At 39.7% G+C, this 72,089-nt stretch overlaps 1 protein-coding gene across 3 annotated transcripts; it reads left to right on the plus strand.

Moving 5' to 3' along the window:
- Window positions 1-1,225: 1,225 nt before the first annotated feature.
- Window positions 1,226-59,002, plus strand: abat (4-aminobutyrate aminotransferase). Of its 3 annotated transcripts, XM_051941299.1 has the most exons (19): window positions 1,226-1,696; window positions 1,802-1,934; window positions 2,534-2,588; window positions 10,189-10,325; window positions 21,364-21,408; window positions 31,045-31,142; window positions 31,233-31,262; window positions 31,572-31,689; window positions 38,529-38,578; window positions 40,240-40,320; window positions 40,539-40,631; window positions 41,525-41,587; window positions 41,733-41,796; window positions 42,619-42,767; window positions 45,645-45,782; window positions 47,415-47,582; window positions 48,645-48,791; window positions 49,549-49,660; window positions 55,729-59,002. In XM_051941299.1, the coding sequence occupies exons 4-19, from the start codon at window positions 10,256-10,258 to the stop codon at window positions 55,848-55,850; spliced, it is 1,548 nt and encodes a 515-aa protein (XP_051797259.1). In that variant the 5' UTR covers window positions 1,226-1,696; window positions 1,802-1,934; window positions 2,534-2,588; window positions 10,189-10,255; the 3' UTR covers window positions 55,851-59,002. The 3 variants fall into 3 exon arrangements, with proteins under 3 accessions (XP_051797259.1, XP_051797261.1, XP_051797260.1); XM_051941301.1 differs by lacking the exon at window positions 21,364-21,408; XM_051941300.1 differs by lacking the exon at window positions 2,534-2,588.
- Window positions 59,003-72,089: the final 13,087 nt, after the last annotated feature.

The following is a 72,089-nucleotide window of genomic DNA, read 5'->3' on the forward strand; positions in this document are numbered from 1 at the left end:
AAAGGTATAATAGTCATTAACCCAAAATTTATGGACTCTGAGTAGATAGCATCTAAAGATGGGTCACCGGGAAATGTGTATTGGCATGTTTATGACAAGATTTTGTCCCCAGGGATCACTGCATGTAACTTCTAACTGTTAAAATGATATTTTCAACTCATAAGCTTTAAAATTATGTATAGCGTGTTAAATTGGGTCATATCAAACATTGTTAAGAGCCTATACAATATAATGGCTTTGCGAACCTGTGAAATAAGGTGTACTCCCCCCTTAATATTTTATCTGAAAATTGCACAATTTGTCCAAATGCTAGCCTTAGCAACCAAGGTATGAGTGATAACTTGTGACATTGTAATACTACTTGGGTGAATTAAACATTTAAAATCATAGGTAGGATATGAAGTAGTACTTTGTGTGGAATACTTGGTGTGGTCCAGAAAGAGCAGCCTCCAGCTCTGCAGAAAAACTTACAGGGGTTAAAATGAACGGGGAATTCTCCTTGAATAAGCCTTTGGTGGTGTAAGTATATTTTGAGTGAAATCACCAATTTAAAACGTAAATTGCGGTAGGTGGCGCTCTGTTTAAAAAGTGCTCTAAACTTACCGGAAGGGTACGGCCGTATTCGTGCAGCCTCCGGCCCTGCAGACACATAGGCTGAATCCCAAACCGCCCCCTACACACTCCCCCTCCACTACCGAGTGTCACTCCAAAAGAAGTCACACTCGCAGCTGTGGAGGGCACCTATTATTGAAGGGGGAGGGTATAAATACGATCGTCAGGAATGGGATGCCCTGTCGCCTCACCGGAAAAACGGAAGACGTCATCGCCATGGTAACACAAAGACGCCTACTGTGCATGGCTGTAGCGCTATGGCACAGGTTGCAACTAACAAGGATCGCTGCTGCTTCCAGAAGACAAAAGCATCCCACTTTTTTCACTCACATGTTTTCCAATCCTATTATCTGGCATTTCAAATCCAACAAATGAATAAATGAATAAATGAATTCTGTCAGTTGTGTTCAAATTTTAAGGTGTCAGGGGGTGCACAATTAAATCAAACGTCAGCAGAGAAGATTTGTTTCTTTTGTTTTATCTTTTTACACCACTCTTTGTGATGCTCTGTCAGTGTGAAAAAGGCGTGGGAGAAATAAAGAACGCATGTGGAACTTACATCGATATGTTTGTTTCCTCCTCCATTTCGACGTTGCACTTCCTGAAAAAGTTGTCCGGAGTGAGCATCAATGCAGACTCGCTATTTAAGGGCTGAACAGTCCACTCTCCCTCCGCACTACGCGGTTTGGGACGGCCCTTAATATGGAGGACCCTCCACGGGAACGCGCAAACGGAGGGGTAGTGTGTAGGGATAGTGTGTAGGGGGCGGTTTGGGATTCAGCCATACTATGGGGAGCTGCTGCATTCGGAGGTGGTTCTGCTCACACCAGTAGACAAAGTCCATGATGACCTTCCTGTACTCGCAGTCGTTCCCGTGTGACACGCATCCGATGATGGGCCATCATAGGATGCATCACTGATGGCAGTGTCATCGGAGAACTTCTGGAGATGGCAACTGTCTGTGGAGTAACAGAAGTCCGATGTATAGAGGGTGAAGAGGAAACGTGAGAGTACTGTACCTTGGGGAGCTCCTGTGCTGCAGACCACCACACACTGTCCAATATTGATTTGCTTCGTGGTACAGGTATCCATCTCATTCTAACCACTTATCTCCACTTACACAGGTTAAAAACAGCCAATGTCCACAAACCCAACAGTTAACAAGTTTTCAACTTGTATTCCTTATCAGAAGAGAGGAAGGGAGATGGAGAATAAGCCCCTCCCCCTGGCCAGAGCAGACCTGGTTTTCAGACCAGACTCCATCTGACTGTCAGACACTGCTTGCGGAATTCGCAGATACTTCTGCTGCCACTGGATAATCGGTAAGTGTTCTCCAAACCTTTCTCACGGACACACGGCTCCTAAACAGCCGACCCTGCGACATGAGCAGCTTGGATGACTGTTGTGTCGCATTGACAGTCGTCTGTCAGTGATCGTGTTGTAATGCAGAACCAGGAGCATCGAGACACACTGCACTTGGTAGCGTTCACGACAGGAAAGCGTTTGATAACACACTTGGCTCAGTATATACTATTAAAATAGGCTGGCTAGAATACTAACCAGTCTACAGCCTGCTCACCATTACCTCTTGTGGGTGAGCCAGCCAGATCCAGTCGGAACCAGATTTTTCAGAGAAGGACCAGAATCGTAACAAACACATCAGACAGCATGCATCTAAACAAGTTGAACAGTGTTCATCAGTTGAATTCATATATTCGCTTTATTGCGTATGTTATGTTGTAGCAGGAGCCTTATTTCCGTGAATGCATATCAGTCTTCACTGTAATAGGAGAAGTTCAATTGTGGTTAAACAACCACTGCAGATATAACTGCTTCAGCATGATGAGTGATGGTCATCATAAAATAGAAAGGAAATGACAAGAGAATTTTTGATTAAGTCATGTGTTTATTTCGTTTGTAGCTCAGTTGAGGACTTCTGGATGTCCCTGCAGTCACTGGATAACTGAAATCAGCAAGTAAGAATTTCATCATTTTTCATTTGGTTACAGACTTTTGCAAGTTTGTAGCAATGTCTTTCAGATTTGTAGACACCTTATGTATTTTTATTACTGACTTTCCTTTACTGGCAAAAATGCTTACTTTATTCCTCAAATTTGGAAGCAGCCTCCATTGTTAAGCAGTTTACTTAAATACAAGACTTCTGGAGTTGTCCTGTGGTGTCAAGTCTTGGCACGTTTGCAGTGGATGTTTGGATCCTGTGGGTTGCGGTGTGGGGTCTGTCATGTGCTTGACTTGTCCCAGTGTATTTCATTGATGCTCGGTTGGATTGGGATGTGGGGAAGTTAGAGAGTAGGTCGAGCTTTGAGCCTTTGCTCAGTTCCTTCACCTGTTCCTGAGCAGTTTTTGCATTGTGGCACTGATTTTTTATGTAAGTATCCACATCACACTTCCAACTTAGAAGTTGGAAGTGTGCCAGATTTTAACATTATTAAGTTTTTACTGCTGTGTTGCTTTTACATCACTTGTTTCATTTTAGTGTATTGACTGTCAAGAGAGAAAAGCTTTAATCTTTAAAGTCTACTGGGTGGTCTTCTATACACAAGATGACTAAAAAAAATAAACGGGGGAGGGATTTCCTGATCCATCAGTCCTTTGCCTTTACCAGTCTGTTCAAAACATGATTTGGGTTTAGTACCAAATATGCTACACCCACCTGATAGTAAAAGATTCATTTGTTTGCTAAAAACATTTGAGTCTTAAGCCCTATTAGCTCAGCCCTCACATCCCACTGTATTTGATGCCTCCTCCTTTTACTGCGCCTGTATACTGCCCCTGCTTTGAACCTCTACTGATGTCTCTGAAGCCCTTCTGATTTTGGCACATGGGCTGGCTCACGTGTGTCCGCTCAATCGGCAAAGAGGTGGAGCATGAGTGAAGCTGAAGTGGGCCATGCAAATGTCTCTCTGCCATTGATGTTTGTATCAAAAAGCACATTATTATTATTTTCTGCTCCATCCGAATAGTAAAAAAGTGGCAAATATAAATGCCTGTGCCTAACTCTGATACATCTTTGCCATATTTTTAATGCTCATGGTGATATTAACTGTAAAAACAGAACAGGATTATGTAATCATTGTAAATGTTTGACTGCATTCAAGCAGAGGGTGCTTATCAATATTTAGTCTCTCAGAGACTGCTGACTGAGTGATGTGTCAAAGGCCCTTTCTTCTTTCACTTATCTATAGGTAATTATAATAAATGTCAGCGAAAAATTTGCTGCTATCAGCAGTGTTATGGACAGCGCAGTAACGTAAAAACTAAGAATGCAGACTAACTCAGGAGCAGCACAGGGCCCATATGTATCAAGAGTCTCAGAGTTGGAAGCTGGGTACTAGCCAGGGGCCTCATTTATAAAGCTTGTGTACGCACAAAACAGGGCTACGCAAAGGTTGTGATTTATAAAAACAAACTTGGCGTGAGAATGTGCGCACTGGTGCGCCAACCTTGATGCTTGATGCTTGCGTAAGCACAAAACAGGGCTAGAAAGTGGCGTAAATCACAACCTTTGCGTAGAAAGTGGTGTATGCTGTGTACGTTGTGATTTCTAAAAACAAACTTGGCGTGAGACTGTGTGCCAACTTTGATGCTTGCTTACGCACATTTTGGAGACAGAGGGAAAGGCAGTGCCAGAGGGTGAAGTGGTGAATTGAAACCAGATTGATCTCAAACCTTTATTGTTATCACATATTATACTTGTAGAGCCGGATAATCATAAACCCTCATTGTTTTAGATGTTCATATACAGCCATGGCCATAAGTTTGGACACAGCATGACTTACTATGTCTGTTTTGATGTCTATTACAGAACATAACTAATATTTTTTGACAGCACCAGTTTAATTAGTCAACAAATCAACAAGGGATATAATATTATCAATAAATTCCAACAATTGGAACAACTTTGTTCCCAAAACATAATATTAGAAGAAAATAACAAAAAAAATGCAGTACTTTCACAACCAAATTTGGTAAGAATAACAAAATGACACCAAACTCTTTTGATGTTTTTTTTTTTAAATATGAAACTTAATATAGTTCTCAGGAGTTGTGTACTGTATTGTAAGTGACAATTTTGTGGTATTTTCTAAGATTCACAAGCGTCATGGTACTTGTGTCCAAACTTATGGCCATGGCTGTAGTGCGCCATTCGGCCTACGACTGTTTTTACAGAACTATGTTCATATATCAAACTTCCATCTTCAAATGATATAGAGCGGTGAGTGGCACTGATTGATTACTAATTTGGAAAAGGCATGTGACAATCAGTCCAATCGCTGATCAAGCGGATAAATAGCGGGTGACAGCCGTGCGTAATGTGGCACAATGGATGCGCTGGCATTGCTGGAAGATCATGTTAAGAATGGAGAGAGATTTTAGGGATAACGGGGATTTCCTGGTCCGTGACGATGACTGGCTAATAAGCCAATTCAGATTCCCTAGAGCAGTACTCTTGGATCTATGTGCTGAACTGGGATGTCTTAGACAGACCCCCCCGCCGAAACCACGCCATCCCAGTACAGACACAGGAGCTGACGACTCGGGGGTTTTTGGCGACACCGGCTCCTTCCAGCAGGAATTGGTCGACAGGTATGTGTTTTATATGAAGAATATATGAGGTTACATTTGTTGTCTAAATCCTATCTGGGTCTGATATACAGTTAAATGATGTCCTTTAAGTCTGGGATATCACAACCATCCCTCAGCGCAATAATTCCAGCTGTTTTGGATGACGTTATAAACATGACCTGTCACATCAAGTTTCCTTACACTGTGGGTGAACAGGCCAACATTAAACGGGCAATTTGCAGCAATGTCCGGTTTCCCAAATTTAATCGGCGTAACTGACTGCACTCGTGTTGCTGTAAGGGCTCCGAGTGAAAATGAATTTGTCTATGTCAACCGAAAAAATGTACATTCAATCAGTGTACAAATTATTTGTACATCGGACATGATCATAACAAATTTAGTGGCAGGGTGGCCTGGGTCAACACATGATTCATTCATCCTGACGCACAGCAGTGTAGGGAAAAGACTGCAGGCCGGCGCTGCGTAAAATGCCGTGGATCAGCGGCTTATTTATATGCAGATACATTCATGAGTTACTTTGCATTGACCATTCATGGTAAAATGTGGGTGTGTTGTGGGCGGGATGTGAGGTGGATCCACCTGTGCGATCTTCCAGCTGGTGTGTGATTTATCAAGAAATTGCGTGCAGCTGTGCTTACACACAGTTTTATAAATCAGGGGTGAAGGGCATACGCCCATTTCAGATTTTCGGCGTACGCAGACTTTTAGTATGGATCCTACAATGTTTTATAAATGAGGCCCCAGGTCAATATTTGTCAATATGTGACAAATTTTAGAATTCTCCTATAGTATACTGCTTTCCTTAGGATACAATTTACTTCATATATCTACTAATCTCAATTTCACTGCCATCACATCTATTGAAATGCAAGACATTTCCTTTATTTGTCTAGGCCAGTAGGATTTATGGAAGAATAGGTCCCTATCTTGAATGAAGTCTCCTCCAACAAGGCTGTTATCATTTTTGATTTTTTTTTTCTTTTTACATGTCTTTTTAAGCTTCAGACTTAATTTAAAAATTCAGGTTGGGTCATATCTGTTTGCAACAGATACTCTGCCACTCTACAAAACAGCATTCCATACTACCCATGTAAGTTCTTGAGCATAATGTTTAAATGCTTCCAAATCTATGCTCTTCTTAATCAATATGATCACTCCTCTTTTCCTACTAGAAAAAGTAATAAACAGGACCCACCCAGTCTCTATTCAATGAATGGACCCCTCATCATTGAAATGGGTTTCCTTAAAGAAAGCCGTGTCTTGTTTTGTTTTTTTGTTTCAAATATGTAAGAGTTATTCTCCTGTTAATAACATTGTGGAAGCCTGCTAAGCTCCATAGTACTATCTTGAGATTAGTCAGGAGATTGTCATAACTAATGTAAAGACGCAACCAATTTGACAGAGTCCCGTCTGCTCTGCTTACATTAAAATCAGATTGGTTTGTATATTAAAATAATGACCAATATTCTCTAGACTGTGTACAATAGATGAAACTTTGATGTAGACAAACATAAAACAAGTAAACCAGGGAAACGTACTGTGAACAGCAGGGCCTAACAGCAGAAACTCAATTTCTACATTTCATGTTGCTTTTGATCACAGTTCCTGTGTTCCTGATGTTCTTACTCATAATGTCCAACTTGTTTAAAATTCAGTATTTAAATGATGTGTTTGTTTGTTTCATCCTTTGTCTCCTTTTTATGATAAATGTGCAATTTCTGCAGTTAGCTTCCACAAACTGGTGGAGCTTCTTCAAAGAGAGAAAAATTACCTTCAGAACAGGCTTTTGGACCTCACTAGCTGTAAGATGCATCTAAATCAAATTTCATTCAGTTTAAATATTTCAGTGTTCACCATCTACTGAGTGGCTCTGACACAATATAGTGCAATTTAAGCAATTTGGAACAAGTTTAGTAATGTGTGTTGTTCACTTCCTGGTTTGTTTTTTTAATACACATTTTTAGACAGAAACCTCTTTCCCTTTGTGCCTGCACTTTTACCATGATGATAGGCTGGCAATGTCAGGTGCATTTGAACTGTTTTTTACTTTGTCACTGTGAAATAGCAATGACTGAAAGTATAAGGGATAATCTGTGATAGTCTTATATTGTTAGTGTCATGTGAAGAAGCCTAACATTGTTAATGCCATCAAACAATACACTAAAACTACACTTGACTGTAAAAACAAATGATGAGTGACAATAGTAGGTAGTGTTTTTTTCTCCAAACAGCTGTTCCAACAGCCTGTGAGACCCAAAATGTTTAGAGTGGTAATAGAGAACCTCAACAGTAAAGATGTGGGCTAGACAGCTGAAAAAGAAGCAGAATCTATTTGTGTAGCGTTTAACCCTCCTGTCGTCCTTCGGGTCAAATTGACCCATTTTACAAATGTGGAAAAAAAATATATTTTCGTAGTAAAAACATCCACATTTTCAAAAAAATTTTAGGAAATTTTTGAACATTTTTTGGTGGGAAAAAAGCAAATAAAAAAAGGTTTACGAACATTCAGAAAAAAATCTCCCAAAATCCAGTGAATTTCGCTGTCAAATTTGGGGACTTTTTATTTTAAAAAAATAAAACTTGAGGGAAACTTTTCAGGACTTTTCTTCCTGAAGATTTTGCACATTTTTATAATTTTGGGGAAAATTCTTTCTGAATTTTTGGACTTTTTTCAGACAAGGCAACAACATTCTTTGCTAAGGACAACACGAGGGTTCAATTCTATTTGGAAGTCATTGCTAGCCATACGTTAAGCAGCTAGATTTATGATCTATGGATAGATGGATGCCGTTCCTCCATGCATCTACTCTCTATCCACCGCTTTATCTTCTATATAGTTGTGGGGAGCTGGAGCCTTTCCCAGCTGGTCAGTTGAAATCACCAATTAACCAAAGCATGCCTTTGCACTTTGGGAAGAAGCTGGAGCGCCCATTGAAAACCTAGTAGAACACCATTGTTGTCCCGTATATAGCCGATGTGTCTAAAAAAACTTGGAAACGTTTCTGATCCAGCAGCACACAAAAGTATTCCAAAAATTATTTGTGCTGTTGCACTCTGTATCCAGATTTCAGTTTAGGATAGCTTCTTTCAACAGTCTTCCATCACTTCATTGTACACCCCCCTCACATAACAAACCCACCCCTCCCAGACATACGAAGATGCAGTCTTGTGTAACTCTCACAACCTAAACCAGTTCCATCCAGTTCATGAAGTGTTGCTAAGAAACCGTCCGTGTGTATATGCATGTGTGTATGGCTGTATTTTTGTGTGCATGTGTGTGTGCTTTGCACTTGTGTGAAGGGCCAGGGTTCTTTATTCTGCGTGAAGGCAGATAACTGGAATTTTCCTGTTCATACTGCCAGCATTACATAAGAGATGGTGATGAGCAAAGAGAAAGAGTAGGTACCCATGCTTGTCTTTGCCCTACTCTGCCCGTTATTCTTTTTTTTTATATTATTAAATAATGTCATCACTCCAAGAGAAGTGCTTGTTTAATGTTTTTTACAAAGCAATGTTTGTCATTTTCATGTAAAGAACTAAGTGCAGCACTACGAAAACCTTTGTACAAATGTGCAGTATCATTCCTATATTTCAACAATATCACGTCCTCCTCTGAATATGGTCAAAATACCTCCACAGAATTGTCACTGTTATGCAGCGTTCATTATTGAAGAAGTACATGTTCCTTTACTTTTCAAACTGATGGGACAAATGTTTGTGTTTGTATCAGCAGCTGGAAATACATATTCATTTGTCTGGATGATGTATCTTCGTGATGAACTGAAATGTTACATGCTGATGGGGTTTATTATGTCAAAAGCTGTGTTGGCTTGGAGACGAGAACCCACAGAACTAGTTATTTTTAAGTAGCCTTGTAGTTTTTCAGTTCAGCTTATGCTTTTTCTGCACCCACACCAGTGTTAGAGACCCTTGTCTTCTTGTTGTTGTCTGTGTGCAAGCTGTCTTGCTCTGTCTTAACCAAAACAGTGGCTTGTCATTGAAAATAAAAATATGGCATTGAAAAACATAACACTTGAATTGAAATATTTCTAAATATTTGAAGGGAGGGGCAAGAAACATGTAATTTAGAAATACAGTGGAGTGAAAAAGTACTTTTCCTCCTCCTGATGTCTTCTATTTTTGCACATTTCTCACACTTTTATGTTCCAGATCATTGAAATGATTTTAATGTTAGACAAAGATAACTCTCAAAACACAAAATGCAGTTTTTAAATAAATAAATACATTAGTATTAATACTGAAAACCCTGCACAGTGGAGTAGTGGTTAGCACTTTCGCCTTGCAGCAAGAAGATCCCTGGTTCACGTCCCGGTTTTCCCAGGAGGGTTCTCTCCGGGCACTCCGGCTTCCTCCCACAGTCCAAAAATATGCTGAGGTTAATTGATTACTCTCAATTGCCCGTAGGTGTGAATGCGAGAGTGATTGTCTGTATATGTAGCCCTGTGACAGACTGGCGACCTGTCCAGGGTGTCCCCTGCTTTTGCCCGAGTCAGCTGGGATAGGCTCCAGCCTCCCCGCGACCATAGTGAGGATAAAGCGGTGTATAGAGAATGGATGGATGGATACTGAAAACCCATATCTCCCCTGTGAAAAACTAATTGCAACCCTAAACTAATAACTGGTTGGGCCACCCTTGGCCGCACTGGACCTAAACTTTTGTGTTATCTTGTTATCAGTCTTTTACTTCACAATGGAGGAATTTTGCCCACTCTTCATTGAAGAATAGTTTTCGTTCAGCCACATTGCATGGTTTTCAAGTTCTTTTTGAGACATCCATTGGTCGACTTGCTTGTGTGCTTTGGGCCATTGTCATGCTGCATAACCATTTGCATTTGAGGTTTACGTTATAAACTGATGGTGGATATTCACTGGTAGGTCATTGGTTTTCTCTTCTCCACTTCATAAGTATGTATCATTAATCATTAATGTACCTCTTTCTTTCTGTAGGGGACTTTGTGAGGTTAGGCTCTGAGGGCAGTTTCTGCCTCTCTGTCAACACTTCGTCTTGTCTGTCATGGCAGCCTCGTGGATCAGCCGCCAGCTCACTCTCTCCTTACAGAAAAACTTGTGGCTCAATGCTCCAGGTAAATACTCTACCAACACTCTTCAATAATATTCACGTCTGCTTAAATCCCATCAGTATGCACTGTTTTGCTTGGGGACCAGACAGCCTTTATATTGTGTATTACAAATACACATAAAGTCAGTCTGGAACTGCTCCATTGAACCAAATCTAGCCCAGAGGCGGGACTACCGATCACAGCTTGAATTGGAGAGAGCCAATCAGCGTAACACATGTGTGACGCAATCACTAAGCGACCTAACAATTGCCTTTCCGCCATGATGTTTTGTAGTTTTAACAGCTTCCTTCGCCGTACAGGGGTCCTGAGGAAAATCTAAGCTCTTCCTTTCAACAGTGGAGGGCAGCATTACGCATTCTATAATACAGCCTGCCGGAATTAAAAATACATCCTTTTTAAAAAGAAAAGCTTTAAGAGCTGCTTCTTGTTGAGGTTTTAAGGACAAATTCAGCCCGTGCAAAACAGAGGAAAGTGCACGAGAGAAACCTCGCTCTGTTGCGGTCGCCAACTCGGCCCTGAAGATGACGCAGCGTTAACTCCCGCCTCTGGTGCTCTGATTGGTTCGGTCTGATCTGATCGGAGCTTGAAAACCTGTCAAAATGTGTCAATGGAGGAGGGCTAGACCGTATTCCCGTATATCCCTTATAACGGGAATACAGTCTAGCTAAGCTAGGCTACTGTTTTGCCAGATAATGATACGTTGCTTTGGCACAAATGTCCTCTTGTAGACTAATGTAAATGTTTGCTCATCTACTTTGTTTCTCATTGCAACAAAGTGTCTTTTGTGTGATTTATCTCGTCAGTTATTTTACACCTTTTTTTTTTTTTTTTTTTTTACAACTGTTTACTTTGAAATAGGCTGTTAAGATCACCACGAACATAGGTCCTTTTTTAAAAGTTCTTGAATAGATATTTGAAATTAAGTACCAAGAGACTCTTTAGAAAGCAGATTATTAGTAAATTCTGCCCAATCATATTTAGAAAAAAGTGCAAATACCTGTTCCTATGCCTGCAACTTCTAACCCATGCAACACGCTTGCTACACTGTGACGCATGTTATCTTACTTCAAACTGTATGTCCAAGTAAGCTTGTGTATTTGTCATTTTTGATCAACCTTCACCTTAGTATAACCACTAGATATAAAGTAAGAATGCTGATATACGTGGGGATAAAACTGCGAAAACAAAAGAAGATTATATAATCAGTGTAAATGGTAAACTGCTTGGCAAAGTGCGTGTGCATGCTTCTCAGTGACTGCTAGCAGTCTCTGAGTCTCACTCAGTGGAGTGATGTGTCGAAAGTCCTCTCTTTGTTAATCATCAATAGGCCAGTCTGGGACAGATTGACAGACTTCATTGATCCCTGACCAGGGAAATGTATATTTTACAGAAGCTTAATACAGATGAGGCATGGAAGAAGCAGGATAAGAATTACGAAAGTGTAATAAAGCTTAAAAAAAAGATATAATAAAAGCAATGTGCACCCCAGAGAGGTATATACTATAACTTTGTTGTCTGCTATTGTGCACCTGTATAACAAATGTACATTGAATTATGCATCTATATTGCCTAAAAAACAATAAAAACATCTTGAAGAGAAAAAAAAGCAATGTGCACCCTTTACAAGTACAGATGAGACTTGATGAATTAAAATCTACACATGAATATGTACACATAAAGCAATGGGTAGTGCACCCAACTGAAGCTCACACAGGGCGTATAGAATGGTACTTGAAACTGAAAAGCAGTGCTAAAATTTCTGTTATTGCAGTCACAAAGCTGCTGAGAAAAATGACCTGTGTTTACATGATATTATTGCATGTGAAAAGCTGTAAGAGAACAGTGTTATATTTTGTTATTGATTTGGAAAAGCTCTAAGGAGAGAACACTGTTTTACATTTTGTTGTTGGGTTATGTGGAAGCCAGCAGTGTTTTATGATGTTACTACACATAAAGATCTAAAGGAATATATATGTATATGTTTGTATTCTTATTTATCTTAGACATTTACTTTCATGTAACTTAAAATTCCACAATTTGCATGCACGTTTACCTTTTTTATACTATCAGAAACCATATGACAGGAACTTTTCATGTTTGTCAGCTTTGTCACTTGTTCACCCAACCTTCTTGCTGATGATTTAATTTTTTTTTTCAGAAGACTGCAGAGGTAATCCTCTATGGAGGTATTTCAGGTGCAAAATGTTTGAGCACCTGTAACATCAAATTTGTAGTTGTGTACATTGAATTTGTATGTGTACATTGAATTTGTATGTGTATCAGCAAATCTGATTTCCCACACTCTATGAGTTGTGTACTTGTAAAATAATTTTTTGTATGTGTCGATTTTTTTTTCTTCCCACAAATACAACACAAAAATACACATTCACAAATCGTAATTACAGGTGCACAAATCACATTTACTTATGGGCATGGGGAAAAAAAGAATAATCCCGATCTGTTGGGTGCTGTAGCCTCCAGATATCAACAGTACTCTTAGTCTTAATTAAATTATTGAGAGTTTGTACAGAGAGAATGTTAGGTGGAGGAGCTCTGGAAAGTCTTTCCAAATATGGGTCTAAGTAACAATTAAAATCACCTCCAATAATTAAATGACTCGTGTCATCATCAGCTATCAAGTCAAATACTTTGCGAAAAAAGGATGGATCGTCCGAGTTTGGGCCATATAAATTAACTAACGTGATAGGAAAACGATTGATTTGTCCAATTACAATAATAAATCGACCGTTAGGGTCAGTCACACAAGAATGCAAACTAAAAGGTACAGATTTACGAAACACAATTGCTACACCTCTCGCTTTGGATGTAAATGGAGAATGATAAGTCTGAGAAATCCAATTGGTTCTTAGTTTCCGATAGTGTGTTGCTTCGATATGTGTTTCTTGTAGAAACATAATGTCAGCTTTTAGAGACTTTAAGTGTGCAAAAACTTTACCATGTTTAACAGGGTGACCCAAACCACGGACGTTCCATGACACCAAAGACAGTGTGTCAACTAAATTACTCATGTATAGTTAAAACAAAATGCCAAACCAAAAGCAGTTGCAATTAAACACACATTATTAGTAGGATTTGACTGGCAGCTGAAGACAAACAAGCAAAACAAAACAAGACAAAAAAACTTAACACATGATGCACATAGAACCTGTGCATGAACAAAACCCCAGCCCTTTGCTTCCCCAATCGAAGCTGAGCTACCTACATTCTCCCCTGGGGCCACTAGGCCAAACAAAAGACGCTTCAGTAACCAACCTATTCTACCGAGCACCTCAAAGACACAAAAATAATACTGAGCCATTACTTTAACAAAGCTGCAAAACATTGTACCAAAAGAACAAAGTTACAGTGTCCTCCATCTATTTGAGTTCGTTTTCAATAAAGTTGTTGGCTTCAGCAGGACTACTGAACACTTTTACCTGCCCTTGGTGTTGAACATGAAGTCGCGCCGGGAAGCGGAGGTGATGCTGGATGCTTTTCTCCCGTAGAATTCGTTGCACCTCCTTGAAGCTCCTCCGTTTCTCCATGACATCAGAAGTATAGTCCGGGAAAACAAAGACGCGCTTTCCGCCGTATTCCAGGGAGCGGCGTTGCCTGCATATGTGCAAAATCTTCTCTTTATCCTGAGCAAAGTGTACACGAGCTATGATGGTACGAGGTTTGGAGCCCTCGGCCGGCTTTGGCTGGAGAGTGCGGTGTGCTCTATCAATAACCACTGGCTTGTCGAAGTTCTCCGCACCGAGTAGCTTGGGGATCAAGTGGGACACGAAATCAGTTGGGCGACCTTTTTCTTCTCCTTCAGCGATTCCCACTATTTTGATGTTGTTCCTTCTCGATCTCCCTTCTGAGTCGAAGAGCTTGGTGCGGAGAAACTTGTTTTCTTGTCTCAGCTCATCCAGGCCAGCCTCAAGCTTCTGAATGCGCAGCTCGTGGTTTGCGGCCTGATTTTCCATGTTGCCCATCTTCTCGGCCAACTCACCATGACCATCGACGAGGCTTTGGATCTTCTGTTCAAACTCGTCAAAACGAACATTGATAGATCAGAGGATGCTCCTTTCGATTTTTTTCCAAACCAGTGGTAGATCACCATCCTCATCGCTATCCTTGCTGTGCCTCTCGTGGCTAGCTTTAGCACTAGCGTTAGCTTCCTTGTTAGAGCGACCTTTCTCCTTACTCGACATTTTTCTTTTGTAGGTGAAAAGACTATGGCTCAAACGATGAAGGGTAGTCCAAACAATGTGACGGAGGCACAGATTCTGGCAAATATGGATTTAAAACATGAAAATTGTGTTGTGCCTTGAGGAGCTACGGAAAACACGTCTACCCTTCAGCCATCTCACGAGCGCCCCCCCACAAATCACATTTACATGTGCACAAATCATATTTACAGGTGTACAAATCATATTTACAGGTGTACAAATCCTTCTCTACAAGTCACATATTTCAACACTGACACGCTCACATTTTGCACCTATTGTTGCAGCACACTAATACTTGTGCACCTGTATTGTACGAAGTGAAGTTGAGGTGAGAATTTGAATATGTGCAAATCTGAAAGTGAACTTGTGCAATAAGTATGTGAAATAATTTACCACGAAAATACACAAATTGCTACTTACAACCACTCGAATCCTCCCCACGAATCACACATTCTCTGTTTTCTACAGGTGCAAATCCGAAATGTACAGGTGCAAATCAGAAATCTACAGGTGCAAATCAGAAATCGTACTTCCGGTCCCGCTGAGATATTTGGTGCAAAACTACAAAACGAGCCGATCTGTGTATAAATTCTATGCTCTGAGATTGACAGACTTTTCGGCCAGTCAGAGAGACGCTTTGCCCGCCCAGCCAATCAGAGGTTTTTATTCCATCCGAGGTCGCTTTACCGACTTCCGGGTGTGGAATTTCACGATGGAGAGAGTGTAGGCCAGGGGTCGGCAAGCATAGATATATACAAACACTAGATGTCTCAAGACGGAGTCTGCGGCGTCGTCACTTGGCGGCCATCTTAGGACAGGGGACTGCTCTGGCGCACTGTACTGTAGTCAATGGTAAGGTGGATGATTTCCTCACTTTAACACTCACAACTCGCTCAATTCTTGATTGATTTACAAACGGTTTAGTTTATTACAAACCTTATTAACGTGGCTATGATTCGGGCTGAATTCCGAAATCGCAGCTTTTCGTTTTGAAAAATGCGGCATAGTTGTGTGTCTTTTCTGCCTGGCTACTCACATTGAAGATGGTGTTACTCACAATCTGATTTTCAATTATTAGGTTTTCCTGAGACCAATGTTTTTTGAGAACCGAATCTTTAGGCGAAATTACATTCTTTGTGGTTGTGGTTGTATTTATTTGCTGGTTAAGAGACTTTGATTGAGACCTTAGACTTATTGTTTGTATACATCTATGCCTGGATTAGTTAGCCTGCAGCCGAAATGCATTGTGGGTAATGTAGGCACCAGGTTCATGAAAAGAAAAGACAACATCTCTGTTTGTTGTGCATTGATTTTGGTTGAGCTTTGTTTTTATCTGTGCATTAGAAAGCTGATAGTAATAAAGAAGTGCAATGCTAAATAATAAAATTTCATTTACATCCATTTATGCTGAAAAAAGATGATATCTGTGTTCATTATTATATGAATTCAATGGTTTTAATTATTCTTATGTAAGCAGTAAAAGAAGTACATCTCTGACGTTTATAACAAACCAAGCTGTTGTAAAATCGGTTGAAAATTGAGCAGTCTACAGTGATTTTAAAATCCATGCTCCATTGACTTTAATGTTATGAGTGATCGAGCAGCCCTGTCCCAAGATGGCCGCCATGTGGCGACGTCGCTCCCCTTAGGCTGACAGCGCTCACGAGGTCCGTGTACGTCGCCATCATTCTATTTTCGATTTGGGGTCAAAACACCAAAAACGGATAACGACCGTTTCCTGTTTTTCGTTTTCAAAATAAAAATCAGAAAACGGAAAACCAATCCGTTTTCCGATTTTCTTTTTTCAATAAAAACGGATATCAAAAAACAAATTAGAAGTTAAATTTCATTTTTTGATATCTGTTTTTTATTTATTATTTTTATAGCCCAATATTACAAGAGTTACCCTAAAGAGCAAGCAAATCGGGTACAATGGATTTCACTGCTGTCTTATGTATTCACAGGACTAGCAGGGTGACTTAAGAAATAAATGTAATAGTCAGAACAGCACTGCCGAAGCGGTCTATCATAATTGCATGCCTAGTTTTTATATACTTTGTGAACAATCTCATCCACTATATCTGAATGTCATAGTAATAATGTGAACATCGCCACCTTCTGGGTGCTCTAGCTCAGAATACACAATTTTCAACATTAAATGTTCTTCCAGACTGGATCATCATTTGGCCGCAAAATGATGACCGGCTACCTGTCATCAAGAAATGTCAAGGCTTGTGAGGGCAGGGTTAAGGGTAAGATCCCTGCATGGACCCTACCACCAAGCACGTTAACATGTACACACGTGGACAAAATTGTTGGTACCCCTCAGTTAAAGAAGGAAAAACCCACAATTCTCACTGAAATCACTTGAAACTCACAAAAGTAACAATAAATAAAAATGTATTGAAAATTAAATAATCAAAATCAGCCATCACTTTTGAATTGTTGATTAACATAATTATTTTAAAAAACAAACTAATGAAATAGGGCTGGACAAAAATGATGGTACCCATAACTTAATATTTTGTTGCACAACCTTTTGAGGCAATCACTGCAATTAAACGATTTCTGTATTTGTCAATGAGCGTTCTGCAGCTGTCAACAGGTATTTTGGCCCACTCCTCATGAGCAAACAGCTCCAGTTGTCTCAGGTTTGATGGGTGTCTTCTCCAAATGGCATGTTTCAGCTCCTTCCACATATGTTCAATGGGATTCAGATCTGGGCTCATAGAAGGCCACTTTAGAATAGTCCAACGCTTTTCTCTCAGCCATTCTTGGGTGTTTTTGGCTGTGTGTTTTGGATCGTTGTCCTGTTGGAAGACCCATGACCTGCGACTGAGACCAAGCTTTCTGACACTAGGCAGCACATTTCTCTCCAGAATGCCTTGATAGTCTTCAGATTTCATCGTACCTTGCACACTTTCAAGACACCCTGTGCCAGATGCAGCAAAGCAGCCCCAAAACATTACTGAGCCTCCTCCATGTTTCACCGTAGGGACAGTGTTCTTTTCTTCGTATGCTTGGTTTTTGAGTCTATGAACATAGAGTTGATGTGCCTTACCAAAAAGCTCCAGTTTGGTCTCATCTGTCCAAAGGACATTCTCCCAGAAGCTTTGTGGCTTGTCAACATGCATTTTTGCAAATTCCAGTCTCGCTTTTTTATGAGTTTTTTTTCAGCAGTGGTGTCCTCCTTGGTCGTCTCCCATGAAGTCCACTTTGGCTCAAACAACGACGAATGGTGCGATCTGACACTGATGTACCTTGGCCTTGGAGTTCACCTTTAATTTCTTTGGAGGTTGCTCTGGGCTCTTTGGATACAATTCGAACGATCCGTCTCTTCAATTTGTCATCAATTTTCCTCTTGCGGCCACGTCCAGGGAGGTTGGCTACTGTCCCGTGGGTCTTGAACTTCTGAATAATATGAGCCACTGTTGTCACAGGAACTTCAAGCTGTTTAGAGATGGTCTTATAGCCTTTACCTTTAAGATGTTTGTCTATAATTTTTTTTCGGATGTCCTGGGACAATTCTCTCCTTCGCTTTCTGTTGTCCATGTTCAGTGTGGTACACACCTTTTCACCAAACAGCAGGGTGACTACTTGTCTCCCTTTAAATAGGCAGACTGACTGATTATGAGTTTGGAAACACCTGTGATGTCAATTAAATGACACACCTGAGTTAATCATGTCACTCTGGTCAAATAGTTTTCAATCTTTTATAGAGGTACCATCATTTTTGTCCAGGCCTGCTTCATTAGTTTGTTTTTTTTAATAATTATGTTAATCAACAATTCAAAAGTAATGGCTGTTTTTGATTATTTAATTTTCAATAAATTTTTATTTATTGTTACTTTTGTGAGTTTCAAGTGATTTCAGTGAGAATTGTGGGTTTTTCCTTCTTTAACTGAGGGGTACCAACAATTTTGTCCACTATTTTTGTTTTGAAAACGAAAAACGGGAAACGGCCGTTATCCGTTTTTGGTGTTTTGACCCCAAATCGAAAATAGAATGATGGCAACGTACACGGACCTCACGAGCCATCGAGTGTTGAAATATGTGACTTGTAGAGAAGGATTTTTACACCTGTAAATGTGATTTGTGCACCTGTAATTACGATTTGTGAATGTGTATTTTTGTGTTGTATTTGTGGGAAGAAAAAAAATCGACACATACAAAAAATTATTTTACAAGTACACAACTCATAGAGTGTGGGAAATCAGATTTGCTGATACACATACAAATTCAATGTACACATACAAATTCAATGTACACAACTACAAATTCGATGTTACAGGTGCTCAAACATTTTGCACCTGAAATACCTCCATAATCTATTTGCTTTGCGTAAAGCACCAGTTCCACTGACACCATAACAGTCCTAGAGCGTGATAGTACCACCACCCTGTATAACAGTAGGCATGGTGTTCTCGGTAGTTAAAGGCCTCACTTTCTCTCCTCCAGCTGCGAAAACCCTTTCCAGATATGAAGCATTTAACTGCATGTAATAAATATATAATAATAAATGATAATTGCAGTGATATTTGATTTTTTTTCATGCTGTATATTTAATGTTGCATTCAATTTAGAATAACGATGAAAACATCTCACATATGAAATGAGATTATTGTTGTAACTTTTATGAGGTGACCAGGGCGCTTTACAAATGTTAAATTGCCATCAGATTAAGGCCTGCATGACTCAATAGGGCCTTGGGTGCTTGTATCCATGTCATTACCCAAAGTTCATGACAATAAGGGACGACAGGTAAATTCAGAGTTACCTTTGGGCAAAGCTAATTACTGATAGTACCACACCACCTTAGCAGCATCACACTCAGCACTCATTACCCAAATGCCTGCTGCAAGCTACGGTCTTATGAAGCCAACAGAATTACAACAGCAAGATATCATTCTCATGTCTATGGAATGCCATTTTATTTAATATTCAATAAATAAATGCCTCTGTAGAATAAATAAAAATGGATGTGAAATATATTTCCAATTAAAGATAGGTCATAAGCATGTAAATAAATACGATCATTTAAAAACTTTTATTTTACAATGTCACTTCTTTTTTTTATTTTAGGAGACTTTTACTTCCTAACCGAACATTTAATTTCGTGGCTCTTTATTTCGAACCCTCTATTTTCAGATGAGAAGGCTTGGCTGGCATGATTAACATGCCATGTCTATAGCTATTGACAGTGCGGCTTGGATGAAGCCAGGAGGCTCATTTAGCGGTAAACTTGTGGTGCATTTAATCACTACTATTTTAAGCAATACACAAACAATTGTGTGCATTAGTCTGTTTGAGTTATTTTCTGGTCATTGTACACTCAACAAAAATATAAATGCAACACTTTTGTTTTTGCTCCCATTTTTTATGAGATGAACTCAAAGATGTAAAACTTTTTCCACATACACAATATCACCATTTCTCTCAAATATTCACAAATCTGTCTAAATCTGTGATAGTGAGCACTTCTCCTTTGCTGAGATAATCCATCCCACCTCACAGGTGTGCCATATCAAGATGCTGATTAGACACTATGATTAGTGCACAGGTGTGCCTTAGACTGCCCACAATAAAAGGCCACTCTGAAAGGTGGAGTTTTATCACACAGCACAATGCCACAGATGTTGCAAGATTTGAGGGAGTGTGCAATTGCCATGCTGACAGCAGGAATGTCAACCAGAGCTGTTGCTCGTGTATTGAATGTTCATTCCTTTACCATAAGCCGTCTCCAAAGGCATTTCAGAGAATCTGGCAGTAGATCCAACCAGCCTCACAACCGCAGACCACGTGTAACCACACCAGCCTAGGACCTCCATGTCCAGCATGCTCACCTCCAAGATCGTCTGAGACCAGCCACTCGGACAGCTGCTGAAACAATCGGTTTGCATAACCAAAAAATTTCTGCACAAACTGTCAGAAACCGTCTCAGGGAAGCTCATCTGCATGTTCGTCGTCCTCATCGGGGTCTCGACCTGACTCCAGTTCGTCGTCGTAACCGACTTGAGTGGGCAAATGCTCACATTCGATGGCGTCTGTCATGTTGGAGAGGCGTTCTCTTCACGGATGAATCCCGGTTTCCACTGTTCAGGGCAGATGGCAGACAGCGTGTGTGGCGTCGTGTGAGTGAGCGGTTTTCTGACGTCAATGTTGTGGATGGAGTGGCCCATGGTGGCGATGGGGTTATGGTATGGGCAGGCGTCTGTTATGGATGAAGAACACAGGTGCATTTTATTGATGGCATTTTGAATGCACAGAGATACCGTGACGAGATCCTGAGGCCCATTGTTGTGCCATACATCTAAGAACATCACCTCATGTTGCAGCAGGATAATGCACAGCCCCATGTTGCAAGGATCAGTACACAATTCTTGGAAGCTGAAAACGTCCCAGTTTTTGCATGGCCAGCATACTCACCGGACATGTCACCCATTGAGCATGTTTGGGATGCTCTGGATTGGCGTATGCGACAGTGTGTACCAGTTCTCACCAATATCCTGCAACTTCGCACAGCACCTTTCAGAGTTTTACTGTGGGCAGTCTAAGGCACACCTGTGCACTAATTATGGTGTCTAATCAGCATCTTGATATGGAACACCTGTGAGGTGGGATGGATTATCTCAGCAAAGGAGAAGTGCTCACTATCACAGATTTAGACAGATTTGTGAACAATATTTGAGAGAAATGGTGATATTGTGTATGTGGAAAAAGTTTTAGATCTTTGAGTTCATCTCATAAAACATGGGAGCAAAAACAAAAGTGTTGCATTTATATTTTTGTTGAGTGTAATAATGACTTGTTCGTTGCATCTTCAGCTAGTTGTACCAAGGGACGCATAAGAGGTTTCATTACCCAGTTTGGTAAGTAACTGTTTATTTTCTTAGTGTTTTCCAATTTTAATGTATTCTGCATGCAGTTTTGACATTAAATATATGTTCCATGCACCCTAGAAGTTGGTAAATTTTCCCTTACATGTTTTTAACAGAGAAGATGAGACATTTAGCATCTCAGTTAATTAATTAGTTACTTCCCAACATATTGTACTAGCCATGCTACTTGATCAGTCAAAGCCTGATAAGAAATAGCAATGTCAAGCTAGTGAACTGTGTGTTTTGTTTCTGGCACATGTGGCAATTGGTGAAGTGTAACAATGTTAATTTGGCAGACGGATAGTCGACTATAACTTGTTATTTTGATGTGTTCTGTGATCCAGATACTGTACAATTACCGTAAACATTCTTACAATCTTGAATAATGGTTATGTAGGCTAATTGTGATGTCAGGTGTTCATTGTGCTGTTCTACCTCCCAAGTGTTGTCGTGATTGTTTGATAGAACTTCTGTCTTAGTCTCCTTATGTGTAGCAGTAAAATATCTTGATATTTGTGTCTGACTCCCCTTACATGTTTATGCGAAAGGTTGCTTAGTAAGTGACTGAATACATTATTATTTGTCAGTCATTTCTTCCTAAGTTTGATATACTGCTAAATCAAGTTTCCACGTTGTAATACTTGTGAACATATATCGATTGTGAGAGTAAACTCCCAAAATAAGATCAAAGTAGACCAAAAATAATTAAATAAAAATACTCTTACATAAATGTGAAGTTATTACAGCCCTGTTACAACCCAAAATAGGAAACCTTTCTAATATGCTACTGTGCGATGAATCTTGGTTAATCTTAGCTGATGCTGACACTGATAATTTCTTCAACTCAGGCGTGTCCAATAATCAATGTGAGGACCCTTTGTCAACGCAGAGGACTATTTTAAGGAAGATCACAGGGTGCCATTCATCTGGGTATGAAGAAGGGAGACTTCATTGACAACATCCTAAGTTTTCAAATGGATGATGATGATGATGATGAAAAACCATGTCTAGTTCAGTTTCCTCTGATGAAAAAGCAGATGAACTTTGTTCATAGTATTTACAGGTTTAATTTTTTACCTTTGACTAATTTCTGATGATGATGCACTGCTGTTACCAACTTTGTAACATTCATATACAGACTCTTAAATCTATGCAAAGACCTGATAAATTTAACCTACAGGTTACTTATATAAGGAGTGTACAAACTCTGTTATCTGTCCTTTTCTCCTTTATTGTCACTGTTCAAGGTTGACAATACTCAACAAACATTTTGATTTGTTTATGTTTTATATTAAAGATGGCAGTCGAATATCCTTGTACTTAGTCCTAAATTCAGTTAAATCTCCAGTGTGGTCTTGTATAATTACAATGCTGTATATGTTGGTGTTAAAATGTATAACACATGCAACATTAAAATATATCATCCTATACAGGACAAGCACTTCAGAAATACTGTATTGTACATTAAAAACTATATTAATTTAAATAATTTTAAATGAAAAGATGGATTAATTAAATAATGTGGTGTGTAAGTTACAGTGAAGTGTAAATACTTACCAGGCACATGACAAGTCTGCATCATGAGAGGGAAAAGAATCTCCAGTGCAACATAATTTTTTACTTACAACTATAAATTGCTGTACAAATTGTAAATACGAGAAACCAGAATATAGAAATATTACTTTAGAGCTTACAGTGCTTGATGAAGCAGTCTGTACACTCAGTGACTAAGTCATGGGTAAAGGACTAAAAGCTGCCTTGACAACAAAACTAGCATAGTGTAACAGTCTGTAGCTTTGCTGCGCTGCATAGTTGAAAAAGTTAGCACACTAAGTACGGAAGGTAAGGGGCAAATCCAGGAGCTATTTTTTATCCTAAACAGTTTATTAGTAGTGTGCTCACATGTTGGTGAAGAAACTGTTCTGAAAGCTATTTATGTTTCACTTTCCTGTGCCTGTTTACTATGTTTGCTATGAAAAAGACAAAATTTCACCCAAAATCAGTGTTTTAATGTAAACTTGCTACAGTAAGAACCTCTTTACCTTCCCAATAAGAACCTTATTTTTTTAATCTTAAGAAAATATCCTTTTCCTGCATTGACTTGACAATAAAATTTCTTCTGTTTTATTCTATTATATTGCATTATGCTGTAGGCAATAGAAAAAAGGAAAAGAAACAGCACTCTTATTAAATGATCTTCACACAGTTTTATGACAACACCTTCTTCCATCAGCTCAGCTGTAGAAAAACAGTCTGTTATTCTCTTGTACATTAAATAGCAATAAAGAAGTAATTATCCTCACCTCTGTGATAAAGCGTGGATCCATGATGGTTAGCCCTTTAGTAATGGTGTTTCTTCTGAAAGAGACAAAGAATTAATCCAACAGATGTTACTGACACTAGTCATCAGTAACAAAATGAAGAGGGCCTGCTAAAAATGGCCTCCAGTAGGACTGACAAAGTAATCTATAGGAAACTTAGTTGTGACTAGCATCTAAATAACATAATTGGACGGCGCCTTGTACGCTCGCTAAGTTTGGTAATGTAACTTTAGACTTGATTAACAAAATTAAAAAAAAAAAACATAAGTGATTCTGCACAGTTTATTGTTACCTACGCACTCACACTATAACTTCAGCTACAAAAAAGTAGGTTCCTCCTTTATATGTAACACTGCTAAATGCAGATATGCATATAATTATCTTCAAAGAGTTCTTACCCATGAAAGTTACCTTCAATTATTGAAGCTAACTTTGTTGACATACTTGCAGGCAGCGTCAGGAGTCAGGCTAGTACAGGTGGGTGTGCATGAAGGCCCTGTCCATCTTGCCCTACAGCTTTGGGCTGAATCTGTGGCATAACCACACCACCTCATTAGAATGTTAGGATTGGAAATAAAAGAAATGTGGCATTAGGAAACAAAGTCCCCTAAAATAAATAAATGTGACATCATGAAATAAATGTCCTCTGAAATAAATCCCCTGAAAAAAGTTACTATTTAATTATTTTTCTATATATTCAATATTTAATACTGATTAAAATGGAATTCCAGGATGATCCTATGCTGCCATTTTCGTCAGGTCTCTTTTGTGAAAAAGAGATTGTACCTAAACAGATTTGCAAACAGAATGTGCATGTATTCTTGACTCACTCTACTGTGTTCACCCATGTGGATAATAGTTTTGCTCATTATGTAGTAGAATGTTGGGCAAATATCTCCATCGGTTGTTATAAAACAGATCTTTAGATTAGACTGGATTGGATTGGACTGGGTTAAATTTTGTTAGATTGCATTAGACCAGATTAGATATGACAAGTACTAAGTCAAAAATGTGGTTCACAATGTAACCACAAGTGCAAAAAGTCCAGTAAAGTAGATTATATACAGTATGGGTATATACAGTATGCTGTAGGATGCAGAATGAAAAGTATGGTAAGAGTGGTGTGAATACAATAGGTATATGAGTATATAAATGTGAATACAATGTTAAATAGATAACCTAAATGAACAGGCATGGATGAATAGTAGTATGAGTACAGTATAGACAATAGATAGGATATGAGATGGAGGATATATGCACAATTTGAACAGCATAAACAGGGAATATGGGACAAGATGGGTGATATAAGAATCACTTTATTCATCCCCGAAGGGAAATTCAGTTGTCAGGGTTCTTATCTGTTTAATTTTGAATTGAATAGCCTGACTGCTGATGGCAAGAAAGATTTCCTAAATCTTTCGGTCTTGCAGCGCAGGGATAAGAGCCGTCCTCTGATGTTTCGTTGTTCATTGAGGCAGATGTGAAGTGGATGATCCATGTTTGTCGGAATGGCCTCCATCTTGCTCAGTGCCCGTCTCTCCACCTCATCCTCCAATGTGTTCAATCCGATTCCAACCACAGAGCCAGCTTTTTTAATCAGTTTGTTCAGATGCCTTGCATCCTTCTGTTTTATGCTGCCTCCCCAGCAGACTGCAGCATAAAACAATACACTTGCTACCACAGACTGATAAAACATCTGCAGCATCTTACTGCAGATGTCTAGTGATCGAAGTCTTCTGAGGCGATAAAGTCGGCTCTGGCCCTTTTTGTAGATGAAGTCTATGTTTGTAGACCAGTTCAACTTATTATCAAGCTGGACACCTAAATATTTATATGATGTCACCATCTCGATGTCCACGCCACAAGTGTTCACTGGAAGAAGAGGGGGTTTGGATCTGCGGAAATCTGTGATCATTTCCTTTGTCCTTGAGGCGTTGAGTAGCAAGCAGTTTTTGTGACTCCAGTCACTGAAGGCACTTATCAGATATCTGTATTCAGCTTCATGTCCATTTCTGATACATGCCATGATAGCAGTGGCATCAGAGTATTTCTGAATGTGGCAGGACTCAGTGCTGTATTTGAAGTCAGATGTATACAGTGTGAACAGGAATGGAGCCAGGACTGTTCCTTGTGGAGCCCCAGTACTACTCATTAATGTCCCAGAAACACAGTTCCCCAGCCTGACAAACTGCGGCCCTCCTGTCAGGTAATCTGTAATCCATGAAACACAGGAAGGATCCATTCCCATCTCTGTGAGCTTGTCTTTGAGGATGGTGGGTTGGATGGAGTTGAATGCATTTAAAAAATCAAAGAACGTGATTCTCACATAAACTCCAGGTTCCTCCAGATGAGACAGGGCACGGTGAAGCATGAAGAGGATGGCATCATCCACTCCAATGTGTTCTTTGTATGCAAACTGCAAGGAATCGAGTTTGTCTTTGACCTCAAGCCTCAGGAGACATAAAACCAGCCGCTCCAGAGTTTTTATGATGTGTGAGGTCAGAGCAATAGGTCTGTAGTCATTTAGTTCAGCCGGACATTTGATTTTTGGTACCGGTACGATACAGGATGTTTTCCATAGAGCAGGCACCTGCCCCAGCGGTAGACTCAGGTTGAAGATCCTATGGAGAGGTTGACACAGTTGTGCAGCACAGTCTTTAAGCAGTCTTGGACATACACCATCTGGGCCAGCTGCCTTCTCAGAGCAAAGTCTCTGAAGCTCCAACATCACCCCTGTCTCTGTGACAGAGATGGATACAGGTGCTGGAACGGAAGTGGCTGCAGCTGTGGAGACATGTGTAAGAGACGGAGGAGAAGAAGGAGGAGCTATAGTGGGGATTTCCATATGTTGAGGGGAAGAAGGAGGAGTAGCAGTGGAAGTAGATGTGTCCACAGTGTCAAATCTGTTAAAGAACAAGTTGAGTTCGTCAGCTCTTTCTACATCACCCACTATTGGCTCCCTCCTCTTTTTATTGTTGTGTCCAGGGATGGTATTGATTCCTCTCCACACATCACGGATGTTACTGTGTTGAAAATTCCTCTCTATCTTCTTTTTGTATTGCATCTTTGCCACTTTCAGTCTCGTCTTCAACTCATGTTGCACTTCTTTGAGCCGTTCTTTGTCACCATCTCTAAAAGCTTGTTTTTTCTGGTTGAGGATTGCCTTTATGTCGCTTGTGATCCATGGTGATCCAACAGTCTTTGCAGGTATGACTGTGTCTCTACAGAAGTTGATGTATTCAGTAAAACAATCAACCTGTCTGTCAATGTTCATACTGTCCTCATCTGTTTCCAGGAGCCCCTTCCAGTCTGTTGATTCAAAGCAGTCCCTTAGAGCCTCACTTGCTTGAGGAGTCCATTTTCTGATTTGGACTTTAGTTGCAGGCTGTCTTAGCACACAAGGTTTGTAACAGGTCTGCAGGTAAACCAGGTTATGATCTGACCTGCCCAGTGGTGGTAAGGCAGTAGCTCTGTAAGCTTCTTTGACATATGCATACAGCAGGTCTTGGGTTTTATTCTCTCTGGTAGGGCAGTTAGCAAACTGTGTGAATCCAGTCAGGTGAGAGGAGAGGCTGACATGATTGAAATCTCCTGATATTATTACAAGTGCCTCAGGATGTTGAGTCTGTATCCTAGCAACAGTATCATGCAACACATCACATGGAACCAAGTCAGTTGCTTTGGGTGGAATGTACACACGTGGACAAAATTGTTGGTACCCCTCAGTTAAAGAAGGAAAAACCCACAATTCTCACTGAAATCACTTGAAACTCACAAAAGTAACAATAAATAAAAATTTATTGAAAATTAAATAATCAAAAACAGCCATTACTTTTGAATTGTTGATTAACATAATTATTCAAAAAAACAAACTAATGAAACAGGCCTGGACAAAAATGATGGTACCTCTATAAAAGATTGAAAACTATTTGACCAGAGTGACATGATTAACTCAGGTGTGTCATTTAATTGACATCACAGGTGTTTCCAAACTCATAATCAGTCAGTCTGCCTATTTAAAGGGAGACAAGTAGTCACCCTGCTGTTTGGTGAAAAGGTGTGTACCACACTGAACATGGACAACAGAAAGCGAAGGAGAGAATTGTCCCAGGACATCCGAAAAAAAATTATAGACAAACATCTTAAAGGTAAAGGCTATAAGACCATCTCTAAACGGCTTGAAGTTCCTGTGACAACAGTGGCTCATATTATTCAGAAGTTCAAGACCCACGGGACAGTAGCCAACCTCCCTGGACGTGGCCGCAAGAGGAAAATTGATGACAAATTGAAGAGACGGATCGTTCGAATTGTATCCAAAGAGCCCAGAGCAACCTCCAAAGAAATTAAAGGTGAACTCCAAGGCCAAGGTACATCAGTGTCAGATCGCACCATTCGTCGTTGTTTGAGCCAAAGTGGACTTCATGGGAGACGACCAAGGAGGACACCACTGCTGAAAAAAACTCATAAAAAAGCCAGACTGGAATTTGCAAAAATGCATGTTGACAAGCCACAAAGCTTCTGGGAGAATGTCCTTTGGACAGATGAGACCAAACTGGAGCTTTTTGGTAAGGCACATCAACTCTATGTTCATAGACTCAAAAACCAAGCATACGAAGAAAAGAACACTGTCCCTACGGTGAAACATGGAGGAGGCTCAGTAATGTTTTGGGGCTGCTTTGCTGCATCTGGCACAGGGTGTCTTGAAAGTGTGCAAGGTACGATGAAATCTGAAGACTATCAAGGCATTCTGGAGAGAAATGTGCTGCCTCGTGTCAGAAAGCTTGGTCTCAGTCGCAGGTCATAGGTCTTCCAACAGGACAACGATCCAAAACACACAGCCAAAAACACCCAAGAATGGCTGAGAGAAAAGCGTTGGACTATTCTAAAGTGGCCTTCTATGAGCCCAGATCTGAATCCCATTGAACATATGTGGAAGGAGCTGAAACATGCCATTTGGAGAAGACACCCATCAAACCTGAGACAACTGGAGCTGTTTGCTCATGAGGAGTGGGCCAAAATACCTGTTGACAGCTGCAGAACGCTCATTGACAAATACAGAAATCGTTTAATTGCAGTGATTGCCTCAAAAGGTTGTGCAACAAAATATTAAGTTATGGGTACCATCATTTTTGTCCAGCCCTATTTCATTAGTTTGTTTTTTTAAATAATTATGTTAATCAACAATTCAAAAGTGATGGCTGATTTTGATTATTTAATTTTCAATAAATTTTTATTTATTGTTACTTTTGTGAGTTTCAAGTGATTTCAGTGAGAATTGTGGGTTTTTCCTTCTTTAACTGAGGGGTACCAACAATTTTGTCCACGTGTGTATACAAGTATTGTTATGATGTGACTGAACTCCCTTGGGACATAATATGGCTGAAGTCCAACTGCCAACAGTTCAATATCTGGACAACACAACTTCTCCTTAACCGTTATGTGTAAGGAGTTACACCATCTCTGGTTAACAAATAAAGCCAGACCTCCTCCTTTCTTCTTGCCACTAGCTTTAGCATCTCTGTCTGACCTTATGAGGGTGAAGCCAGGTAGATCCACAGTTGAATCTGAGTTGTTTTGATTCAACCAGGTCTCAGTAAAACGCAGGAGACTGCATTCACAGTATGTTTTGTCCGTCTTCACCAATGTCTCCAGCTCGTCACTTTTGTTTGGCAAAGAGTTGACGTTTCCCATGATGATTGATGGAATAAAGGGCTTGTATCTCCATTTCCTAGCCTTCACCTTTGCACCAGCACGGCAACCACGAAAACACCTCAAGATGTCCACTGGGATTGGATGTTGCAGACCAGATTTGTTCTGTCTCAATGAAAAAAGCTCCTCTCTTGAATAGATTCTTCTCCCAGCAGAAACCTCCATCAGCAGTCGATAAAACACGACAAAATATTTAAAAAATATAGCAAAACTACAGCAAAAACTGAAAACGGTTAAGAGACACCAAACTTTGCAGCCACTTTCACAGGCGCAGGTTCCGGAATGCAGGAATGTATTTATGCAGTAAATACACAGTATTAGCGCCAGTGTGAACATGCTTGGGAGGGTCCACTGATCTTTTGAGGTCCACAAAGATGATGTAATGGATTATGCTCAGTCCTGCAGGTGTCAATTACATAGATTTTACCTAAAAGCTCACTGCTATCCTAGTTTTGATCATATACAGTGGTGCTACAAAATGTTGCAAACATTACCCAGAACAAGGGGCATAACTCCTATTTTGAAGCATAATTATGCATTAGGCAAAGCCTCACGTTACTGTCCGTATAAACTCAAATGTTTGAAGCAATCAAAGAAAAAAGGTAAGGAACACTTCAAACTGGCATTTGCACTGGTGGCAGAAGAAATCAAATATGGCTTTGAACTGTTGCCCCATACACCTTACTTACCCAGCCTGGCACCGCCTGACTTCTATTTCCAAAACTGAAATCCAGCTTGCATGGTTGCCAGAGTGATCATGAAGTCATCCATGCTGTTGCGGAGACTTCTTCCATGAGGGGTAGTGAAGCTTGGACATTACTGAGCCAAGTGCATTATAGTTAAAGGAAACTATGTTGAAAAATAATGCAAGATCAGTCTATCTCCTCTAATGTTTTCTGGTAAGGCCAAATGCTTTTATGCTTGTGCACCATATATACAGTATATGATTAGTTGTATACATGTGGCCATGTGGAAACAGCTGGTTATTTCTTTGCCAGTTACTACTCCTGAGCAGCTGAGGATGATCTCACTTTACTTTGGGCTAAATAGACTCTACTGCTTTTCACTCTACTGGATTTGATGGATTTGTTCAGGCAAAAGATTCACACAGGGTTGCTGGCAAATATTTATCAGAGCAACATTTCAGCTCTAACAAACCATAATCAGATATTGTAATCTCCACAGTGTGTGGATCTTTCATCTAACTTTTCCCTTCAGTTTGTTGATTAATCCAGCACCTAAAGAAGCCTTTTGGATGTGTTTGCCTACCCCTATCCCTCTGATGACCAGTAATGATAGACAAGAGAGCAGTTTTCTGGATTAATAGTGTCAAAGTTTAATGTGTTCAGTGTGCATTCATTGTTCATATTTTTGTTTTACTAATTTAATACCACCGAAATTGAGTTGATAAAGTACCTGTGCATGTGGAAGTCATCAGAAACAAGAAGTCAAGTATAAACGTATTAGAGTGTACTCAAAATCCCGAGCACAACAGGGATGCTAGTGAGAGTGCACAGATACCATCACACGACAGTCTCCCGTTCTGTGTAATTTGTGTGTATGTTGATTATTTACTGTCAGGTTTTCTTTTCATCAGGATGCAGATATGTCAGCAAGGCAGCAGCGAAAGCCCAGGTGGAGTTTGACTATGATGGACCTTCCATGAAAACTGCAGTCCCTGGACCACGATCACAAGTAACATGCATAGAGTTACAGTAGTACATTCATTTCCCCTCCCTCCTGTGTACTTAATGACAATCACAAACTGTTTTTTCCTATCTGTAGGAGCTGACAAAACAACTGGGAGACATCCAGGTGAGCTGAGATGTGTGTCTGTATGCAACTGTGTCAAGTTAAACATGAGTACAAGTTACCACATTGCAAGAATAACTTTTCCAGAGCTGAACTTGTGTTAAGCTTACTAAAGACTACACAGTGCCTCTTTATGCGTGTGACCAGATAGGATCCTTATTCATGGTAATAGAAACATTGCCGCTTCAATTGTCTGTTTAAGTGATGGCATTTAATCATTTAGATGTAGGTCACTTTACATTAATGCTCCTTGCAGCTTTGTTCAGACTTAGCACAGATCGAATAATCTTTATGAAAAATGTGTTTTTCCAGAATGTTGGTGCAGTCAACTTCTTTTGTAACTATGAGGAGAGTAGAGGGAACTACCTGGTGGATGTGGATGGCAACCGCATGCTGGATATCTACACTCAGATCTCCTCCATCCCAATTGGTAAGTAACAAGAGCTTCAATCAAGACTACATGGAACACTTTTTAATCTAAGTATTGCATCAAGTCAGTCAAAATTGTGGAATACTGATCTGGTCAAGTAAGTAACGGAGGAGGTTTTTAGCCAGTTTCAGCTGCTTTGGTGTTCATGAAATTAACAACAGGTGCACTAGAGGGGTAACAATGAGACAACCCCCAAAACAAGAATGAGTTTACAGGTGAAGGTCACTGACATTTTTTTCTGTCCTAATGTTTTCTGACTGTTTTTCACTAGTTTTGCATTTGGCTAGGGTCAGAGTCACTACTGGTAGCATGAGACCTGGACCCTACAGAGGTTGCACAGGCAGTCCAATTCCTTCAGGATGGCACATCAGTGTGTGCCATTGCCAGAAGGTTTGCTGTGTCTCCCAGCAGTCTCGACAGCATGGAGGAGATTCCAGGACAGGCAGTTAGTCTGAGAGCTGGACAGGACTGTAGAAGGTCCTCAACCCATCAGCAGGACAGGTACAGTGCCTATCATAAGTATTCACCCCCTTTGATGTTTTATCCTTTTATTGCTTTCATAAATCAATCATGGTCAATAAAATTTAGCTTTTTTAACAAAAAAAATACTGGAAAAAACTCTTTAATGTCAAAGTGAAAACAGGTTTCTATAAAGTAATGTTAATGAAAGAAAATTATATAAATAAAAATAATTGTTTGCATAATTATTCACCCCTTTTTAATTTAATGGTCTAATTCAATAGAGGTCCATCAAATTGTTGCCAATAGTCTCACAATTAGTGAAATGAAGATCACCTGAGTGGTGTGGGTGTGTTTCAAGTGATTGAGTTGTAAAACACCTGTGTCTGAAGGGTCCGGAGAGTGGTTGATCAGTATTCCTGGCTGCTATTACACCATGAAGACAGAAGAACACTCTCAGCAACTCAGGGAAAGGGTTATTGAGAAGTACAATTCAGGGGATGGTTACAAAAAAATTTCCAAGGCACTGAACATCCCCCGGAGTTCAGTGAAATCAATTATCAAGAAATGGAAGGAATATGACACTTGTGTGAATCTGCCTAGATCAGGCCGCCCTCGTAAACTGAGTGACCGTGCAAGTAGGAGACAAGTGAGAGAAGCCACCAAGACCCCTACAACTACTCTGAAGGAGTTACAAGCTTCAGCTGCTGAGATGGGAGAGACTGTGCATGTAGCAACTGCTGCCCGGGTTCTTCACCAGTCAAAGCTTTATGGGAGAGTGGCAATGAGAAAGCCACTGTTGAAGAAAAGTCATATTAGATCTCGACTAGAGTTTGCCAAGAAGCATGTGGAAGACTCCATGGTCAAGTGGAAGAAGATTCTTTGGTCTGATGGGACCAAAATTGAGCTTTTTGGCCATCAGACAAGACGTCATGTTTGGCGGAAACCAAACACTGCGCATCACCAAAAACACACCATCCCCACTGTGAAGCATGGTGGTGGCAGCATCATGCTGTAGGGATGTTTCTCAGCAACTGGACCTGGAAGGCTTGTAAAGATAGAGGGCAGAATGAATGCTACAAAATACACTGAAATCCTGGGGGACAGTCTTTTTCAGTCTGCAAGAGAACTATGTCTTGGGAGAAGATTTATTTTCCAGCAAGACAATGATCCAAAACATACTGCAAAAGCTACACAGGAATGGTTAAAAAGAACCAGGTAAATGTTCTGGAGTGGCCGAGTCAAAGCCCAGACCTCAATCCTATAGAGAATTTGTGGCTGGACTTGAAAAGGGCTGTTCATGCCCGATACCCACGCAACCTGACAGAGCTTGAGCAGTTTTGCAAATAAGAATGGAGCAAAATTGCAGTGGGCAGATGTGCAAGACTGATTGAGACCTATCCACACAGACTCACTGCTGTGATTGCAGCCAAAGGTGCATCTACTAAATACTGACTTGAAGGGGGTGAATAATTATGCAAGCAATTATTTTCATTTATATAATTTTCTTTTATTAACATTACTTTATAGAAATCTGTTTTCACTTTGACATTAAAGAGTTTTTTCCAATATTTTTTTGTTAAAAAAGCTAAATTTTATTGACCATGATTGATTTATGAAAGCAATAAAAGGGTAAAACATCAAAGGGGGTGAATACTTATGATAGGCACTGTATCTGCTCCTTTGTGCAAGGAGGAACAGGGTGAGCACTGCAATAGCTCTACAAAATGACCTCCAGCAGACCACTGGTGTGAATGTCTCTGACCAAACAATCAGAAAGAGATGTAATGAGAGTGGGCTGAGGGCCCAGCATCCTATCATGGCCCCTGTGCTTGCTGATCGGTACCGTGGAGCTCGGCTGGCATTTGCCATAGAACACAGGAATTGGCAGGTCCACCACTGGCACCCTGTGTACATGTGACAGACATGAAAGGGTCTGGAGAAGCCGTGGAGAATGTTATGCTGCCTGTAACATTGTTCAGTGTGACCGGTTTGGTCAGTGATGGTCTGGGGAGGTATATCCATGGAGGGACATACAGACCTCTACAGGCTGGATGATGCACTCTGCCATTAGGTAACAGGATGAAATCCTTGGACCCATTTTTAGACCCTACATTGGTGCAGTGGTCCTGGATTCCTTCTGGTGCACGACAATGCCCAGTCTTATGTGGTAAGAGAATTCATGCTGTTCCTGGAGGATGAAGGAACTAATGCCATTAGCTGGCCCCCATGCTCACCTGACCTGAATCCAATAGAACACCTTTAAGATTATGTTTTGTTCCATCTGACACCATCAGGTTGCTCCTCAGACTGTCCAGGAGCTCAGTGATGCCCTGCTCCAGTTCTGGGTGGAGATACCTCAGGACACCATCCGTCGTCTCATTCAGAGCTTGTCCCGGCATCGTCATTCATGCATACAAGCACATGGAGGCCATACAAACTACTGAATATCATTTTGAGTTGCTGCCAAGGAATTTCAGATAGATGGACTAGCCTGCCACATCAGTTTTTCACTTTGATTTTGGGGTGTCTTGAATTTAGCCCTCTTGGAGGTTGATAATTTTCATTTCCATCAAACAATGTGGCATCTTTTCATGCCTAACACGTTATCCAGTCCATATCAGTATACATATCCAGTTTGTTTTTCCCCGCATTGAAATATGATATGTTTTCAAAGTGTTCCTTTAATTTTTTGAGCAGTGTATTATCAGTCATCTGAAAAACAACTTCGGGAACTGTATATAATAGAACAGTGAAAGAGGGATAATTGATTTTTATCCAAAGCAGGGAATGAAGTTCCAGCATTTTTTTTTCTTTTTAGTCACATCGATGCAAAGATGATACAGGTTTAGAATTACTACAAACCCACTAAAGCATTTGAAACTTTGCCTGGAATGACAGTCAAAGAAATTGACATTAGTCAATCCAATCCAATCCAATCCAACTTTATTTATAATGCACTTTACAAGACAACACAGTTGACCAAAGTGCAGTACACACATAAAATATATAAGACATTAAAAAGCAATAAGCAAAATAAAAACAGGTATAAAATTCCAACTTAAAAGGAATTAAAAGCTAAAGTAAAAAGATGTGTTTTAAGAGCTGATTTAAAAACAGGCAGTGAATCGATCTGTCTAAGGTACAAAGGTAGTGCATTCCATAAAATAGGACCAGCGACAGAAAAAGACCGAGCACCTCTCCTTTTCTTGTTTGACTTTGGGGTCACCAGCAATGAAAGATCAGCTGATCTGAGGGAACGTGCTGGTACATAGGGCTGCACCAGCTCAGTCAGATATTGTGGTGCAAGGCCATGAAGACTTTTAAAAACAAATAAAAGAATTTTAAAATCAATTCTGTAGCATACGGGAAGCCAATGCAAAGACTTCAGGATAGGAGTTATGTGCTCCCTCTTTTTAGTCCCTGTCAAGAGTCGAGCTGTTGCATTTTGTACCAACTGTAGAAGATACAAGAGTTTTTCTTCAAGACCGACATACAGCGCATTACAATAATCAAGACGGTTGGTCACAAAAGCATGAATTAATATTTCAAAATGCTTCGGAGACAGAATAGGCTTAACTTTAGCCAGTTGTCGGATTCGGAAGAAGCTTGTTTTTACAACTGAACTGACCTGCGCTTCAAGTTTGAGGGTGCAGTCAAATTTTACACCCAGATTCGTGATCACCGGCTTAAAATACTGGCGCAGGGCACCATAATCATCCTGAGCCCGGGTTCCACTGCTAGGCTCAAACACTGTCATTTCCGTTTTACTGTCATTTAAAAACAAGAGATTTAAGGACAACCAGTCCCTAATTTCCGCAACACAGTCAAGAAGTTGTTTTACACTATTGTCATTTCCATGCTTCAGTGGCATGTACAATTGTGTATCATCTGCATACAGATGAAAAGCAATGCTGTGTTTCCTAAAAATTGTTCCGAGAGGAAGGAGATACAAAGAAAAGAGCAAAGGACCAAGAATGGACCCCTGGGGGACTCCTTACAGGGATTCTTCATTTGCTGACACCTTTTATTTGTGGGATTTTCAATCAATTTACTGAATGTTGTCCTACCACATTTAATCGGGTTTAGTTTGAAATATAATTCATGACATCTTCACTCAGATACTAATATAAGCGTTTCAAAAAATGTACTCTGAGCACCCAGCAGTGCAAAGACAAACCCCAATTCCAGCTTTGTTGCATTACCAACCCCACAGTTCCAGCCAGTAAGAGGTTAGGCTTTAAGTCAATGGTTTCATTTCAAACGCCCAGGGTCACCAATACAGAAGGGTTTTTGTTGTAGCCAGGAACTCACACGCAGAAGCTTTGCAGGAATGCTTTCCAAAACAAAGCATTAAAAGCTTTCTATATCTGGCCATTATGTAACCACTGTGAGAGAAGGATATTATTTCTTAGGCCATATCCTTGTCACAAGAGAGTAATAATGTTTTAAATGTTAGAAAGAAAAATTCACATAAAATTCACATGAAAATAGGAATATTCTGAAAGAATATATGTCTTGTTTGTGATCTCTTTGTCTGTGTGATGGGAGTTCTTGAGGTGTGTGGACTAGAGATTTGCCCTCCAGCATTCAAATGACATGGAAAACGGAATTGGCATAGGAGCCCTGATTTACTGCACTCTCTCTCTCTCTCTCTCTCTCTCTCTCTCTCTCTCTCTCTCTCTCTCTCTCTCTCTCTCTCTCTCTCTCTCTCTCTCTCTCTCTCTCTCTCTCTCTCTCTCTCTCTCTCTGTGTGTGTGTCTGTCCATGTGAGCATATGTGTGTGTGTGTGTGTCTGCATTTCTTATAGCAGAGTAGCTGTAGTTAAAGGATCAGGCACGGCACCTTTTGTCAGGGATGATTTTAAGTTTATTCAAAATGTTACCTCCACATGTGAATGAAAGGCTACATGCTAAATTACTATCCTGTTTCTACTCAGTGTTTCTTCTCGTACTTAGCTGGCTTTTTAGTTTACAAAGAATGGTGTATTGATTATACCATGGACAGAAACTTCAGACAGGACCAGGCTCAGGAAGGGAGGCCCTCTGCCTCAACTGGGTGGGGTGAGGGTGAGGATTAAGGGGGTTCGCGTTGTACAGTGGGCCCATCACTCACAGAGCTGGATAGTGGTACTGGGTGCTCTGCCAACTGGGAAGCAGAGAGTAGGGGGCACCTAAGTGTGTGGCCCCCTGGTGGCGTATACATAGTATTGGGATGTGGAATTTCATCTCACTGGTGGGGAAGGAACCTGAGCTTGTGCAGGAGTGGAATCAAAGGTTTTCGAACACTCTCCTAGAGAGAACTGGAAATGTTCTCTCCAGGACACCCTGTCTGTGGGGTCTTCAACTCTCACATGCAGATGAGTTTCTCCTTTTCCGAGTGGGTCATATAAAAAGCCTCCATTGAGAAGCGGCTGTTAGGTCTTTGGTCAGAAGGTCACTAGTGCCTGTCGTGGCAGCAACCTGAAAACCTGCTGGTGGACACCAGTGCTAAAGGAGCTATTCAGGCTGAAGAAGGAGACCTTTCAGGCCTTGCTGGCTCAGTGGATCTCCTGAAGCAGCAGATAAGTAACGGTCGGCCAGCAGGGCTGCAGATGCCGAAGTTGTAGAAGCAAAACTCTAAATGAGTCTAAATGAAATAATATAGTTCTGGGTCTACCTTGGGTTCTCTTCCAGTTGAAGTCACTCAGGAGAAATTCTAATCGGCTGTCCAAACCGCCTCAGTTGGCTCCTTTTGACTCAAATGAAGACACTACTCCAGCTTCCTCTGGATGTCCTAACTCCTCACACTTTCTCTGAGGCTGAACCCAGTCACACATATTTATAATTACCACTTAAAACTTCGCCTTCAAGCTTGTCTTTCAGTAGTAGTAAGGCAACACACTGAACTGAATATGTGATGCCTGAAGTGACTAAAACATATGTCAATATCTGTTTTAAAAATGTATTTTTCTTAGTTATTTGCTCAGCGCCATTTTGAAACTCAAAATCTGTTCTACTTGGATTAGGGTATCCAATAATATCTTTGTTTTTGTGGTGCAGCCTGTCAAACCTTTTCAGTCAGTTGTGAACAGAAAATAACTACTTTTCATTTTTGTGAAGTATTATACAATAAGTGTATTGAAATTTCGCTTCGATGGCTGTATTTTCAATGTTATCTGCCTTGTTTTAATTACACTTCCTGTGAGGTGGCCCACACTTGAACTTTAATTGTGTTAAAATAGTGCAAATATTGTCAGATGATACAGTTTTGAATTATTTTACATTTACTGATAATGCACAGGAATTTACCGAGTTTTATTGTATATCTATTATTAAAGGCATTGACTATTTTATTTAGAAGAAAATATGCGCCTCACTTTGTGAAACCACTTCCCTCAGGCTACAACCATCCTGCTCTCCTCAAATTGATGACCAATCCCAATAATCTGGTAAGTCCTGGCAACATACAAGATAATTTGTGCCATCAAATAAAGGTGTGGAATGTATGGCATTGGGTTTAATGTTGTAGTGGAAACTAGACCATTGAAATTTGTCTGTGTGTGTTATCGTGAACAACAATTTACATACACTTGTAAAGACCATGTATATCACGGCTGATTTGAGTTACCATTGGATCTGAAAGATCTGAAAAAGCAAATCACTGAATCGAACAAGTCATTTGGAGCCATTTCAAAGCAGCTACAGATCCTAAAAATCGTCTCTGTAAAACACTTGTTTGCAAGTGCATGGCATAGTTGTCACTGTCATTATTTGGAGGAAAACACAAGCTATCACCTGCTGCTGAGAGACAGCTAGTTAGGATGGTCATGCATCAACAAAGAATTATTAAAAAGTGGGGCTGCAATGAATTAGAAACTGCTGCAATGTTACAATGCAAGAAGGAAGTCCTTCCTCTATAAACAGCACCTTAAGCTTCTGGAGGAAAATGCTTAGATAAAGCAAAAACTGAGCTATTTGGTTGCAATCACCAGAAATATGTTAAGAGGAGTGAAGGTGAGTCCTTTAACCCCAAGAACACCATTCCTACCATCAATCATGGTAGTGGTAGTATTATGCTCTGGAGCTGTTTTATTGCCTATGGAACCAATGCTTTACATAAAGTAAACAGAAAAAAAATGAAGGATTAAATCTGCATTCTTCTGGAAAACCTCCAATCGTCAGCTAGAATACTGGGTCTTAGATGCAGCTGGGTGTTCCAGCAAGACAGTGGCCCCAAACACAAACACTAGACTAATTGTTTTAGATTGGTCTCCCCAAAATCCTGACTTAAACCCCATTAAGAGCCTGTGGACTGTGATTTAGAAACCTTTCTGTCAAGAAGAGTGGTCAAAGTAATAACCTAATGGTTGTGAGTGTCCACTAAAAGCTCCGAGTTTTGGTGAAAATGAGCAAGGGGCCTTTAACTAAATATAAGCTTTACCATACTGAACCATCAGATTTTGTCATATTTACAGAAGACCTAAATATAAATAGAGCCAAAATAAAAATGGCCAAAATACATGTTATTTTTTTGTGCCAGTGATGAATGAGTTTCAGAGATTTCATCATAGAAAATTCAGTTATTCGGATCATGGGAAACTCAAGACTGCTGTGATAGACATTATCTTTATGTGTGTGTGTGTGTGTGTGTGTGTGTGTGTGTGTGTGTGTGTGTGTGTGTGTGTGTGTGTGTGTGTGTGTGTGTGTGTGTGTGTGTGTGTGTGTGTGTGTGTGTGTGTGTGTGTGTGTGTGTGTGTGTGTGTGTGTGTGTGTGTGTGGGTGTGGTCAGGTGCTGGCTATACTTGTGGGGACCAAATGTCCCCACAACTGTAGGAAAACCGAAAACAATGTTACTTGTGGGGACCTCATTTCGGTCCCCACAAGTTTAAACAGTGTTTTCTTGGCCATGTTGTTGTTATTGAAAAAAATAAAAGTGCAAAAACGTTTCTTTAGGGTTAGGCATTGTTTTGGTCTGGGTTAGGGTAAGGGTTAGGGGTTAGATATGAATGGGAGTCAATGGTATGTCCCCACAATGATAGAAAAACATTGTGTGTGTGTGTGCGCGTGTGGGTAATCCTGAATTTGTTTGTGCTTTCTGTCTTTCCCTCAGAGTACTTTTGTGAACCGACCTGCCCTGGGAATCCTACCACCTGAGAACTTTCCGGACAAAATCGCTGAAAGTCTTCTCTCAGTTAGTAAAACACACATACACGCGCACACAAAATTTAATATAACGTACTGAACACAAAGTGTAAAAGAATTGTTATCTTTGCTGTTACTTTGGTTTGAATTAAATTGTGCATCATTTTCTAGCTTTTACTCATCTTCCTGTAGATAGTGCTAGTTGACTACACTCCACATACTTTTCTTTCTTATCTCTCTCCTTCGTCTTGTCTTTCTGTACATCAGGTGGCTCCTAGTGGAATGACTCGTGTTCAGACAATGGCCTGTGGCTCTTGCTCCAATGAGAATGCTTACAAAGCAATGTTTATCTGGTACAGAGTGAGTACATGCCCAGGATACATTAGACATTACCTGGTTGACATGATTTAAACTAGATGTCTGTAGTAAAAACAATAAATGAAGTGCAAACCATTTTCCAGCTGTATTATCTGTCAAACTTTGTTTTAACTTTCACACAGTCATCAGTGATAATGTGACATTTAATTTTCACGATTACAAATGGAAAAATATGAAAGACAGAAAAATTTGTTAATTACAGGTTTTAATGCAAAGCCACTATTTTTCAAGACCTGAAGAATCTCAGACTATAGCTCCTACTTAGTAAAACAGCAGCTTTTGCAGCCCAAAATCACTCTTATTCAGAAGCACACTTGTCTGTTTGATCTGTTGCACTGCGTTTTAGTAAGAAGCACCTTTCATTAAATAACTGTCTGTCTTTGTCAGTGATCTTTTCTGACCTCACTACAAAAGGTTAAACTAAATCCAAAAAAGGTGGCAAAAATGAAGACTCAAAGAAATGCTAGAATTAACATTTCCCATAGGATCTGAATAGTGCTGTTTTCTTTTAAACACAAACTGAAAAAAACATTATTGCTTGGCAATAACATTATTTCCAATGGCTGATTGTATTCTCGGTGATAAGTATTCTTGCAATACTGAATGAAGCTGAATAATTTAAGTGTCATTCAAATCTAAGTATTACCTCATATTATCTAATGTGCTGCTCGACATGTTAACCTTACACCAACGTTCTATTGATTCAAACCTTGTGTCATACAATGTATGTGAAAACACTGCAGCACTAGTTTGGAGCCAATCCTTTTCAATGGACAGCTTATTGTATGAAGTGAAAATATGAAGCCTGTAGACAAACACTGAGAATGGCCTTTCAGTGAATTGACATTGCGTTTGCTTTTTTTTTTTTTTTTTAGAATAAGGAACGAGGCTACAAGACACCATCTGATGAAGACCACAGCACCTGCATGATAAACCAGGTCTCACAACTTATTATCGTAATATTTAGATATTTCTAGCTGTATTGTGATAAATATGTGCTTCTTTTTCACATTTTTTTTCTGTTTCTTTGTTTCTCTGTCACTTTGTTACTTTGTCTTTTTATCCTTTGACGTTCTATCTAAGGCCCCAGGTTGTCCAGACCTCAGTATTTTGTCTTTCATGGGAGCTTTCCATGGAAGAACGATGGGTATGTTAAATACTTCCAGAAACACAAACGTCAGTGTTTTACACTAATGTTGCTACTGTGTTGAGAGTATAAAAATTGACAAGAGTTTTGCTCTTGTACTATAATGCAGATGTTTTGTGGGCAGCTCTCCCTTTTACGGCCTAAACATGTTTGTGTTGAGGCAGATTCAGGGCTTCTGTAATGGAGACTTCTTTTTGAAAATCACATGCTGGCTGTTGCTCACCCTTCCAGGCTTGTGGGTGTATTGAAGAAATGTTTATTATTTTCTACTGACTCTGAACATCAAACTTGAAATGCAGTGTTTACTATGACACATTTCATTCTGCTTATGAAAGAACCAAATTACAGCAACCTTTACATTTCAGCGTTGTCATTGTGTAGGTGCACCAAACCTATGTAGGGCAAACTCCATTCTAATCACACACTCTCACACGCTACCATTGCTTTGGTGTATATCATACCTATGTATCTTAAGTGCACAACAATCTCTGTATGTCTCCCTGTTGACAATTTTAGGTGTTAGGTTTTAGGTCTCCATATTGTCAGTTATATTTTAGTGACAGGACGTGTGTAAGTAATTCTTCAAACTGCTTTTGAAAGCATGTGACAGTACGAGTGGGGAAGATGTGGAGGCAGGCTGTTAATTTGTGAAACCTGTTCTTTAACTCGAGTTGCAATGTAACAAATAACACAAAAATGTGGTATCCAAATGAGTTGATTTAATGGTAAAGGTTAGTAGATTCACTGACTCCACACATTGCAGGCTGAGTTCTTATTCCCACATGGTACATTCAACTGACACAGTCTTTTTGCATTGTTAAGGTTGCTTGGCCACAACACACTCCAAAGTAATCCATAAGCTGGATGTGCCTTCATTTGACTGGCCAATTGCCCCATTTCCTAAACTGCAATACCCACTGGAGGAGTTTACCAGAGAGAATGCCCTGGAAGAGGCTCGTTGTCTGGAGGAGGTAGGCTGTGTGTATGTGCAGACTCACACTGACTGCAGTCACAGCAGTATTTTAGTTTATGTAATAAGTCTTTCAATTCAGTAGCTTGTATTTATTTCTGGATTCAAGTGCCTAAACTATTTAGAATGTTGTGACTCAACTTTTCCGACAAGAAAGTGTGCATGTGATTGTGCTTTCCTTATGGGAGGTTCGCAGGACAGGGAGCTGAGACGGGGGTCCCACAGACGATGGGCTATATACTCCAATTGTGGATTTGTTTTTTGTTTTTTTGTTTTGTTTTGTTTTTTCCCTTTCTCAGTTTCCTGCACCCTTAATAATATTGTAGTCTTTCACTGAGAGTTGTTATACACAGAACAGCCTTGTTGGAACTCCTAAACCCAGCCATAACATCTTCTATTGAAGAAGCTGATTCTGAAGACTCGGAGGGAAGCCTCACCCATATCTGTGGCAGATGTTGCTGAGAAAGCCTGGAGATTTTACCTGGGATGCTGAAAGCTCTGGGGCCTCATTTATAAAGCTTGCGTACGCACAAAACAGGGCTAAAAAGTGGCATACGCCATTTTCTACGCAAAGGTTGTGATTTATAAAAACAAACTTGGCGTGAGAATGTGCGCACCGGTGCGCCAACCTTGATTCTTGATGCTTGCTTACGCCCTGTTTTGCCAAAACAGGGTGTAAATCACAAACTTTGCGTAGAAAGTGGAGCATGCTGTGTTCGTTGTGATTTCTAAAACAAACTTGGCGTGAGAATGTGCGCACCGGTGCGCCAAAACTTTGATGCTTGCTTTAGCACATTTTGGAGACAGAGGGAACGGCAGTGCCGGAGGGTGAAGTGGCGAATTGAAACCAGATTGATCTCAAACCTTTATTGTTATCACATATTAGACTTGTAGAGCCGGATAATCATAAACCCTCATTGTTGTAGATGATCATATAGTGCGTCATTCGGCCGACGACTGTATTTGCAGAACTATGTTCATATATCAACAGGGGCGGATTGAACGTTATTTCATTCGGTCGTTTGACCGAAGGGCCGGTCCACATCTGGGGCCGGTGCGGTGATCTTTATTAAATAATTTTGTTTACTGATCACCCAGCGTCCGTATGGCTCATCGGGGAAAGCAGAAGACCCATTTGCAGGGGTGGTCTCCAACGCAGTGGCCCGGGTTCGATTCCTGCCCGCGGCACTTTTATGCATGTCTTCCCCCTACTCTTCTCCCCATTTCCTGTCACTCTTCACTGCAACTATCACAGTAAAAAGGCAAAAAAAGTAAAGAATTTTGTTTATTTATCCATATCCGGCCGAATGGGATGAGTCCAACCATTAATCAGCCCTGTACAGGTACGCAGACCCACATGCTTCACACCACAACCCCCGAGTGAAAATGAATTTGTCTATGTGAACCGAAAAAATGTACATTCAATCAGTTTACAAATTATTTGTACATCGGACATGATCATAACAAATTTAGTGGCAGGGTGGCCTGGGTCAACACATGACTCATTCATCCTGACGCACAGCAGTGAAAAGACTGCCGGCCGGCGCTGCGTGAAATGCCGTGGATCCCGCAGCTTATTTATATACAGATACATTCATGAGTTACTTTGCATTGACCATTCATGGTAAAATGTGGGTGTGTTGTGGGCGGAATGTGAGGTGGATCCACCTGTGCAATCTTCCAGCTGGTGTGTGATTTATCAAGAAATTGCGTGCAGCTGTGCTTACGCAAAGTTTTATAAATCAGGGGCAAAGGGCATACGCCCATTTCGGATTTTCGGCGTACGCAAACTTTAGTATGAATCCTACGCAATGTTTTATAAATGAGGCCCCTGGACATTGTTAGACTATTTTGCCTGGCACGCATCTTGATTGTCACATGGAGATTGGAGACATACAGTGGCAGACCGGAATAGTTTAAAAAAGGTGCTCTAACTACCAGGGATCACACTGTTCAGCTGGCTTACGAAGGTTTTTGCCATAGTACTCGAAGGGCAGTTGCAACCGATGGCAAACTTTGGATTCAGAAGGAGCAATGCGGATTCCATCCGGGCCACAGAACAATGGAGTAGCTCTTTACCTCTTCAGAGCTGTAGGGGGATCATGAGAGTTTGACCGCCCTGTCCACATGTGTTTTGTGGCCTTGGAAAAGGCTAACAACCATGTCTCTTGAGGGGAGCTGTGAGGGGAAAATGGAGGAGTTTAGGGTACCAGGACCATTGTTACAAGACATTTCATCCTTGTACAACTATAGTGAGAGCTGTGGTCATGTTCTCCATAGAAAGCCAAACATGTTTCCAGTGGATGATTGACTCCGCCAGTGTTGCCCCTTGTCTTTGTTCCTGTCTGTGGTTTTCATGGACAAAATGTCAAGTCACAGCAGGGGTGGATAGGATGGGCAGTTTAGAAACCTCAGAGTTGCATCTTTGCTTTTGTCAAGAATATTTCCTGGTCACAGTATCCTCTTTTGGTTTTGTATAACATGACAAAGAGGAGCTGTTTTGACCTTGAAATTCCCCAGGATCTCAATTTGATTAATCTGTGGGATGCTCTGGAAGAAGTCAGATCCATGGAGACCCCACTTTTGACTGCACATTTAACAGAACTTAAAGGACCTGCTGCTGCTGGTGCTCGATACCATAGGACAACCCCGGAGGTCCTTGAGTTCTTTGTTTGAATGGGATGGAGTAGTTTCAACAGCTCCAGTCAGATCTACAAAATATTCTGTGGTTTTGATGTTGTGGCTGATTGTTGTAATTTAGAGCATTTTCCATGTTTTTTGATACTAAAATATTTATTTTAGTTTTTCATTTTTAAAACATAAAAATGTCTCCTTGAGCAAAATAAGAATAAATTGGTATTCTTGTTTTCATGTCCAGGTGGAAGATCTGATCGTGAAGTGGAGGCAGAAGGGGAAGCCTGTGGCAGGGATTGTAATTGAACCAATTCAGGCTGAAGGCGGAGACAACCATGCCTCTCCAGACTTCTTCAGAAGGCTCCGCGACATTGCACGCAAGGTAAATCGATACAAAAGCAACAGAACATTTAAAAGTCCTTAGCCTATTGTACTCATATAGAAATGTATCAACTTAGTAAAACCTACTAGTTAAACAAAAAAACTACAAATATCTATTTTAAGAATGACTTATGATTTTTTTATGTGAATGTTATTTGTAGTTTTAGTCAGTGTTTTACAGGTTAACATGAAAATGAATACTTTCTGTGTGATTTTACTAGACATTAGCTGTAATTTAACATTTAATAAATAACATGAGCCTTCAGCTTAGCTATGTCATCAAGCAGGTAATAATGTGCTTGCAACATTGAATAAAGGCTAAAAATTTCTCCTTTTGCAACTTTGCTGCTGAACACAGAATACATCTCTTCTCCACTTCTTTATTTTTTTATCGAGTATTTTCACATTGCTGAACAATTTACAACACAGAATGGCTGCAGATCACTATCATTCAGAAAACAAGGGATTTGTTTTGGTTGAACATTTGCATACAGGTTGGATACAATCTAAGACTGTAGAGCAGGGGTCGGCAACCCGCGGCTCCGGAGCCGCATGCGGCTCTTTCAGCCCTCTGTCGTGGCTCCCTGTAACTTTGGAAAATACATTATTCTGCCTTTCAGGTGCGTTTCAATGCATTTTAATATAGAGAATTTTATTGTGAAATTACCGCTCTTACTTTGACGTGTCACTCCACCGGATGTGCTGTGCCTGTGCATGAGAGCGCAAAGAGAACACGGAGCTTCCGATTCCCACACGTTTCATGCCTTTTTAAAAATTTTACTCCTGGAGAAGCAACGCCTGTAGTTTCACATCGTTTTGTACTCAAGAATGGCAAGTCTGTATATTAAAGCTCCACTCCAAGAAAGACACGTCTGTCTTTGAGTCCAAAGTACTCATGATAGGGTAATACACGTTACTCACAAGAACACGGCTCACATCCAGGCAGCAGGTCAGAGAGTCAGAGGAGTGTCGTCTTGGAAAAATAGGGCAGCGACTTACCGGAGAAAAGTTATTAGCTTAAGATAAATAGATTTTACAAGTTAAATAGACATTCGCAAAATATTGATTTCCAGCTAACATTATGTAACATATGAGGTCCAGGAGCAAAAATAACATTAACCAAGTAAGATAAATATTAGTGGAAGGACACAATTCAAAATGGATCTATCTAATTAGAGGCTTTGTAATTAAGTAATCACGACTGATTAACAAGGGCATAGAGGTTAAAAAAAAAAAAGCGATGTATGCAGTGTTGTCTTCATTTTAAATGCCAAAAGGATTTTGCGGCTCCCGGTGTTTTCTTTTCTGTGGGAAACGGGTCGAAATGGCTCTTTGAGTGTTAAAGGTTGCCGACCCCTGCTGTAGAGCATTAACAGATTGCAAAGTTACTTGAATGAAGTTTGACTTCTGGTATTGGATTATATGTGTAAAATTAACTTGACTTGACTGTACTGCAGTAAATCTCAAAAATCCATGCACATTTTAATCTTGTGGCAGCTGCAATCCATCCACAGATCTTCTATTATCATATCAGCAGCATTTGGATGAGATTAAAATTTACATTATGCTTGTATTCATGATCTGTCTAATTTAGTCACTCCCATGCTCAGTCTTTTACTTTTTATCCCACCAGCATGGCTGTGGTTTTCATGTAGATGAAGTTCAGACTGGTGGGGGTGGCACAGGAAAGTTTTGGGCCCATGAGCACTGGGGCATGGATGACCCTGCAGACATTGTCTCCTTCAGCAAGAAGCTTCTGACTGGGGGCTACTACCACAAGGATGAACTGCAGGCAGATAAGGTTTTACATTTTGTGTTTGTTTTTATTCTATATTAAAATTCAGCCTCAAAAACAGAAGTCAGCTGCACACCAATACAACTAATATTCAAATTACAGCCAAAAAGCTCCACACACACTTTCCAACTGGGTATGGACCCAAGGTGGAGCCAGCACTCAGCATACAAGTCACACATCACATTATTTGCAAAATTTGAAACACAAAAATCTTTTGTCTTAGAAATATAATCAAACAAACTTTGTAGACCTCTAGTCAACTGTGTTCCTCGGGTTTGACTCTTGTTTGATCGTTGCAAAAGTAGATCTTGTTCTCCACATTGGCCTCTCTATCTCCTCTTCTTACCAATATCTGTAGTTGTTTCCTCATTAAACAAAAGACTAAGTGAGCACAGCCCATTTCTTAGAATTGAACTGATATGGCAGATAAACTTTAAACTTAATTTTTTTTAATACTGCACTGTGGCTTGCATATTACGTGACTGCCTCAAACTAGAATACACACCTGGGCTGAATGAAAACAAGTCACCGTTTTGGCCTTTTTGACCATATTCGGAATATTACCTAATAAATACAAAGTCAGAAGTCTGTAATTGCACCTAAAGGACTAGTCTGATTTAGTGGCATCAAGTGGTATGGTTTCAGATTACAACAAGGAATTTACACCTCCTAACCCCTCCTTTTCTAAGCTTGTAGCAGAACCTACTTTGGCTGTCACTTCAAAATCAAAATGTGAAAGCTATCCTTTGGCCCATTCTGGGCTATAGTCTGAACATGGTGGTTCTTTGCAATAGGACCAACTTTTTATGTAGATGTAAAGGATTCATTTAAAAAAAATAGTTTGCAAAACTTTCTGATTCATTCACAAAATGCCATACACAATTACAGATCTTACAGATTAAAAAATAAATGTATTTATTCTGATATTATTTGTACATTAATACATTTGAATTTATTTAATAAAAAATATTTTCTTGCTTCTGAATGTAAACATACAAAATGTTTTCATGCTTTCAGATGCACACAGCAACAGTATTTTTGATCCTATTTTGTTTCCATATTTTTCAGCCATACCGCATCTTTAACACATGGATGGGTGACCCATCAAAGAACTTGTTCCTGTCTGAGGTTCTCAACGTGATTCGTAGAGAAAACCTTCTGGAGGAGGTGACTCGTTCAGGGAAAGCCTTGCTAAATGGACTTTATGAGCTACAGGTACAGTGCTTGTGTGTCCTGATATTTATAGTTGCAGTTTAATTCACTTGGTTCAAATATATTTATTAATTTTATATGTAATTCAGCTAAGCAGGCATGATGTATTATGCCTTCTATATATGCTATATGTTTTTCCACACATTTTATAAAATGCATTCCTCATACTCTTTGACCTCATCTCGACTGAATCTTGAATGGCATTTTTGATGACTATCCAGCAAGCCCCTCCTCCCTCTGCTTGTGCTATCTGTCAAACACCTGTCAAACAATAAATCTGCAGCACCAAAAGACAGGTGGAATGACAGTGAATTATGCTATTCATATTTTGCTATTCTGCTATTCATCATTATAGATTTTGCATTTATACTATACATCATATTCTGTTGTAAGCATAGCTGTTACCATTTTAGAATATTTTATTATAAAAATATAAACAAATTTTGTTGTGAATTTATTTTCCTGCACAGTATCAAAAAGAACCATATCAACAAAGTACTGGACTGATATAGGCTATTCATACAAGCAGTTGTATTGATCAAATCTATACCCATCCCAAACCCATACATTTTGCCAGACTATTGATAGCTATTCCCTGAATACCTCTGGCTGTATTAAAGTCATGGTTTACTGAATTGTAAATCAGTGTAGTTATGTTGAATTTTTATTGTCTCAGATATAAACACATTTACTGTAGTTCAGCTCATGCTTGGATGACCTAAATGTGTGTGAACATGACCTACATGCTTCTAATCCCCAGGCTCAGTACCCCGGCATATTGAGCCGCGCTCGAGGACAGGGAACCTTCTGTGCCATTGACATCTGTGATGGTGCAACACGTGATACGATCCTGGTCAAGGCCAGAGACAAAGGTATAAAGACTATAAAAAATCATTGTCTTTTTCTTGTTTAGGGGGCTACTGTTCATTCATTCTTGTGAACTCTCATGTTTAGTAGGACATGTTTAGTAAAGTTTGGGGTGTATACCGTCATAGACGTATACCTGTGGGTTTTTCCCTAATGTTAGGTTACACTGGCAATACAATGTGTTTTGCAAAGCTAAGAGATGATAGACTGATTCTCCATTTCTTCCTCTGACTTTCTTTGGCCAAATTTTAAAAATTACATTATTGTGATTCTGTGTATATCAGCAGTAACTTAACACAGCTCTAATATGAATGGAAGCGTAGGAAGGTAAAAGTAAAGTAAACATTAATTTAAGGATCACAAAAGCAAAACTAAGCTTTAAACTGCACAGATTCAGGGAAAAACTGAATACACAAAAACGGTAAGAGCTGAACACAGATTTAAAAAATCTCTCTCTCCAGTTCCTGAAACCACCTCATATCCACTACTCTTCAAAAGTTTGGGGTCACTTAGAAATGTCCGTATTTATGAAAGAAAGACATTTTTTCAATCACATTAAATGATCAGAAATACAGTCCAGAGGAGACACGTGACCTGAAGACAAGATGGCTGCATAGCTCTTTCTCTCTTGCCCTTTCCCCCCCAGCATTGTTTAATTTAAAGTGATAAACAAGCTACTAAGGGGTTCACAACGCAGATTTTTGATTATGCAGTCTCAAAGAAGCAAACAACAGCGGTCAGTCAAACAGACCGAAGGAAACTCCAATGAAGTATCCAGCGAACTGACAGGGGGCATCAAGGATAAGCTAACTAGCACAATCAAGCTAAATGACACTTTGGACAAAATGCGCAATGACATCTCCACATGCATGAAAGATATGTCCAAACTTCGGTCGGATACGTCCCTACTATTCAAGCGCATGGACTCCACAGAAAAGATCACCGCCACCAACAAGACGAAGGTAGCCGAGCTGGAGTTAAAACTTGCCGACCTCGAAGACCGAAACCGTCGGAACAATATCCGTATTAGAGGCATTCCTGAAGGCACCGAGGGCTCCAATGCCTCCCAGTTCCTGGCTGCAGCCTTCCTGAAGTGATTTCCTGCCCTTGGTGATGACAACGTTGAAATCATGAGAGCTCACCGGATCGGTCAGCGGCGTGAGGGCTCTTCATCCTCCCCGAGGACGCTCATCTGTAACATGCTCCGACACTCCGACCGCAACCGGATTCTCCAGGCAGCCCGCCGCTCCCCTGTACGACTGGACGGCAGGGATATCCTCTTTTCGGCGGACTATAGCAACTTCACGATCATTCGCCGCCGGGAATTCTCCGCATCTATCGAGGCAGCGAAGAAGCTGGGCTTCCAAACATTTCTGCTGTACCCTGCAAGGCTGAAGCTGATCCAAGGCTCCACACAGCACGTCTTCAACTGTCGCCGAGAGGTGGATGATTTCCTAAACAAGCAGAATGAAGATGGGGACTAACGCTGGTAACTTTCATTATGCAGGCATGTTATTTGGTCGCGGATCCGCGAAAATTCGCGTATCGAGGTATCAATTTTGAGACCCAACGCGAATCGCCCAGATTCGATGAGAAAAAATATATAGGGTGTAAGGGGTATAGGGTTGGATCGCACGGAGTTGTCAACAGTGCGCTGGCAAAAGCACGAGTTGGAAACAACGATTGGAGAGCATTATCGAAAGTTAGATGTAGCTGGGAAAGCGAGGTGCATGGTGTGCGACGATGAGACAAAATACAGCGACAGAGGATGCCAAGCGCTGATAGACCACATGAAAAAGAAAAAACATGCCAGGAAATTGTACGAAAAGCGCTCTAACAACCAAATGCCCAGCAAGTTTTTCACCCGGCGGAGGGAAGAGACGCGACAACAGGACCAAACATACGGGATCAGTAGTGTGTACTTGCAACCATAGACATAATAAAGAGTAGACGCCGCTCGGGCTGCTGCGCAGCGAGAAATACGGCCGCCCTCTTGGTCCGGTCACCCGCTCCACTCAGCGCTGTTTGACAGCGCATTTAATCCATCTTAACTCTGAATATTAAACTGATTTTCACACGTTTTCATTTTTATTTTTTGCTGCAAATGTCATACATGTAGCTATGATACAGGACAAATGGTTCAGCGTATTTTAATATTCATAGCGGGATTAACAGTAATAGAATATTCTGATATTAAGCTCGACTGTAGACAGGTATTTTGCAAACACTGTAAACACACACACACACACACACACACACTAATATATGTTAGAGAAGCAGATAACGGCAGTAAAGTCAATTAGCCTATTTTAATGATTTGAAGAGACAATATATGATTACGCTATATAGACATATATAAACAAAATACTGACTAATGAACACATATTTCTATATAAAACAATAGATAGAAGTTATATATCAGAGAAAATGAATATATATAAATCAGATGGAGTATTAATATAATCAATATATCAGAGAAAATTATTATATAAATCATATAGACTCAATATAATTCATACATATATATTAAAAAAGATATATCAGAAAATGATAATATAGATATATATATTGTTTTATATAGAAATATGTTCATTAGTCAGTATTTTGTTTATATATGTATATATGGCGTAATCATATATTGTCTCTTCAAATTATTAAAATAATTGACTTTACATATGTTGAACCTCAACAGCTTACAGAGCTTGTTTGTTACAACAGTTTAATAATATGATTTCTGACGTTATTGTTATGTAGATCATGGCATATATACCCTCAGGGGGTGGGCATCACTGACTGAGCTTAGCCAGCTTTCTCAGTGCCGGGTGTCTGATTAGTTAAGGGGTTTGTTTTTTATTTGTTGATTTTTTTCTCCTTTAGACATTGTTTCTCTGGTTTCATCATGAGAGTTATTATGTTTTGTTTTTTTATTTTTCGTACTTGTAGTTCAAGGGTAGTTATTGTTCATAAATGGGTTTTGCGGCAGAGAAATGTTGATACTTACCATATGGCCTCAACCATACTGTGGGAAGATATTAATCTTAATGATGGTATTTATTTTCTTTCTGACTTGGATGTCTGATGGTACTAACATACTATTAAGGGAACTTTGTTTGCTGCTGCCTATTAGTGCCTTGGTACATAATGGGAAGAATGATCATTATTTGATCAATCTCTGGCAATGTTATGCTCATTTGCAACCAAAGCATTTCTTGTCATAATGACTACTCTACAGTTTGCAAGTTTTAATACAAATGGTTTAAATAGCCCAGTGAAACGTACTGCTTGTTTAGATTTTCTGCATAGGCATCAGGTGGATGTGGCATTTATTCAAGAATCACATCTGAAGGCTAGTGATGTCCCACGCTTTAGCAACAGAAATTATTATGTGGCTGCTTCTAGCTCTTTTACTTCCAAAACTAGAGGATCACTAGTGGTTATTAAACGGTCATTATCATTGACGATTATAGAAAAATACGGAGGAGAAGATGGATGTGTCTCTTACATTAAAACAATGCTAGCAGGAAGGAAGATATTATTAAGATAGTATTTATTTCAATTTATGCTCCAAATGTCTTCGACCCTAATTTTTTCAGCTATTTAACTGACCTTTTATCCGGTTTGCAGGATTACGCCCTGGTTTTGGGAGCAGATATGAACACCATTATCAACCCTGTACTTGACAGGGCCAATTCTTTGGGCCAGCATTCACAGGTTTCCTCTTCCACATCCCTGAACAAATTAATAACAGACTTTAGTCTTAGAGACACATTTCGAGCCATAAATCCCTCTGTGACCCAATACAGCTTTTACTCAAATAGACATAAGACCTACTCACGTATTGACTACATACTTGTTTCTGCCTCCTTAATATCTGAAATTTGCAGTGCTGTAATTTTGCCCACCCCACTATCTGATCATTGTATAGTTTTGTCCAAGATTGAACTTAAAGAAACACCTAAAAAGGCCAGCAGGTGGCGTTTTAACACTGCACTGTTGAGCAATAAGAAATTTTGTGACCTCTTTAAAGAGCAGTTACGTGAATTTATCTCAATAAATAAAGGCTCAGTGGATGATCCTTGCATCTTTTGGGGGGCTTTAAAAGGGTTCATAAGAAACACTGCAATCTCGTTCTCTTCATATGAGAATAAGAGCAGACTTGCTACAATAATTTAACTTGAGGGGAGATTATCAATGTTGGAGCAAAAACAACAAGTTTCTTATTCTGATTATGTAAAGAAATCTATCGACATGACACGTATAGAACTAAATTCGTTACTGAGGCATAGAGCAGAATTCTTAATACAAAGAACTAAGAGAAATTATTACTTTAATGGACCAAGGCCAAGTCACCTTCTTGCTTTGAGGCTAAGACAAAATGAAAAATTCTCCAATATTACATCAATTAACTCTACTCATGGTCAATTAACAAGTCCTAAAGAAATTAACACAGAGTTTAGCCATTTCTTCTCAAATCTTTACACTTCAGAGATAGCATTTGACACGGACATATATAAAGACTTTTTAAGAGATCTAAATCTCCCATTGTTATCTCTAGAAGAGGCGAACAACTTGGGGTCCCACATTACATTAGAAGAACTGGGGGAGGCCATCCATAGTATGAAAAAGGGGAAATCGCCAGGTTGGGATGGCATACCCCCAGAATTTTATGCAAGGTTTTGGGAGGAACTGGGGCAGTACATGCTAGAGATGATTCAGGCTGCTGTTGTAAAGGGCTCATTTCCTTATGACGTTAACATGGCTTTACTTACTGTTTTACCTAAACCAAATAAGGACCCCACCTCATGCAATAACTATAGACCTTTAAGTATCTTATGTGCCAAAGTAAAGGCTTATGCTAAGGTTTTGGCTACCAGGATGGAGACTTACATGACTAAAGTAGTGCACTGTGATCAGACTGGTTTCATAAAATCTCGTCTTGCCAGTGACAACATTCGCAGATTACTCCATGTCTTACATTTTTCAAAGGATATTCAAACACCCTGTGCAGTGTTGTCCCTTGATGCCGAAAAAGCCTTCGATTGGCTTGAATGGCTGTATCTATGGGAAGTTCTTAAAAGGCTTGGCTTTGGCAAAAATTTTATCCAGCTGATTAAGGTTCTTTATGCCAACCCTTCCGCAATGGTGACAGCGAATGGTATTTTGTCCACCCCAATATCTATATCAAGGGGGTCCCGCCAGGGATGCCCCCTTTCCCCCCTTTTATTTTCTCTCTCCTTGGAACCGCTAGCCCAAAAAATAAGACAGCATCCACATATTGTCCGTTTCCTTTTGTAACACACATCATTCCCTGTCTTTTTTCGCAGATGACATACTTCTTTATGTTAATAATGTTCCCTCATCTATACCTCATATCTTGGATGTTTTTACCCAATTCAGCCTTATTTCTGGATACAAAATTACTTGGATTTGGGATTGTTCTTAGTTTGTACTTGTACCATGTCTTTTCTATTCCTAAAACTTCAATAAAAATTGTTAACAAAAAAAGAAATACAGTCTAGACATTGTTAATGTGGTAAATTACTATTCCAGCTGAAAACGGTTGACTTATAATGAAATATCTACATAGGGGTACAGAGGCCCATTTCCAGCAACCATCACTCTTGTGTTCTAATGGTACATTGTGTTAGCTAATCGTATTGAAAGGCTAATTGATGATGTGTGCAATTATGTTAGCACATGAACAAAAGTGAGTTTTCATGGAAAACATGAAATTGTGTGGGTGACCCCAAACTTTTGAATGGCAGTGTAGTATAGTCAAGGACAAGACTCAGATAAGACTGACAAGTGGTGGGTGACCCCAAACGTTTGAACGGTAGTGTAGTATAGACAAGGACAAGACTCAGATAAGACTGACAAGTGTAATTGATGACATAATACACATTCTGCAGTCATTCCATTTTGTATTTTCCAGTCATTCCATGCTCGTGACAGGATAGGTCGTGGATAACTTTTTTCTTTTTGTTTTCCATTAAATACCATACAATAAATACAATAAATATTTTCTATGCACTTTTTTGAACACTGCTGTAGTAACACTGTTTGTCATTGACAGGTGTCCTCCTTGGAGGATGTGGGGATCGATCAATCCGTTTCCGTCCAGCGCTTGTTTTCAAAGAGTACCATGTTCATCTCTTGCTCAACATCTTTAATGATGTGTTGGCCAACCACAAATAAATTCTGATCCTGAAGAAATATGATTAAAACAGGCCAATGATGTGTTGGCCAACCTGAGTTAGTCCAGAATGCAATGAAGGGAATTCTAGACAGTCTATATGTCGTGATAAGCACAATCTACGCAATCACATATTCTATCAAATCTCTGTTTCCAGATTTAGGGCCAGTTATATTCGCAAAAGTCAATATTTGCCATCTCCTTATCCAGAAATCATGACAAGTTTCTCTTACTTGTGCTGCCACAAAGATGTACCCAGAAAATCATTCAAAGCAGGTACAATAGCTGAGATTTCTTACAATGTTCATGTTTCTGGAAAATAAATCTGTTGAAATAACTCCAGAATTGTTCTACTGTTCCCATCATGTCAGTAAGTCTAGCATGCCCTTTACTGTCCCCATCAACTTCTTACACAGTCATTTCAGAAAACAGGCTTAGCCAAAGTCTGTATGTTGACACATCACACAGTGTCATTTTCCAAAATGTAGCATTTCAAAATTCAATGTGAGTTGCCATTTAATTTCACAAAGTTCTGTGGTAGCAGTTGTTGACTGAACAAATGCTGGTGTAAAAGGTATTTCTGTAAGTCAACTTAAAGCAACCTGTATTTGTTGCTTCATTTTTGTGGCACTTTTTCAGTTGTCAATTTTTTGATACTGGTATATAAAGATGACGTTTCTGTTCTTTATCTGGCCTACAAAACTTGGTTTGGGTTTTTGTTCCATCTACGAATAGTAACCATCAAAGTGCACAACTTCTGACTTTTTGGAATTTCTGAATAAGTCTGAGATGTATGAGATTTAAAGGTCTGGAACCTGGCTAAACCAAGTCTGTTCACTTTAACAGGTGCCGCAAAAATCAATACATTTAAATAATATAGTTAATATCCAAACCCCTAATGAAGCTTTACTAATGGCTTAGAACAAAATGTTCAATGCAACTTCTTTTACTACTCATATGGTGGCATTATCTCATCTCTGCCTGGCTCAAAGTCACTGTGATCTTAGTTTGTTGTACGAAGGCAAGCAGTCATCCTGGATACAGAATTCTGTGTCAGTGTTAGTGATGACACTATATATGAACATACAATAAAACTAATATGTCAGCTTGCATGTCATTTAATGCTGTCCATTAGAACTGTCCATGTTAAGATAATGACTATTGTGTTGCTCTTAATAGAAATTATTTTTCAGCTTGAAATGTTTTAGCCCAGAACAATGGTAATCTTAAATGAACCACGAAAATGTCATAGATAATTTAGTGCCTGCATGCTACATAAATCTTATCTAATCTAATATATATCACTAATCACTCAAATCAGAGCAGAAATCCATAAACAAGCTTAATTTCAATTGCCAGATTTTCTTTATCGGAAATTGATTTACTTTTCATTTTCAGGTCTCATTTTTTTTGGTTGTGAATTTTTAATTGGCTTCAGATTCTTAAAGCTGTTTTACTGTTATCGAAAAGGCCTCTTCAGTTCAAAGTGATTGTTTTTAGTCATCCAGACCTGGATGACTGACGATATTTGGTGACAGAGTCAGCAGTTAATAACAACTAGAAGATTACAAATCAGGCTTGTTACTAGTTACTGCTTGGGTTTGTCTTATCCACTTAAAACACTTCACAATGTGCAGGGTTAATGGATATTTCTCTCTCCCCAATGACAACACTGGGCAAAAATGAGAATTCGCCCATTTCAGACTCAAAAATAAACTTTGATAAGGCAACTTGCTGAGTTTTTCCAGGGTGCAGGAGGAGGGTGAGACAGACCCAAACACAGCTAGCTGTAGCAAAGTGTCCGACCTTGAACTTTAAGCAGAGGTTAGTCTAACAGGATGGTCCATAAATACATTATATAATGGATAATTCAAACCTGTAGTATAATCTCAAACAAATTTACAGGAAAAAAATTATAAATTCTTGAATTTAATTTGGATTTTGTAAATCTGCTTAAGCTGGTTTAATATAACAGTTGAGACCTTCAGTGGTGTCTGTGAATGATCCATGAAGTTTTTTCAGATTCATAAATTGTGTTACTACATTATTACATTATTTTGTTTGTTATTGTTAACAATGCAAGCTAATATATATATATCTAATATATATATATATATATATACCGGGCTTTGCAAAAGTTCTGTTACACTCGGTTTCATGATCTTTAGAGACGTTTACATGTCGGAGAGAAAAATTCCATTAAATAAACTGAAAGTTCTACCTTATAGGCAGGTGTCTTTAATACAATTTTTTTTTCTCCGGTGAAGTTGTATCAAGATGGAAGTCAAAAGACTTGAGATATCTGCTCTCCTTCGTGCTGAACATCAGCCGGATGACCGTCTACAGAGTCGCGGAGAGGCTAAAGAATGGTGAAGATCTTTCAGGTCTTCACCATTCTTGAAAGATCATCTGAAAGATCTTCACCATTCTTGAGCCTCTCCGCGACTCTGTGGACAGTCATCCGTCTGATGTTCAGCTGCTTGGCTCTGTCAGACTTGTTGTGGCCAGCATGAAGGAGAGCAGATATCCCAACTCTTTTGACTTCCATCTTGATACAACTTCACCGGAGAACAAATTTGTGTTAATGACACCTGCCTATAAGGTAGAACTTTCAGTTTGTTTAATGGAATTTTTCACTCCGACATGTAAACGTCTCTAAAGATCATGAAATCGTGTAACAGAACTTTTGCAAAGCCCGGTGTATATATATATATATAATATATATACACACACACACACACACACACACACACACAAACACTATTTACTACATTTACAACTTTATACACTCATTTTGCATAAATTAGATCTCATCTGATGTATTAAAAAAAAATTGTTCCCAGGGTTAGTTTGTCTTGTATGAGTTAATATTTAGTATTAAACATACTTTTTAATGAAAATGTAATGAAGCAAGCAGGGAGGGATTGGTAACATGCCAGATGTTGCGCAATTGTGATGATGACAACAGTGCCTGTCTCCATGTTGTCAGTCTGTATTACATTGAGTATTTGTAATAATTTTCTTTAAAAGAATTTTGATATTAACTACTCGCTCTTGTGATCTGAGATAGATGACTATTGATGTAATAATGTTAGATGGCTCTAACTGTTGTTCCTTCCATGTAATGTGATAAATAAAGATTTGAGTAACTTTGTAGAGTGTTTCTTTTTTAAATAAATTCTTAACCTTGTAACACAAAAATTAATTATTTGAACACAAGTTACTTTAAATTTGTGGTAGGTAGGATAGGGATTGAGGTTGAGTTATGTTTGACGGATCACATTTTCAAACGTCTACGGCCCTGTCGGGACGATTTTCACGAAAATGTTTGTCCATTCACTTTCAATAGGGATACGTTGAAGTGAAAACTAGCGCGACTTCGAAAATTCACTTGACAGAAAGTGGTTAGAAGCAGGTTTCAGACCATTCTGAGTCATTTGGGATAGGGTTGTGGTGACACTTTTTTGGGTTTCATACTATGAGGGTCAGGATTAGGGTTAAGGTAAGGATGGGGGTTAGGGTTCGGGGTCACGTTGGGTTTAGGATTAGGGATAAGGGTTGGGGTTGAGTTATGTTTGGCAGATCACATTTCCAAATGTCTTGCACCTGTCGTTCGGGAGAGTAATGCGAAAATGTTCGCCCATTTATTTTCAATAGGGATGTGCAGAAGTGAAAATTTGAAAATTTCACTCCACAGGAAGTGGTTACATTTCAAACCATTTTGAGTCACTTGGGATATTATGAGACACTTTTTGTGTTTCATAATGTATGAGGGTTAGGATTAGGATCAGGTTTAGGTTTAGGGTTGGGTTAGAGTCAGGGTTCTGGTTCGCATTAGGGTAAGGGTTAGGTTTAGGGTCAGGGATATATGGTTTGGAGTTGAGATATGGTAGACTGTGAAGACTCAGTAGTCTTACTGAGTGGAAGGTAGTGGGTTCAAGGCCCACCTCTGTCTTTATCAGGATTTTGATAACAATTAAGAATGGTCTGGTCTTGAACCAGTGACCTGCAGCTCCACAGATAAACCCTTAATTTACTGAGCTACAGATCAGAATGATTAAAAAAAAAAAAGTTTCGTCGTCTCTCTGTCAGTGTAGTTTCTGTTCCTAATAAAGTGGATGGAGCCAAGATGGAGTCAGGGGGAAGAGTGGCGGGGGTGGTAACCTCCCACTTCTACTCCCTCACCACACACCACACCATCCCCCGCCCGATGAGTTCTTCGAGTCTCGACGGGTTTTCCCGAGTTTCTGGAGTTTCCATGAGGTTGAAGGCAGAACAAGTTGTCACGAAGTGGTGTTGAGGTTGGCGAGGATGGAGTGACTTTTTACAGCGACTAGAAGGAAGACGACTGGAAGGAGGGGGGTCCAGCTGCAGACCTCCTGAGTGAGGCCGCTTCCGGTGCAGGCTCCCCTCTCAAGTCGCCGCCAGTGTCAGGCCCGGAATAAACAACCTTTTTGTGCGTCTGTAAAAGGACTCCAGACAGAAACCAATGAGGTTACACACTTGGTACAGTAGGTGGCGGTATGCATCTTCATGCATACCGTTTGCGATCCGCTATTTAATCCAGAGAAGAGGAAGCGCAAGACTCCGGACTTTAACAGCTGCAATGTGTTACTTTTTCGAGTAACACAACTCCGCGTAGTACATTTACGGTAAGTGAAATTTATGTATCCCAAAAAAACGAATCCACGGGTTGCATATGTTTGCTGTTTCACTTGCCTTTTGCTACTTTCTATGTGCTGTAATTTGTACATTAATAACTTATGGAACTGTTTGTACAGCAGTTTTGCTATAGGAAGACTAATCGTTTTCTCTCTGTCTCTCTGTCTTTTCCATAATCTCAGAATGTAGACAAGCAGCAGCTTGGGTTTTAGAAAACCAGCACTTGTTTGCAGACAAGGTGGAGTTGCCCTGTGCCCTCACAATGGCAGAAGAGGAACTGGCAGAGGCTGTGCAGCAGTACCAGAGACTTTGGTCTGAGGATGAAGGCTCCAATATTGATGACCAGGAGAAGGAAGAACTCTTGGAGCCATTTAAATTCACTTTCTGTAAAGTGGAGGACTTATGGATCTTCTGCGAAGAAATTGCAGACCGACGGAATTTTTTGACATATGCCGGATGCAAAACTCAGGAATAATTCAATAATCTGTACAATTAAAGGCAGAAAAAAACAATAAAAATATCTTTTCATATTTGTTATTCTTAGATCATGCACACACAATAATTTATGTTCCTTATATCATGAACATCACAGATTGGTTAGTGCGTTTTAAGAAAATCAATACAGTTTTAACTAGAACTATGCTGACATTTTTAAATTTAATAAAATCTGATTGGCTTCTGTGTCTTCTATCTTCAGGTGTAAAGTATGATATACAAGACATAGCTGGAATCATTTAATGTGATGGTAGACAAAATAATATATTGTGTATAATATATATTAACATGTTATACATTATATACATGAGATGTTGAGGCTATGAAAAAAGCTTGATTCATTATGTTGATATGTTGATGATTTGATATAACTACACTTCAAAAGAGCGTTAGGTTCACAATGTAAACAGATGCATAAGCACATTTAGTTCAAATCTTTACAATAAAAGAAACTATTCAATTATAAATGGCAGGTGTCCAATCAACAAGCGTTGTTTTTCTGTATGAAATAGGCACAAGCTATATTGACGGAGTTGTAGTGCAGATGCTCATGCAATTATGTTGCTGGCAAACGTCTAACCATGCTAAATGCTATGTATACAGAATAGGCTACATCAACATGCATTCTACATTTAATAAACATGCTTTTCGCGTTACACTGTTGAGTCATAAAATATAAATCTACGACAAAACCGCTTCCTTCGAAATTGTCAACATGATCTTATTTTGAAGTTCCTGCCGTGCACTTCCTGTCCTGACTGACCTGACGCTAGAGGCGACCTGAGCAAGGAGCCTGCAGCATAGCGTTCTCAGGGGCGAGGTCTAGCGTTCTCAGGTGGGAGGTCTGCAGCCAGACTCTCTTGACAAGAAGAGCAGGTCTTTAACCACCATCCCTTAAATCCATGGAGTCGGCTCCAGAGAAATGAAGGGAGGTCAACTTTTATCAGCTTCCATCCAGATGTTCAACTTGATATCTTTACTTTGAGATTTTTAGCACCACAAACCTTTAGTATCACACTTTATAATCATTTATTAGGACTTTAATGGAATCCACCAGCAGATTTAGTTTTTGTTGAGAAATTTTATTCTTGTCGTCGTGGGACTGCAGTATTTCTCTGCAAATTTTGTGCGGCCTTGCAATTTTGTCCAATCACCACAACTTTCCCGCAATTTTGGCCTGCCTCCCGTGAGTTCCACCAATCATAGCTGCTGTCAGTGCACACATAATGCACATAACGTCACCGAATTCACTTTCTTGTTTCTGGTTTGAAGATGCAGATGTGCGATACAAATGTCTCTCATTTACCAACAAAAATTACTGCTGAAGACCGTGATAAACAATTAATTCCCTAATGTTCTTCAACAACCTGTTTTACACCCGTGCAATATTGTGGTGGAATACAAAATAAGGGGAAAAAAATCATCGATTGATACACACTTTTTTTTGAAAACACGAAACATATTAAAACGGCTGAAATGAGCGGACAACAGACCAGACAAATCACCATGATGGAAACTGTTGCATCCAGATCCGTTAGAGCACTGAAAGAATGAGGTAAATTAGATTAATTATTCCACCAAAGAACACGGCGGAGTTATGTGACGATCAGTGTGTGTGAATCATTCCTCTGTTACCAACATCACTCAAAAATAGATTCGGGGATTTGAATGAAATTTTCAGGATCCAAGTGATTAGACTTCTGCAGTGATACAGCTTAAAGTTTGGATCCACGGATTTGTTCAGGATTTATAGCGGCACGGTGTCTGATAGCAGCATGGTAACTATGGCAATGAGTGAACGCTACCTCAGTGGCCCGCTGACGATCACACGATTGTGATCCTACAACAAATCTACCACTGTGGACGTATCGTAAATGACACAAGGAAAAACTGATTAAATTGTGGGGGTGTTTCTGAGTCCCATCAATTCCCGTCGCCCGCTACATAGTTAGGTCACACGATTCGGTACGTACACATGTGGAACACACACCTGTGTTCAGTGCAAGGTGAGGGAATGAACAGTCTTGGTGGAGTACCGCGCTCTCTCAGTGTTGTTCTTGTGAATTGACGTGACAAGCCGCGAGCGTGTGTGAACACGTGTGTGCCAGGAAGTGAAATGAACTTTTTAAGCTACTGACAGATGCCCAAATATGATTCATTCAATAGTAAATTATCATTTTGTTCCGCAAATCTACCCACCACTTCATGTTAAACCAGTATCTGGCTGCTACTAATGTCCCACCATGGTGTGCCAGTTTCTGTGGAAATGGGTTGGAACGTTAAATAATGAATTTCGGAATAAATATTGTCAATTACAGTGCTGAAGCATGTTCTACAAGCTGGAAAAATGCAGCTTTTTAGCAACTGTCACTGTCTCCCGCAATTTCATCACAACAAATAAGCTTAAAACATCGCAACGTTTTTCGCAATTTTTTTTTTTAGAAAAACTGACGGGAATTCAGGCATTTTCGGCCGCAACAATCATGAAAAACGCCCACGAAATCCTGGAGGGACTGAATAATCTGTTGATTGTTTTCTCCAGTAATTCATTTCTTGTTTTGGTTTATAAACTGTCAAACCCAAATACATTCAGTTTACTGTCATAAAAAACAAAAAGATTTACATTCATGAAGCAGGAATCAGGCAGTTTTTCACCTTTAATCTTAGTTTAGTCAGAAAGATAGTTGATAATGTGTGAATTGCTGCAGCTTGAGCTGTAAAAGGTTTTACAACTTAAATGTGTGATATTCATCCTCTGGAGCTTTCTCTTCACATCGTCTTCCACCTGAACTGGTTTGGTCGGGAGCATGTGCAACAAGCATCTGAAAAACTGCACTTAAACTTCAGTGTCATTTATTGATGTTAAATCTCTACATAAATGAGACGGAGTCTGGATGTGTTGCTCTGTCATTAACTCCTAAGTTTAGGGAGAGTTCAAACAAAAAAGTTTAAACAGTTCAGATAAGACTTGAGAATGAGCTTATTTTGAACAAACATCTCAGACTTTTTGAGTTTCTTCTTTCTTTCTTTATTCTTTATTAAACAGGGAAAAATTAAAAACATAATCAAGCCTGACTCAGTTAACTAACTGATTTTCAGCAGGTCCCTGTTCTGCAGTAGACAAAGACATACATTCACTCAAACAACAGAAACAACATCATTATTAACAACAAACGATCAGTCATACAGGAGAGGGCACTCCAACGGTGGCCTTACTCGCTCTACCGATGGTTACAGCGGTAAGTATCAGCTAGATGTTTTGTTATACTCTTTTTAAAGTGACTTATCGAGCTTATTGTCCTTAAGTTCATTGGAAGGAGATTCCAGAACTCCGTAAATTGATAGAAAAAGGATTGTTTCCCATAATTATTTTTGAATTGTGGTTTGCGAAGAAGTTCGTTTGTGACTGACCTGGTCCTTGGCCCCAAACCAAAGTTGAGCCTTGGAATCAGAGCAGACAGCGCGGTTGAAGGACAGCTGTTCTGTAGAAGATGGTAGAACCTGAGTCCAAGGCTCTTAGTGTAGTTCTGAAATGTTAGAGCACCGGACAAAGACAGGGCAGTACAGTGGTGAGTCCAACCAGGGAGTCTGTGATGGATTTTGAAGGCCCTGTTATACAGTCTTGCCACCGGTTCGAGGATTTCTTGAGATGTTAAAGTCCAGATGGGCAGACAGTATGAGAGACTAGAGAGAACCACTGCGTGAAGATAGGTTCTAGAGACACACAAGGTTAAGTGTTTTCTAATTTTACTGTAAACATAAAGTTTTTGATTTATCTGTGTTACCAATCTTTGGGTGTGGTCACCATATGCCAGATGTTTATCAAGTGTCACTCCCAAATATTTGTATTTGGACACTATTTGTAGCTCTTGTCCTGCAATAGTAGGAGCGTTGGTTATCGGTAAGGGTCGCTGTAAGGAGTGAAAGTACATACATTCCGTCTTCTTAATATTAATAGTTAAATGATTGAATTGCAACCATTCGTACAAAGATTGCAGGTCTGAATTTAGCTTTTGATTGATAGTGTTTGAGTCCAAACCCGAGACAAAAATGACAGTGTCATCTGCGTATAAGAGTGTTTGGGATTGTCTGATTGCCAGCGGGAGATCATTTATATAGATGAGAAAGAGCAGAGGGCCCAAAATACTGCCTTGAGGAACTCCCATATTGCAGTTCAATGGTTTTGAAGTGACCCCACCTACATTTACAACCTGCTTTCTGCCGCTCAAATATGAGATAAGTAGCTTTATGGAATTGGAAGAAAAATGTAAAGAATTTAATTTATTTTGTAAGACCTGATGGTTAACTGTGTCGAAAGCTTTACGGAAATCAATAAATACAGCACCCAGGATGTGTCCTTTGTTCAATGAAGCTCTTATTTGCTCGGTAAGTAACAGAGTAGCAGACAAGGTTGAACGCTGGGGTCTGAAACCATTTTAGCTCCTCTAGCAAGATAGTTCAACAACAAGCAACTCAAGAGATCCAGAAGTTGCATAGAGTTAGCTTTAGCTGAGCCAAAGAACATGTGGGACACTAACCTAGCAAACATTTCAGACTTTTCTCTGTGAATTCTGAGAAATAATTTACCATTTAATGAGAGAGCTGCACATCTGAACTCAGTCTCATTAAAACAGACTCTAATTCAGTGTCATCCATCCATATTAAAGTGCAGTTACCCAAAATGTTAGTTGCATGAGCTCCAACAAAACCTGTCCAGGTAGAAGGCCTCTTTGACAAACAGGAAGTTTGTCAATTCCAAGCAGATTCTAACTCTAACAGAAAACTTTGTTGATATGTTTTTGTTTTGTTTACAGATGCTAAGTTAAAGGAGTTTTATTCGTGACGTATAACCAATCAAATCACTCCAGAAGACAGAGCGACCACAGGTAGATAAAGGTCATGAAGTGCCATTTTTAAATTTATTTATTGCCATAAATTGGTACAAAATAAAATACTGATAGTCAGTACATCAGTCAGCCCACAATTACAACAATTCTACAATGTATGTCCTTTGACTTTTATTTATACAATATACGATGTATATGATGATGTTTTCTAAGAGATATACTCTGTTTGTTCTGGCCCTGAGCCGCTGCACCCCTCCTCTATTGTTTTCTGGATTGTACTCAGCTGCATGTCTTCGTCCACTCAACCTCCATTAACCATCCCGCCTGCTGTCTCTGAAGCTGAAGCTGGATTGGAACAGACCAAAGTACAGTCCAATCACGATGTTAGCTGCCTCTCAAAAGGCTCCTTCATCTGGCAGGTGAAGGAGGGGAAGCTGAGCTGGCCTGGCCGAACTTCGGAGATGTGTTCCAGTGGTTGGTGGATGTGTGGGGAGATAGAGAGGGACCTTTGAATTGTTCAAAAAGGAAAACAGGGAACCCATTGGTAGTTTTAGTTTAGAGAGAAAGACAGAAAGGCCTAGCCTAGCCACGCTAGACCCAGCTCTTATGACGCAAGGGTCTAGTTACCCTCGGCAGGGAGGGAGGTGGGCTAAAAGGTTGTATTTCAAATCACTCTGCAGCAATTGGGTAGGTATACAACCAATCAGCGCAACGAATAGGCTGACGTAGTTCCTAGAGCGCCGGAAATCAGAGGATGCGGGAGTTCGGTGAAGCTTTATTTATACAGTCAATGAGTGAAGCTCAAGTATATTAAAGACATGTTAACAGAAAGATTATTCAGAGTCGGTGCTAATGGAGCTCAACGACTGTTGTCGTTTTTGTTGTCGACCCTGGCAGAGAATTAAATTCGCTGCCGTGGGTTGTCTAGCGCGGCTAGGCTAGTTGTTTCTGGTTGTTTCTGTCAGAATCGTCGTGCCTCTGTTGTCACTTAGTTACGCCCGCCTTCTGACTCGACACTTCATGGTGATTCGTCGGCCAGTTTTAGGAGCATCCAGCCTCGGGGCTTACTGAGGGTAACTAGACCCTTGCGTCATCAGAGCTGGGTCTAGCGCGGCTAGGCTAAGAAAGGCCTGCAGTTTGTTTAGCTTTTGGAGAGAGGATTTTATCATCCAGCTTATCTGTGCAACAATTTAAATGTAATAACGTAATAACTGTAACGTACATCATTCCTTGGACATATTCTGGGAAATTATTTTTCCAGTCTACACTGTAGGAATACATACTACAACTTGTGACTCAATCATTGAACAATGTTGACTATTAGAGAGCAGATTTACTGTTTTATCCAGTTTAACTTCAGAGACTCAGCAGATATTCAGGACTACTGACAACACAGAACCTGTTTTAATCACATTTAGATTTTCTAAACATTACATTAATGTGAACCAGCATCTCCATGTACTACATTACAGTAACACAACACACTTCAGCTGTTTACACGAAACACAACACAAACATCATTAGCTTAGTGCTATGCCAGCTTTAATCAGGCTACGACTGAGCAGCTAGCTCAGTTAGCATCGCGAACATTAAAATATTTACTGGATGCTAACTCTCTTCTCCGGTCAACACACACTGAAATAAACTCCACCAACATCTGGAGTGTATGGCACACATTATATCTGACACTAAAGTTACATAAAAAGTGCATTAAAAGCGGCACCGATATTAAAATAAACACCGAACTATCAGAGTCCTTTCAGTGTCTGCTGTTAGAATCAGCCGAAGGTAGGAAACTGGTTAAAACAAGCCAACAGGCAAGAAAACTGTCTGTGGAAAAGGTTCTGCTGCTCCACCGATAAATAAACCAACAGTGATCACATCAAAGTTAATCCAAACCGGGAGGACAGAGTCTCGGCTGCCTATTCCATACTACCTGTCAGTCATTCCAGACCGGAATGTCAATCAAGTAACCCTGCCCCCTGGCTTTACAAAACTTTAGGGCTCTATTAAAAATTCTAAATTGATTTATTTTGAGATCGGCCACCTCTCATTTTGACCATGAAAACTAACGAAAAAAAATGTATATACAGTCTACGCACCATACTCTGTTTCGCTTCACACTTGCTGATGACCACTTCCAGTCTCAGAAATGAAAAAACTGACCTTTATTTTGTTTCTGTGTGGCGATAGGCGGGGGAGAGATCAGCTGCAGGGGAGAGAGGTGTGGGGGAGAGTGTATGGAAGCAGTGTCAGGTTAATTGACACAGGTGGTAACGATTAGGCTGACCTGATTGCCTCCACAGTAGCAGGCTGGAGCAGAGGACAAAAGACACACAGACAGAGGACAGGGAGTCGCACGAGTGGAGGACAGCGGACAGGTCGAGGTCCGGTGGAGCACGCAGCTTACCGGACGAGATCCTGCATAGACCCGGCTGACGCCGGGACTGATTACCGGAGGAGAGTCGGAGGAGAGCCGACGGACGTTTACCGGACAAGATCTTGTGTAGAGCCGGGCTGACGCTGGGACTGATTACCGGAGGAGAGTCGGCGGGGAGCCGACGGACGTGGAGGGGTCATTGCTACTATTCGGTGCCATTTGAGTCCCCATGACAGAGTATTGCATATTTTTGGTAAAAATGTCCTAATACTAATTTTCAAAAGCCTGGCTTATATGGTTAACAGTTCTCTACCATAATATACAATGATATGTATGCAGGAATATTTCAATTTAAAAAAATTACCCTTATTTTTGGATAAGTAGGCCAAATTCCCATGTCCCAAATCATGTTTGCTCAATTAAAAATGCATATAAAAGTAATAGTAATAAAATAAACCCAACACTTTTCACTATTGTTGCACAGCTTCGTTTATAATCTACCTCCCCAAATGTTATTTTTTTGTTATTTATACATTTTTACTGCTTAAAATATTCAAAATATGTTGTGTCCCTGAGTCAACTGTCCACCCTGTTACTTTGATACAAAGATCTCTGCACACGCCCCCCTAATACATCATCTCGTCACTTGATACAGGAAGTGGCTTACACTTTTGGAGGGAAAATCAAACTAATGGAAGCAAAATAAGTACCTCTCTTTAAACAAAGAGAGGTTTAGAATGCTTGACTGACGTGGTAAAGCATAAGATGTCCACCCTGTTACCCTGTTTTATAACAGAAAATTATACTTTTTGGTCATTTCAAAAATATGGTTGATAAATATGTTAAAAATCTTCCTTGGTTGTCACTAAGTGCTATCTTGTTTTTCATCACATTAGCAGTAAGGGACAGCTTTAGCATTAAATGTCCCCCCTGTTACCGTCCACCCTGTTACCGTTTTGTAGAGTAACAGGGTGGACACACAGTAACAGGGTGGACATAACAGAGGTGGATAAACATCTTTCTTCAGCATATGTTGTCTTCTATTATTATTTTTGGTTATAAATTGATTATTTTATTTTTAGTTATTGAATGAATTTCCTATTTTAAATTATTGAATGAATTTCTAATTGTTAATGAATTATATTGTTCAGTGAATTCGTATGTAAAGCTGATGCTAATGAAGTTTTTGATGTTTTTCATATGACTAGTTAATGATATTTTTATTTACTTGTTGGAAGTATTTTTTAAAATAATTTTAATGTTCATGTAAAGGTTAAATAAATTTACTTTTGTAAATAAAATTTTGTTCACAAATATTAGGTCCATTCTGTGACGTCTTGTCCACCCTGTTACTCGTCTGTCCACCGTTACCTTATTTTTTGATGAGAATTAGATAAAAAGTCTGAAATATTTAGCATGTCTTTGTGTTTACTTGCAGTTTCTAATTAGTATAATGAAATCACTAAAAAAAAAATGCAGAGTCCATTGAAATTATCTTAAAATTGAAATGTGTTCAAATTGTGTTGCGTCTTACAATAGAGCACATTTTTTGTACATATACTTCTTTGTTAATATTTCTCAAAATAGATATTTCAAGGGTAAATTAAGGGACATTTTAGCTCTTACTAAATGTAATTATTATAGCTAGAGTGGTTTGGAAACATAGTGTAATAGATGTGAGAATGTCCTGTAACAGGGTGGACATTTGCTGTCTGTCGCATGCAAAGAATTTGGTAAAAATATTAGATTGATATCCTGAGTTGGACCAATATAGTTTTCTTATAGTTTGATAAGTAATCCTTCAGATAAGACAAAAAAATTGGAAATTTTAACATTTTTTTTCATAGATTAAACAAGGCCGAAATGGCACTGAATAGTAGGAATGACCCGGAGACTGTTTTACCGGACGAGGTCCGGTGTAGCGCCGGGCAAGGAACAGAGACTGTTTTATGTGGAAACGTTGTGGTGAATAAAAGACTGTGTTGCATTGGCCGAACTGCTGTAGTTATTGTGCCGAGTAGACCCACAGGCAGGTTCACCTGCTACATTCTGTCTCTTACTGATTTTATTTTTTGCTATTCTAAATACAAAATGAAAATCAAAGCATTTTTAAAATTTCATATACCCCTTTTTGATCATGAAAAGGAAAAACGCCTTGTATTTCAATTTTAATGTTTGTATGTATTTTAAAACAAAAATCAAATAACCACATGTTCAATACCCGTTTCAGAACGGAAAATCCAAATGCCAAAATATACACGGACCCAACATAAAATTCACGTTAATGCAGCCTTCTCATGATCTTTAGACACTCAAAATGCTGCTTTTGAGCTGAAATGCACATTATTGTCAAATGTGTTGTCCCCGCTATTCCTTCAAACCATATCAACTTCAACACCATTTGCCTTCACATTTATCACATTTGAAGTCATTCTGAAGAAGAAATTTGTGTGTCAACATGAAATTCACGTTAATGGAGCCTTCATGACTTTAGGATGCTCAAAATGCTGCTCTTGGGCTGAAATTCATTTTTTTTTCAAATGTGTCATCAATGCTACTCCTTCAAGCCAAATGCAAACACCATTTCTGCTGAACAATAATTCCTTAGATGCTTAGAAATGTGATTCGTTCTCTTCTTATCCCCCTTAACTCACTCAGATACTGATTCTCCTTTTTTGCATATTTATCATCTCGACCGTTTTTCTCAGGAGGTTGATCGATGCTGGCAAAATCGAACAAACGCCCAGCCAATCAAGTGACGCTCCTCTGGTCATGTGACACGGACAGTTGTCCTCACAAGACCGGGGTAACTATGGCTACCAGCGTGAACGAGAGTGCTTCGGTGAGTGTAGTAGAGAAGGGTACAGAGTTTAATCTAGGGGACTACAACAACAACTTCAGAGAATCAGTTGCACATCATACTTTTGAGCCAGAAAACTTATTGCTGAAGTGATTGTGAAGGGTACAAAATACAAAAAGAACATGTTCATTATGATTGATAATGGTGAGGAGGGGCTCATCATGGGAAAAATTAAAATAATACTCATCCATAGAGATTCAGCAGTATATTTTATTTCTGAGAAATATCTGGTTGTGCATCTCCTTGATATAGGAGTTCTTTGCCTGACACAAAATCAGAAAAGAGAAGAGAACCTGCTTAATTACTCTCCCTTGCCTGAATCTGATCTGTAGCTCAGTGAACACACTGAGCTACAGATTGGTTTGCTTATTATTTGCTTATTATTACTTATTGGTTTGCTTATGGAGCTGCAGGTCACTGGTTAAAGACCAGGCCCTTCTTAAATTTTGTAATAAAGGTTTAATGTATCTATCAGTACATTGTGGGTGGCATAGCAGTAATAGCTCTCTGCTCTCATTGTAGGTAATGTCGGCTTTAGGGGAAGAAATCAAAGGCATCATCGTCAGGGCATTGCCGATCTATCTGAAGAGACTCAATTGCAACTTCAGTCTTCTGGCTTAGAATCAAATGAAGATTTGAAATATGTACAACAGGAAGACATGGCTGACCTCTTACCTGATATTCAGCTCCGTAAGCTTTTGGATGCATTTAAATCAGGTATTGTAAACATGGCTCATTGTGATTTTGACTTGAAATTAACCTTGCCACCAGCCACCGCTGGCAAATTTTGGCTTTGTGCAGATTTTTTTACAAGCCACTGTCAGTTTGGCATCTTTTAACAATCATTCACTAATGTGTTAGATCTCACAGTGACACAAAGCCTCTGACCACTCTCCAGCTCATCACCACTAGAAACCACTTCACCCCTATCCAGCCCCTCATCCTTGCCATCCACATCATTGTGTAACCTGTCAGAATTGAGCAGCTCAGCTTTCCA

The sequence above is a fragment of the Acanthochromis polyacanthus genome, chromosome 21, assembly GCF_021347895.1.
Source record: "Acanthochromis polyacanthus isolate Apoly-LR-REF ecotype Palm Island chromosome 21, KAUST_Apoly_ChrSc, whole genome shotgun sequence".
Taxonomy (NCBI): Eukaryota; Metazoa; Chordata; class Actinopteri; family Pomacentridae; genus Acanthochromis; species Acanthochromis polyacanthus.

Bases quoted from the DNA above. Each gene is read 5' to 3' on its own strand.
- abat (XM_051941299.1), top strand. From the start codon at position 10,256: ATGGCAGCCTCGTGGATCAGCCGCCAGCTCACTCTCTCCTTACAGAAA. The intron at 45,783-47,414 runs GTAAATCGATAC...TTATCCCACCAG, and splicing joins TCCGCGACATTGCACGCAAG to CATGGCTGTGGTTTTCATGT. The intron at 48,792-49,548 runs GTACAGTGCTTG...TCTAATCCCCAG, and splicing joins ATGGACTTTATGAGCTACAG to GCTCAGTACCCCGGCATATT.